We start from the raw sequence: 72,089 nt of genomic DNA on the forward strand, positions 1-72,089 counted from the left end.
TCCACGCTCCTCTAAAGCCTCTAGCAAGGCAATGGATGTTCGTGCCAGTCCACGGGCTGAGCAGCTCTCTTGAGCCAGAAAAAAAAACACAGCCGTGATAACGGGCGCAGAAACAGTAAATTCCTCTCATTTACTCCCAAAAAAATGATAACATGCCTTTTTTGGCACAGTGGAACTATAGAGGACTGCTGAGAAATTATTGGCATAACATATAATCTAGGGAAATTGTTTGTGGTAGCTGTATGGCTTCAGGAAACAGAAACTGGTGTAGAACATTTGAGGATATCCTAAGATATTGTCACATGCGTCCACAGAACATCGACAGAAGAAGCAGAAGATGAAGATGAAGGACTGACCGGGACAGAAAAAGGAAGAGAAAGAGCTGAAGGACGCCTGTAGGCTTTGTTGCCAACTTGCTTCTACCGATCCCCTCTGTAAATAAACCCGCGTGCGTGCTAAGCACGTAACAGTTTAGTGAGAGGTGCTGGGTATCAACCACGGAGCATTCCATCTATCGAAGGAGCCGTAAACTCGCAGGCTGCCCATCACTGCCATCGGACATGCCTGGAGACGACAATGCCGAGCAACCCGGGCCATACACAGCGAACAACTGGCCACATTATCGAGAGCCCCGCACATTATCTGGAAAACCTGAAGAGGACGTTGACGAGTGGCTGAAACACTACGAGCGGGTGAGCACATATAATCGCTGGAACACTGCTACTAAACTGGCTAACGTGGCGTTTTTCCTTGCCGCCAATGCCTTTGACTGGTTCGACAATCATGAAGATTCACTAAGTTCATGGGCTACCTTTACGACCGAGATGAAGAAAAATTTTGGGGATGAATCGGCAAAGAAGAATCGTGCGGAACAGACATAGCTTCACCGCGCGAGTACCCGGAGAAACTTGCACGGCATACATCGAAGCCATCTTAAAGTTATGCAAGCTAGTGAATACCAGTATGCTTGAAGAAGACAAAGTCGGCCACCTTCTAAAGGGAATTGCGGAAGACATTTACAATTTCCTGATTAGCAAAGAGAGTCTGAGCACCACCGCTGACGTTATAAAACATTGCAGAACATTTCAAGCTCTTAAGCTGCGTCGAATCACCCCTAAATTCGGCACATTGGCCAATGTCACCTTTATAGCCAGTGTTGAAGAATGTCCTCCAAATGGCATAGCTGATATAATTCGAGGGATTGTGCGCGAGGAATTGTCCAAATCCGGGGACACCTCCGGCCGCATAGAATATCTGCGGCACAGTTCTGCACCGCAGGAAGGTGCTGCCGCTGTGTCGACACCGTGGGCTCAACCTAGCGGCACTTTGCCCATGGACGATCGGAACATTGCCCAACGTTATGGTCACCAGCCGACGGAAAGGAGGCCCACCTACCCAGAAGACGTGGTTCGTCAGCAGCGAGATCCTGGCTGCAACCAATGTCGCGACGTTGTTCGCCAGGAATTTTATGGCGGTCGCTGGTGCTCTCAACCTTTGTGCTACCAGTGTGGCATTGCAGGGCATATCGCTAGATATTGTCGCCGCCGTTTCCCGACTTATCAAGACAACCAACCCCCTGCGCATACTTACGGACAACTGCACACCGCGCAGCCGCGACCCCCGACGTCCACTTGGGAGCCGTACCATCCGAGAAATTTGCTAAGTTCATCACTTGCATCTGACCGCAGTGTGACGCCGCCACCTCAGCACCAACGGCGGTCACTTCTCCTCGACGTCGTGCATCCCCGCCGACTCCGGGAAACTAGGAGGCGCGGCCGATAGAGGTGAGGCCGCCGGCGAGTCGATGACGTCCAATATACCTCTGTCCGTGTTTCTCTTGAAGAACAAACTGGAAGTGTTTATTGCCGGCGTGAAAACAATAGCTCTTGTGGACACTGGTGCTACCGTTTCCGTTATGAGTTTGAGGTTTAAGAACCGTTTAGGTAGGAAAGTGATGTTTAGTGGTGACCGTGCTGCGTTATTCCGTGGTGTCAATGGTGAACCTTTGGTTCCACTGGGTGTGTGTGCTTCGGATGCTGTTATTGGTGGTGTAACGTTTAGAACAGAATTCGCAGTGCTACCTCGGTGAACGCATGATGTGATTCTTGGGATTCATTTCCTGCAAGAGTGTGGTGCAGCTTTAGACGGCAGTACAGTTGAAATTTCTCTGAATTCATTACTACTTCGAGCTCTTCTGGATGATTCGACACCGGATTTTGGAGCATTTGCAGTGGAAGAAGGCACTATTGTACCAGGTTTCTCTGCAGCATTCGTGCGGGTTCTCCTATATTCACAATCAGTGCGAATCATTTGAAGTTGTGGTAGAGCCTACGACACTCGCCTGCTATAAGAAGAGTATTCTTGTGCCTCGGCGCGTCGTTCCCGTGGTGAGAAGCCGTACCGAGCAGTGGACAGTGAACCACTCTGAAGAGCCAGGTGTGTTGCCCCGGGGCATCAAACTCGCTCGTTTCGAGGAAGGCGTGTCAGGTTCCGTCGCGGCGTTAACCACCTCTGTCAGTGAGCAGCACGTGCAAAGAGATATGGGACCCAAGTAATCAGGCTCTTTCCACAGCCGAACGTCGCGCTGTAGTGGAACTCCTTCTGAAGCACGTGTTCGTGTTCGACTTTGCGAGGACGATTCAACATCACTTCCTACCAGTCGTATTCATCACATGATCAACACCGGCTCCGCACCTCCTATGCGCCAGAAGCCCTATCGAGTATCAGCCACTGAACGTAAGTTAATAGATGACCAAGTTCAAGAGATGCTAAAGCGAGGCATAATTCAAGACTCTTCCAGTCCTTGGGCAGCTCCAGTTATCCTTGTTAAGGAATAAGATGGCACATGGAGGTTCTGTGTTGACTACCGTCGCTTAAATACGGCCACGAAGAAGGACATCTACCCGCCTCCACGTATAGATGACGCAAATCATTGTCTGCACTCCGCTTCCTACTTTTCTTCCATTGATTTGAGATCCGGCTACTGGCAAATCCCCATGCACGCTGAAGATAAGGAAAAAAACGGCATTCATAACACTAATCGGAATTTACAAGTCTAACCTTATGCCTTTCGGACTATGTAATGCGCCTGCAACATTCGAGCGGTTCATGGATACAATCCTGCGTGGCCTCAAGTGGCAAATTTGTTTATGTTATTTGGACGACGTTGTAATTTTTGGCAAAACGTTTAGTGAGCTCAACAACCCAGGCAGCACAAACCGTTGGCCCAATATTGGGAGTCTGTTGGCTATGTGTGGCCCTATACAGGGCCAATGTTTTCTTTATTGTCCCCATATTGGCACTGCCACAATGTGCCATTTCCAACATTGGCCCTACTTGTCCGATGTTTTCCCCATATTGGCAATGCCGCTTAGTTAAACCTCCAACGATGGCCCTACTTGTCCGATGTTTTCCCCATATTGGCAATGCCACTTAGTTACACCTCCAACGATGGCCCTAAATGTCCGCTGTCGTCCCCATATTGGCAGTGCCACCTCATTACACCCGCAACGATGGCCCTACTTGTCCGCTGTTTTCCCTGTGTTGGCAGTGCCGCTCCACGACACACCAAAGGATGTCCCTGTGATTATCTGTGGTTATTTCTCTCAATCCGTTTTTTTTTCAATATTCGGACTTGTTTGTTTATTTATTTTTTATGACCAACAACAGCGCTAGCGTCGAACTCTGACGCGAAATTACAATAAAAAGCGCGATGTAATTGATCGCGCGAAAGTGAGCAGAGGTCAGATTCATTCACGAAGGTATACGAATTTTGAAAAGCGGCGTCTTTTGTAATTATGCTATGCAAAGAAAAAAAGAAAGAGAGAAAGAGGTGCCACAATCAAGAAAATGAAATTTCGATTCGAGGAATGGTATAATAACGCACTAATTAACGTACTGCCTCGCATATCTCTCGCATATCTCGCTTACCACAGCCCCCGATTATAGGTTGCCGGTTCAAATTCGTGTCTCAAGATATAGGCTCAACTTAACTAATAAGTTTATGCTGCACGAAACGCTGAATCGTATGACACAATCCGGAACACAATGCCTCACCCACAGGATGCTCACCCTAGAAAAAAACAAATAAATCGCTTTTTCCACTAGGTCACAAATTATTGCGTGGCGCATTTGGAGAGAAGAAACGATCTGAGTAAAACGGGATTTTGGTTTTATCGCAAATAAACAGTTGACGTAAACAACTTGCTGCGCATTTACTGCGTGAAGAAGCAGCAGACGGGAAAGAAAATGTAGATGTATGTTAAATTAAAAAAAATAAGCGAACAAACGGCTGTGCTTCCTGAAGCCGCGAATATATGGTGGCTAGGTTTCTTTAATGTCGCAAATTGTTTTGTTATTCTGCTGTGCTTTTTGGGTATCCTATAACGACGGCTCTAGCACACGTTTTTGCTTTAAACTATCACGTTTATCAAATTAAAGATCGGAACTTTTTCCCGGTCGCATTTCCACTAGTTTTTTTTTGCCTTTTCTTTGCGCGTATCCTTAATACCAATGAGCCATAACAGGTGCATTGCTGAGTAGCGCGCCGCGTCATTTCGAGCTAGCGCAGACACGCACGGGTGGGCCGCATGACTATGGCTTAGACCGACCTGCCTACACTGGTGTGTATAAAATGTAGGGTATTCGCCGCTCTAGAAGCGAATCATTGGATTATATCGATGAATGGTGTTGCTTGGACGTATGTCATCCTACTTTGTCCGCCACAAGTATCATATATGAAGCACTCAAAGAACACGCATTGTTCCCGCTAATTTTATTTATTGTTTTATATTTCCGGTATTTTCATAGTAACACATTTATCTCAGCTTCAACCAAAGAGGCACACGAGCGCAGAGATTACGCTAATGTTTGGAGCCGTTTTGACAAAATTCATGCCCAAGCTCCACGTTTCCACTTCCAACATCTCCGCATTCTCGTTTCCTTGCCGCTTTTCACGTGCGCATCCTCCGGACATTCCGGAATTCTTTCACTCATTTCACCCCCCCCCCCCCTCTCCAGCCCCTTTTTGAAGTCCCATACAGCCGCCTTTTGCCGGGCCGTGCCTCTTTGTTGGAAGAGCGCTGGCCCTCACCATGCTAGGAGTTATTTTTTTCTTTGTGATTTTAGGTACACTGACCTTCTCAAACCTGTTTTCCCCTCGCGCCCAACTAAGCGCAACGCCGCTCATCCAGCCTCCCTAGGTTTTCTTCTACCCCTTTTCCAGCTGCCGTTTCTCTTGCTGCAGCAAATTCTCCGAAAAATATAAGAAACCTGTCCCCGCTGCCTGTCCCATCGTCGTCTCCTCCTTTCCCGAACACTCGCCCAACGAGTATCGCCTGTAGCTAGCAAGGCAGCGAAAAGCCACACTACCAGCGTACGGTCGAAGCATGCGCGCTCAAGCTGACGCCGTTCGTTGTCAAGAATCCGCACCCGATACGATTTGACAATTATGACGGAATTCAGTAGCCTGGCCTGCAAGATTCTATTTGTGAGTACCACCATACTTTTATATTGAAATGTGATCGGAAATGAACACGGTTCTTGGCGTAATTGCCGCTTTGAATCAGCACCGACCTTTTTTTTCTCCGGCAGGAAAAGAGAAAGCGACAAAGCACTGGCGTCAACTTCTGAATGCCAACTTTCACAGCGAAATGTCTAGCGCAAAGGCATGCACAGAATGGTGAGAACTTTATTTTTCAGCTTTGATAAAATTGATTTACCGAACGTTGACTATCTCTTCAATCACCGTGGCGGAGTGTTGTGTGGCCCGACTCATGTTGCGTTCATTACGACATTGGTCGTCTATCGTTTGTGCAAGATGAGTACCAGAAGCGCTTATTCTTCCACTGCAGCAGTTTTCTGGCCGCGTGTAATATTTCCATGCCGGGTGCCTTTGTCTTGGCCAGTTGCAGGCGTACGAGAAAAAGCGGAATTCCTGGTCCCAGCGAACTTTAGCCATGTTGTCTCGGAATTAATCACCCATGGACTATCGGAAGAGTGATTTCGTGTGGTTTTCAAGTAAGATTTCCGTCTGCCCCGTTACATGCATGCCAAGCGGCATCGATAATCTGCTTACTTTAAAAAAGTGTATTCGGTCTCCTGCGTTCAGCGCATTTCGCAAAACTGTCCAAGCCGTCTTTGCATGGAATATTATATTTCATAGCGAAAAAAAACAATTGCTCACAGCTGTTCAATGGGGAGGAGCTGCTACCACCTGTGCCATACTTTGCTGGAACAAAAAGGCAAACAACCAGCTCGCAATAGACATATAATTTAGATAGGAAATATAAAAATGCATTGATTTGTATTAAACACTATATTTATCTCTTTTTGTGACCTTTAATATGTATTTGAGGGTGTGACACGGAAAATTGGGATTAGAAATTAGCAATACAGTGGGAAAAAATTGTTAAATTCAATTCAACATTTTGCTATTAGTGTGGGGATTTATATTAAGAGTCATTTAGAAATTATACTTTCAACATATGCTGCGAGTACCTTCTCGCACACTGCGCGCCACTAAGATCAATGTGTTATTTTATTTCTTGTCTTTTTTCTGTGATGGTTGTACTTACACTCATGATCACATCATGCAGCTCTTTGCAGCTGCAATGTACAGCCAGGTCATCGTGAAAGAGCTTGGCGAGGAATTTGTTTCAAGGCACTGCAAAAGTTCTCTTACAAGAGGTGTGCAACGATTAGTGCCGATATGACTCATCGATTCAGCGGCTCCGGCACAGTGCATTTCACGATGTACTGGCACCGTAGATGCAATAAATTTCGTTCTTTGAATCCGTTCTTTCTTTTTTGTTTGTCTGCTGACTGCTTATATGTAAAATGTTACACATACAAGCTCCGGCTGGTGGAAAACAAGCGGTATATGTCTGCATTGTTGCTGGCCAGCAAGAGGTGTGGTACAAAACTAGGTGGGACCCCCGATCGCATACAATTTCCCACTGGCCTTGCAATTGATATGCCACCTATAAAAGTTAGATCAAGGGTGGAAAAGTGGGCACAAGTCGGAGCGAACCTGGGGCTATTATTGATACTGGCGGAATGTGGGCATACTATTGGCGCGAATTTCGGGCCATTATTGACAGATCGACCGAATGTGGGCATACTATTGGCGTGAGATTCGCTGAATATGGGTATAGTATTGGCACGAATGTCGGGCCATAATTAATAGATTGGCTGAACATGGGCATAGTCTTGGCACGAACGTTGGCCATTTGTGGATAGACTGGCTGAATGTTGGGTCAATGCTGGTAGCTAGACTGGCTAAGTATTGGCACAATCTTGGCATGAATGAAGGGCCATTGTTGGAAAAAGTCTCGGATTGCTCAAATGCCAGTGTAGGACCAATATTCATGACAATTTCCGCCACTCTTTTGCCACTGTTGGACCAATCAATTTGTGCTGCTTGGGAACCGTCTGGGTATTGTGCTTGATTGCATGGAACGAGCTGGTCTTATCCTCAATTCTAAGAAATGTCATTTTTGGAACCGTGAAACAATTGTTCTTGGTCATTTAGTTGATAAAGAAGGTGCTCGACCAGATCCAAAGAAAATTGAAGCTGTCAAAGGTTTTACGGTGCCTTAATCGGTGAATGAGGTGCAGAGTTTTTAGGGCTCTGCTCGTACTTTCGACGCTTTATAGCTAGGTTTGCGGACATCGCTTACCCACTTACATGTTTGCTGCATAAAGATGCACCGTTCAATTGGACCAGCAAAAGTGACGCAGCTTTCCGGCATCTGAAATTTCTTTTGACCTCGGGCCCCATCCTACACCACTTGTACCCAACTGCACCAACTGAAGTGCACACTGATGCAAGTGGTATCCGTATCGGTGTTGTACTTATACAACGCCATGGTCACGATCAGCACGTGGTAGCATATGCCAGCCGTTCGTTGAGTAAGTGCGAAAGAAATTACACGGTTACTGAGCAAGAAAGTCTCGCCGTTGTTTTCGCTGTACAGCGCTTCCGTTCCTATCTGTACGGGACTACTTTCACCTTCGTGACCGACCACCACTCGCTTTGCTGGCTAGTGAGTCTTCGTGACCCTTGTGGCCGGCTTGCTCGATGGGCTTTGCGCCTACAAGAATTTAATTTCACTGTGGTGCATAAAAGCGGCCGTACACACTCAGATGCCGATTGTCTTTCCCGTTTGCCGCTTCAAACGACTGATGACGACGCAGACCACTTTGATGAATACTTGGCGTCACTTTCACAAGCGTTCCCCGATCTTCATGTTTTCCGAGCTGAGGAATGCAAAGGCCAAATATTAACTTCTTTGTTTGATGCCGCTCAAGATTCTGTGAAGAATACTTTTTACATTCGCGATGGATTGCTTTACAAGAAGAATTTCGCTTTTGGAGGAGCACGCATGCTTCTTGTCGTACCCGAAAGCCTACGCATCACAGTTCTTGAAATGATGCACAACGACGCCACGTCTGGACACTTGGGAGTGGCCAGAACACTCCACCGTACACAACAACGATTTTATTGGCGTAACATGCGTTCAACCATCGACCACCATGTAGCCAGCTGTGTGCAATGCCAGCGCTTTAATCACACCTCCAACAGCCCCGTTTGAGCAAGTTGGCATTGACTTTCTTGGACCTTTCCTACGGTCCTCTAAAGGAAATCGATGGATTCTTGTGTGCGTAGACCACTTAACCCGTTATTGTGAGACAGCCGCGATACCAGCGGCTACTGCGTCTGAAGTGTCTAATTTCCTACTTCGATTCGTCGTTCTTCGGCACGGCCCTCCTGCAGTTCTCATCAGCGACCGTGGACGCCAATTCACAGCGGACGTTGTTGGAGAACTCCGCCTGAGCAGCTGCAGTTTTCGCCACTCCACGCCATATCATCCCCAAACGAACGGTGTGGTAGAACGCACAAATCGGACGCTCACCACCATGCTTGCTATGTACGTCGCTGCAGATCATAAGGACTGGGATGGCGTCCTCCCGTTGATTACTCATGCATACAACACAGCCCAACATGAGACAACTGGCTACAGCCCCTTTTACCTGCTCTATGCTCGCTCGCCTCGCTGCGGCCTTGACACCATGCTACCATTTTTCCTCCACGATGAACCTTCTCTTGCAACCACACTCTGCAGAGCTGGAGAAGCTCGCCAGCTTGCCCGCGTTCGAATTTTATCTTCGCAAGAGCGTTCCAAGAACCGCTACGACGTCCGACGCCAAGAAGTGTCTTATGTTCCTGGCGACATTGTGTGGTTGTGGACCCCTCTACGCAAGCGTGGTCTGTGTCAGAAACTGCTATCCCACTATACTGGACCGTTTGTTGTGTTGGAGTGCATCAGTGAGGTTAATTACGTTATATCACGCCTAACTGCTAGTGGTCGACGGTCACGCCAGTCTCAGGTGGAGAATGTAGCCCGACTGAAGCGATTCCATCCCAGACGTTCTATTTAACTCGCCCGACGGGCTTCGTCTGCGAGGAGGGAAATGTCACATGCTTCGACAGAACATCGACAGAAGAAGCAGAAGATGAAGATGAAGGACCCAGGTAGCACACGGCAGCGGGCCAATATTGGAAATCCACTGGCAAAGCGTGGCCCTAACTAGGCCCAGAGTTGCCAGTGAACATCCGATATTGGTTGTGCCACTCCTTAGCACATCCAACAATGGCCCTGGTTGTCCGTCGCTTTACCAGTATTGGCTGAGCCGTAATTAGATCCTGGCTATCATGGGCCAGGTTAGCCAGGATTGCCCCACTGTTTGCCATTGCTGGCTGTGCCATCATCGAATCCTGGCTATCATGGGCCATGTTAGCCAGTGTTGTTCCACTCTTTGCCAGAATTGGCTATGCCAATTCCGGGAGCTGGCTATATTGGCCTAGGATTGCCACCGCTTATCCAGTGCTCAAAGTATACTGGCAAACGTTGGTAAACATTGTGTCATCCATTCAAATGGGTTTTCAAAATTATTTTTATTGTCGAGTACCAGATCGGCAGTTCATAATTTTCGAACGCGCTAAAACATGCGAGTTCAAAGATTTGGTTTTATTTATTATTATATTTTAACCGAACACTTGCAGTTTGTGAGCAAAGCTACCCATGATTCCGTTGGAAGAGCTGCACTCTGGTTGCGCAGTGAGCAGCAATAATACGTTTAGGAGAATTGCGATCGAAGTCCTGTTGATCAGAATTAACGTTCTGATTACACCCGAGACGCCTTCAACAAAAATTGCCAACAGGCGCCTTCAACAAAAATCAAATAAGTTTGATTTGATTAAATTTTTGGAATAAAAAAAACTTTTTTTTATTCGCTCTAGGAATTCACTGCCGCAGTGCGCAGCTGGTGTCTGCTTCTTGGAGATCGCGATACAAACGTAATAGATTAGCGCAAGTGCATTCGCTAAACCGAAATTGTGCTCAGTTTTGGCAACGTCCAGAAACGAAGCAGTCGCCTCGTAATTTCGAATTATGCGTTGCGCTCGTGAAATATTAGGCGGGTGCTTCATAAACGCACGCGGACACGTGCTAAGCGATTCCTACGCTTCCCTACCTAGTGCCCTGTGATCGCGCCTTTCCCGTGTTTTCTGATTTGCTATTTCCTTCCTTTTCTGCAAATCGTAGTGTTGGAAATTGTTGTTTTTGACCATTTTATTCTTCTGTTGCGTAATTTGCATTGGGGGCAATATAGCTCTTGCTCACGTCCTGGCATATTTACTCGCAAGTTTTTTTTTCTTTCGAACATGACCTTTATTGATGAAAACCATCGAAAGTAGTTGCGAACCACAATTCAACATGCCTTTGTTTATTTTTGCTTTTTTGCGCGAAACTTCCACACCAACAAACAATTTGAGGATTCCTCGACGACCACTGAATAAATGGACTGACAACTGGCGTTAGACGCATGTTAACCTAGCTTGTTTGGCGTATGTACGGTACATGAAACTATGAAAGAGCACGCATTCTGCTTGGATATTTTTTTTGCTTTATATTTTTGTTATTATGTGGTAACATTTTAAGCTATCTTGAACTAACAGAAGCCACATCATACGGCCCCACAAAATACGCGAGTGTCTGAACTCGTTTTGGCGAAATTCATCTTGAAGCTCCAAGTTTTTCACTTCAAAATTTTCGGGCTTTTGCTGCAGCTTTGTAGCAATACTTTGACGCTTCCGTGTTTCCCATCCACTTGTTCCTTGTAGGTATTGCTTTCCGTACTGCCTGTGGCCATATGACTCATTCTCCAAAAATTCCAAACCCTTTTCACGTGTTTTGGCCCCTTTCCCTCTCTCTTTCAAGTCTTCCCATATCTCCCTACCTGTTCTCCCGGCCGCGCCCTTTTTTTAGGTAGCGGGCTAACCCCCCCACCCCGCGAAGCGCTTTTTTTTCTTTTTGATTGTCACTTCCTCAAAGCTATTTTCCCTCGCGCGCAGCTACCCGCTTCGCTGTTTGTGCACCCTTCCACGATCTCCCTGTCTCCACCTTTCAGCTCGAGAACTTTTCTCGGAACCACAAAACCTGTGTAAAGGAAAACGACTCTCTCCCCTCCAGCCAACCCCCCCCCCCCCCCTTCCCCCCACCATCGTCTCCACTGCTCGTTTTGGAACCGCGCGACGCATCACAAAACATTCTTGACTCCACGGCGGAGCCCAACCACGTGCACAACCAACACGACGAAAATGCATGCACACTCGATCTAGCACCGTTCATAGTCTGTGCACGCGAAAAGCCACGCTCATATATTAGGAGAGCTCCGACGCTGTTCGTACCGCCTGCAAGATCTTATTTGTAAGTACTAAAACTCTTTTATCTTGATATACGTCTGGAAGTTAAAGTGGTTTTTGTAGTAAACGTTGCTTTGATTACATGTGCCTTTATTTTTTCGGCAGGAAAAGAGAGCGAGCCAATAAGCACGAGGACGACTTCTGTGTACCCACTCTCATTGCGAAATGGCTTGCTTGACGTTGTGCGCAGTGGAATTGTGGCCGAATGGTGAGAATTTAATTTTTCGTCTTTGGTGAGATGAACTCACTAAAGATTCACTACTTTGGCTAACAGCGGGTTTGAACTCATATGACCTGATATGGGATGCATTCGGGAATATGTCCTTTACCGCTTATGCACGACGGAAATCAGAACCGTTTAATTAATTTTTCACTGCAGACCAGTTGGTAAGAATATGTGTAATACTTCCGTACTGTTTCTTTTTGCCTTCTACACTTGCAGACAAAATAGAAAATCCGCAATTTCTGGTTAAAGCTTTTGCCCAAGTTCTCTCGCAATGAAAAAGGGCATTACTCTGGACTATCAGACTAGTATTTTTGTGTGGTTTGCAAGTCGCAGTTTCGAATCCAATTATAGCATGCATGCGAAGCGACTAAGGTAAAACAAAGGTGCCCTGAGTTCCTTGCGTTCAGCGTATTTCGCAAAAAATCGCAAGCCGTATTTTTAACCCTATTAAAAAAAACTAATCAAAAATGTTGTTTTCACGTCCATGTGGAAGAGACGCTACAACCTGTGCATATTTACTTGAATAAAAAATTAGCTCGCAATTTAGATACGAGTTATGATATTAAAACAAAATAATACATTAATCTGTTTTCAATATCACATTAATTTGCTTATCTCGCATTGAATATATTTACTGGGAGTGCGACACGACGCATTGGACTAAATTAAACCATTTGGTATAACGGAAGTTTAGTAAATTAAATTCCACTTTGTGCAACTAATGTGGTGCTGGTTCTTAAGAATAAATTTAAAATTATCCTGTAAAATATGTTGCTAGTGTCTTCACGATGACTGTGTTTCACAAAATTCGGTGTTATTTAATCATTTTTGTTTTTTTCTGTGATGGCCATAATTCAGCTTACCATGACATCATGCATCTCGATCGTTACAGGCTTGGCGCATCGTGAGGCCATCGTGCAAGAGCTGGACGAGGAATTTGTTTGAATGCAGTCCAGCAGCCCTCTTGCAAGCGGAGTGCAACGATTACTTCGGATATGACTGATCAGTTCACTGGAGGACAGCTCCATTGAGCATTTTATGGATGCCTTAGCCGTGCTGCAGCAGCTTGCCCAGATGCTTTGCCCAACCTGATCGGCACGCACCAAACTTGAAAATAAATTGTTTTCCCACAGCCTCTACCACCATGCTCTTGCACCCCCTTTCTTTGCTCCCCAGGGTGGCTGGTGGTAGCGCAAACCATCCTGTGCGGGCTAAAAGCGTGATTCTTGTAACTCAAAGCAATAAACGGGTCTTTTTTCTGGAATTCTTTCGCACCCTCTATTATGAATATTTGCTAGGTAGAATGGTATGTACATCCATCCACAGTGCCGGTCATTGGCTAGTGGGTTAATTGCATGTGCCAGCGTTCGAAAGCTGGATGCCATTATTCGAAAGCTGGAAACCATTATTCGAAAGCTGGATGCCATTATTCGAAAGCTGGAAACCATTATTCGAAAGCTGGCTACCAATGTTTAAAAGTTGGCTACCAATGTTTGAAAGCTGGCTACCAATGTTTGAAAGTTGGATACCAGTATGAGACCCTTGCTGGCCCATGCTGCAGAACGAACATTGGTACTGCGTTGGCCGCTTGATCGTCCGAACATTGGCCCAAAACTGGCATGAAAGTAGGTCCAATGTGTGATGTGGTAGCGCTCGGCCCAAATGCCAGTGTAGGACCGATGTTCGTGCCAATTTTTGCCAACAGTTGACCGACCTTCGGCCAATGTTGTTGTGCTGCCTGGGGACTGACCGGGAGAGAGAAAGGAAGAGAAAGAGCTGAAGGACGCCTGTAGGCTTTGTTGCCGTCCTGCTTCGAGCGATCCCCTCTGTAAATAAACCCCCTTGCGTGCTAAGCACGTAACAATATTATAAAACTTTCCGACGCGATCGCGAGCAGAGAAATAGACTCTCATGAAGCGTCGAAGTCGTCACTTAAAGCGGCGTCCCTGCTCAAGAAATCCATTTTAAAACAAAACTAGAAGCTGTTGCAGCCAGCTACAATACAATGACATGTTCTGTAGGCTTCCACATCTCGCATTAACAGATCAAGATGCAGAAGACATAATCGATGAGCTACCAGAGCCACATCTGCTGGTTGGTGGGGATTTTAATGCGCATTATCATATTATCCTTTATCCGGGAGCGAACGCTGTAACTCAAAGGGCCATATAATTGAAGAGTTTCTCCTCAAAAATAACGTGTGTCTTGTAATCGCGAAAAAGGCCACGAACATTCCCAATCTCGTAAAAAATGAGATTCCTCGATCTAGCCTTCGCTGCAATAGCTGTTTTTAATGATCTTAAATCACCAACATCATCAGCTTAGCTACGCCCAATGCAGGGAAGAGGCCTCCCCATGCCTCTGCAATTAACTATGCCTTTTTCTAGCTGCGGCCACCGTATCCGTGCAAACTTCTAAATCTCAACCCCCCCCCCCTACCCTTCCTTTCACAACCCAGGGTGGCTCAGTGGTTATGGCGCTCGGCTGCTGACCCGAAAGACGCGGGTTCGATCCAGGCCGCGGCGGTCGAATTTCGATGAAGCCGATATTCTAGAGGTCCGTCTACTGTGCGATGTCAGTTCAGGTTAAAGGACCCCTGGTGGACGAAATTTCCGGAGGCCTTCTCTATAGCGTCCCTCATAGCCTTATTCTCTTCGGGACGTTAAACCTGAATAAACCAAACCAAACCACCTAACCTTCTGGCGCCCCGTGCTACGTTTGCCTTCTCTTGGAACCCACTGTTTCCCTTAAGGACCGATGGTTGTCTTGCCTTCGGATTGCATGGCCTGCCCAAGCCCATTTTGTCCTCGTTATTTCGACTAGGATGTGAATAATTCGCGTTCGTTCCCTCACCCCCTTAAAGTGATCATATGTCTGCTATAAACGGACTCATCTTCTATCCCTGTCAGCCCCGCAAGAACACAGCGCTGGGCGATTGCTGAGGACGATTCAGGCACGCACACATCGGCACAACGCCCATCATACTTCTCGTCTTACAGCTGCACCTGTCTCTCTGGACCATTGTCCTGGCTTCCCGGTTCAGCAACACGTGCCAAAGATTGCCAAAGCAACCTGCTGGCTTCTTCTGACCTGATCCCATCGGGCCCAGCGGCCGCTGCGTCGGCGAATGTGCGCATGTTCCCGTCCTCGGGTTGTGGTGCACTGATGCGATGGGACGTATAAAAGCTGAGCCACCAGCCCTGGGTGAACCATTGCTGAGGACGATGTAGGCACGGACACGTTGGCACAACATTCGCCACGCTTCTCGTATTACAGGTATGTAAGACAGTTTGCTTCCATTTATCTAAACTCAGAGTTTGCGCCTGGGCCGTCAACAGAAATGGGTGATGATTATGAGTGTGGCACCACGTCTTATACGAAAAAAAAGGATGGGGGGAATCATTGCCAGGAATGGTGCAGGCACGGACACGTGGGCACAATGCTCGTCATGCTTCTCGTATTAGAGGTAATACAGTTTGCTTCCATTTCTTTACACACAGAGTTTGTGCCTGGTTCATCCTACAGCAATGGGTGATGATTATGAGTGTGGCACCACGTCTTATACGAAAGAAAAGGATGGAAGACTATTCAATAAGGCTCCAAATACTGCGAAAGAGGTTGCAATATTTTTTTGTAATGTTTAATACCAAGGTGGAAGCCTTAGAAAATAACTACAACCATGAACTTGGCACTCTGCTGGAATCGGTCAAATTTATGAATAAAGTTTTTCCATAATTTAAAAAAGAACTTGCGGAAAGCCGCGGGGAGGTACGCGAGCTTGAAGTAGAGCACAAGTGTCTAAAGAAGGAAAACAGTGGCCTTTCTATACGGCTACAGACTACTAGAATGGAACTAACCGATCTTCAGCAATACAGTCGCAGAAATAATCTCAAGTTGAAAGGCATCCTTTCTGCACCTAGCCAGTCGTAGACAGACACAGTCTCCACTCTCGCCACAAAGATTGGAGCGGCGATAGCGACGAACTATGTTATATCGTGCATCGAGTAACAAAAAAATTAGTCCGACTAATGAGCTTCGAAACTTTAGGCGGATCTGAATGATTAGCTGTATCAACACTGTCTTTGAAAAGTATTGCGTCAGAATTTCACAAATCGTGCCTAAAAAGTGGCTGTGGTTTAGCTCTGGTTAAACCTGGCAGCTAGCGAGAGCCGCCTTCCTCCGTCGCGGATTCACTGTCGGAGGCTAAGCGAGCTCGTCTAGCAGCGTCGTCATTACGGCGCTTATCAGCCAGTCGGACGAGTTTCCGCTGGGTCTCGGGGTCCGAGCTCTGCTGCAGGGCTTCCCAGGCTAATTCACTATCGATATTCAGCGGCCTTCCCGGTGTGGTCGAGGGACCCCCTCTTGCCGCACTGTTGAAACTGAGCCGATTTTAATTCGGGGAACATTGTGTTCACGAGAACTGGCTTCGGGTATGTATAGGCTTGGAGTCGCCTCGAGGCTAAAGCCTGTTTATTATCTGACCACGCGTCTACCATGGCGCCAGCCTGCGCTCTTGTCTGTAGTGTTGTGCAATCTCTCCAAATTTTACCATGCATTCTCGCTCCCTTGGTCGAGCGGTCCCGAACCAGTCCGGCGATAAATACCTCAGGCTAGCTCGTGTGCCGCCTCGTTGCCAGGGACGGAGGCATGTGCCGGCATCCAGATTAACCTGATTGCTCTCGCAGTATTCAGTTGTGATGAAATTCTCGCAGCAGAGGGCGAAATCATGCCCTTACCAAAATTTAGGATGGCGTTTTTGCTATCGCTGATTATGAATGTTGCTTCCGTGCTCACGCAAGCCAGCGCTATTGCAACTTCTTCCGCCGCCTCGGCCGCCATGGTTCTGATCGCTGCGACCGTAACGGGGTTCCCCTTGCCGGTCCAGTAAGACGGCGACCGCCTTATGGTCTCGCCCGCACGCGCTGTCGGTGTCATCATCATCATCATCATCAGCCTGACTACATCCACTGCAGGGCAAAGGCCTCTCCCATGTCTCTCCAATTAACCCTGTCCTTGGCTAGTTACCGCCACTGCATCCCCGCAAACTTCTTAATCTCATCCGCCCACCTAACTTTCGGCCGTCCCCTGCTACGTTTGCTTTCTCTTGGAATCCACTCCTTTACCCTTAAGGACCAGCGGTTATCTTGCCTTCGCATTACATGCCCTGCCCAAGCCCACTTCTTCCTCTTGATTTCAACTAGGATGTCATTAACCCGCGTTTGTTCCCTCACCCACTCCGCCCTCTTCCGATCTCTTAACGTTACACCTATCATTTTCCTTTCCATAGCTCGCTGCGTTGTTCTTAACTTAAGCTGAACCCCCTTTGTTAGCCTCCACGTTTCTGCCCCATAGGTGAGTACCGGTAGGATACAGCTGTTATATACTTCTGTCGGTGTACGCCACCAATATGTGCTGTATGTAGCTGTAGCGTCGGCCAATGGCCTCCGCAATTTTTCCCCTCCTAGCTGCATTGTGCTCAAGGTGCATGTTCCTCGGTAACGGAGGTATTACCAACTTCTCCATGACGTTTCTGTCCGACTATACCTTCGGGGTAGATCCCCCGCTGGAAGCGTCCGACCAGTTTTTGTGCTGCGGAGCCTTTCTATCTGAGCTACACGCACCGTTTCTGCCATTTCTGCCATTTCTGACCAAGTGTTCTGCACACCGAGCGACAAGAGTCTCTCGGTGGACATACACCCACGTAGACCTAGGGTTCCCTTTATGCACCTACGTATCAGCGCATCTACTTGGCTTGTTCAGCAATCTTTATGTCGAAATACGGTATCGCGTATACGATCCTACTGAATACAAATGCCTGCACTAGCCTCATCAGGTTCCTTTCTTTCAGCCCTCGCCCTTTGGTGGCTATTGTTTTGTTGACATTCAACGTCTGCACCGCATGGCGGTCTAGCTGTTTGATAGTTTCCCTATTGAAGCCGTGAGTCTGTAGCGCCAGGCCGAGGACCCTTACCTCGAATATCTGGTTGCGTCTTGCATCTGAGCCTTTTTGGATTGCATACGAAAATTTGACTTAATTGGGGGGCAGGCGAGTCCCCCTTTCGCCGAATATTTGACTATTACATCAGATGCGTTTCGTAGTTTGGCTTCGATTCGCGAGTCACTGCCGCGATTGATCCACAGCGTGATATCTTAAGTATATAGGCTGAAGTTAAAGGTGCACTGAACAGGAATCTGAACTCCTCTTCTTGCCGTGGGAACTCGCTGTACACGTTCCCAGCATTCTTAGAATTTCCGATTCATTGCCCTGAGTCGCAGAGTTCCCTAATGAAATCGAATTAATAACCGGTTCCTACCCTTTTTTTTTAATTCCCCGCATACGGTGGTACGAGTCGACCAGCGCAGGGAGTGCCTTTGAGGGAGTCGCATGGCGGCTTTGCTTTCACTTTTTTGTTTTTTTCTTTAGGTTTTCGGAAATAAATAGGTCTAGTCAGAGACTACATAGCTGCACATTAGGCCCACGGAAATAAAAACAACCATGGACTCTGCTTTCGCCGATCTCTACATATCACTCCGCGGATGGCAGAGCGGCAAGCCACCACGGGTCTCGGTGAAAAGTTGGTTCACTCCTCCCAACATTTCCGGGAATTCAAAAACAAAAAGGCGGGAGCCTGACGTTAATTCGATTTCAATTAGGGAAATCGGCCGTGCAGGGCAATAATTAGAAGTTTTCATGAACGCTCGGAACATGTAGACCGATTTCCAGCGGTAAAAAAATAGGCAGTGGATATACAAGCGAAATGCTGCAGTTTTGCATGGTTTGACGTCATGGCTGTCGGAGTTGGCGCACAATACACTGGGAGCACCATGATAACGGTGAGGCGTCCGGCCGTCCACACACTTCCTGTACGGAGGCGGAGGAGGAGACACGCGTGTACTGTATACAGTGCTGTCTTAGAAAATTACTTTAGAGACATGTCCTGTGGTGTCCATTCCTTTCGGGTGTACACCAAGATATGACGGACAGGCATTTCCTTTTCTTAAAACCAATTTTCATTTAATTTCGTTTTCCTTACGCACTTTACGGCGCGGTTCGTGTATCCACCGAGATATGAGAGAGACAGGCGTCGTTTCCTTTCCTTAAAACCAATTTTGTTTTCATCTATAATAATGAAAACATAATGGAAATAATAATGGTTTTATTTGCGCCTAATGAATACATGGCGCGGGAGACCCGCAGTAAAAGCTGTCACAAGCGACAGCTTGACAAAGCCGGAGGCCCCCCTATACACTTGACAGCATCATAGGCGCAATGAAACGGCATGTCTCATCCAAAAAAAAATAGAACAAAACATGAAAACATCTGCAATTACAATCACTCATAAGAACTACATAAAGTTATACAGAAAATGTGTTAGAATGAAGCTAGAAAGCACTTACAAAAGCAATGGAACATTCATGTGCGATGGCCATGAGTTTAGCGAAAGTAACAGATAAATTAGGCACATTTTTGCTTCAAATAAAATTCAAATCAAAGTGAATACAGACAAGCGGTGCAGTCAAGGTAAACAACAATGTGACAGAGTGAACAGGAATGGCAATGCGAAGTGTCCTAGTACATGTTGAAATGCCGGCGGAGTGTTTTGAACGTCACCTTTTCAAGTTGGATATGTTTATGATTTAAATCATTTAGTAACGGGGGTAGTTTATTCTGTAGTGTTTGTAGGCCGTATGTTGTGCGAAACGTCCTTACTTTCCAGAGCTCCGTGTAACGTGTCTGGCGTGCAGTAGTGTTTTGTTGTAACCTGGCTAGATGATGTAGAAATGAACTGTTGCTGGCGTTTTCAGTCTTAATTGCCTTGCAAAGGATATAATCAAACAGCTTGTTAATAGGAATTATGTTGTATTTGGGAAATAGATGATACGTATGTGAATAAAACGGCAGATTTTCTATTACACTTACAAACCTTTACTGCAACTTGTGAAGCTTCTGCAAATTTCCGTAAGTTGTAGTAGACCAAACTATGTGACAATAATTGAGTCGGGAGGAGAATAGGGTATTTTAAATTAACAGTAAGGTTTTTGATGGTAGTAAATTACGATTGCGGTATACTAGCCCAATTACGTGTGCCAGCTTAATTAGCATGCTGTCCACGTGGACATCCCATGACATATTCTGCTGAAAGATGACACCTAATGTCTTAATACTGGAAGTTATTTCGAGAGGAGTGGCATTTAAGTAGATAGACTTTTGTATTGTTATGTTTTTGTTTTTACTTCGAAAGAATACGGCTTTTGTTTTGTTTGCATTAATCGTCAGGCTGCTTTTACGTGTCCATTCGTCTAGTTTTATTAATGTTAAATTAGCAGCATCAACAAGGTCGTCACTAGTTTTACCGGTAATAATATGCTGGTGTCATCCGCGTACATGATAAATTTCACGGTTCTTCCTTCCCTTACAGCGCGGGTCGTGTGTCCCCGGAGAGAGGAGAGTTTCCTGGCGGACTGTTTTCCATTTATTTATTTCTTTTATTTGTGCCGCGTGTGACGTCTGTCTGCTTCGCGCATACGCAGCTGTGGAAAATCTTGGCTCCGACGGCTCACGCGAAGCGCGGCTGTGGTGCCGGTAGTGAAGCTTTTCGCTTCAAAATACGAGTTCAGATTGCTCTTCAGTGCACCTTTAAGCCCCTCGGCTTTTGAAAATTTCGCCGGGAGTGTCAGCAGGGCTGCGTTAAACAAGAATGGTCATAGCACCAACCCCTTGCGGGGCACCATTGCTCCCTGGTTCAATGGTTGAGGATTCCGCAGACTGAGACGAATCGCGGCTGCGGCGGCTTATCTGTTTTTTTTTTTTTCAGCTAGCGTCCGCTTCGGGTGACGCGGTTGTTGCTGCGCCACGCATCTTTTTTTTCTTTTTTCTTTTTCTCTTTCCTCTGATCTTTTAACTCTCATCTGCATGTGGCAGCGGTGGCGGCTCTGCTGGAGCCAGTTGGCAGGCCGGGGCAATTTCCTTTTCATTCTTCTCTCAGTCACAAGAACAACAACAACAAATTTTATTGGAGGTGTGCCGTTAGAGAGGAAGTCCCTGACGTACCCGAAAGTCTTGTTTCCGACGTTTAGGCTGATAGGGCCCTCAATGATAGCCTCATGCTTGACATTATGAAATGCGTTCGCAAGATCTAATCCTAGGATTACCTTCGCATCCTTCGACCACGAGTCTATTAAGGCGAAAGCCTTTAATGCCTCATCGTTGTCGACAGAAGGTTGTCAGCAGAGCTCTTTGTAGTCAGACCAGAATAAAAACCTATGTTCCCGATGGGATTCGAGCCACCATCCTTCCGTTTTGCAGCCGAGCGTGCTAATGGCTGCGCTATTTCCTGCTTTTCATGCGTAGCATATTGCAATCAGTCAGTTCAGCCCTTGGGCGCGGCAGGGCAGCCACCAAACCATGTGACGTGACGTCACCAAACCACGTAAAAAAAGAAGAAAGGGAAGAAAAAAAACGAAAAGGAAAAGAAAAGAAAAAAATTAAAAGAAGAAAAAAAGGACGGCTGAGCATGGTGGCGATTGCAACCGCCCCGTTTCAAAGGGGGCGCTCCTACCCTTCCATCCATCCATTCATACGTCACGGAGGAAAAACTGCTGCGAAAATCGAGTGCCGCCAAGCAATACCTCGCGCAAAAGGACCGCGCAATATGCAACGCATTTTGGGTTAACCAAGCTAAGCCTGGGTATTATTTTCTTTCTTTCATGGTATTTATTTACATGGTTGGTTGGTTGGTTTGCAGGGTTTAACGTCCCAAAGCGACTAAAACTATGAGAGACGCCGTAGTGGAGGGCTCCGGAAATTTCGACCACCAGGGGTTCTTTAACGTGCAATGACATCGCACAGTACACGGGCCTCTAGAATTTCTCCTCCAAAGAAATTCGACCTCCGCGGCCGGGATCGAACCCGCGTCTTTCGGGTCAGCAGCCGAGCACCATAACCACTGAGCCACCACGGCGGATGGTTTTGTACAGAAAGCATATATATACATATGTGTGTGTGTATACACACACACACACACACAAACACACAAAAACAACTATTTACAGAGCACCTAGGTAGGCGCTACTTGGCAGAAACATAATAGTGAACATATTAACTAAAAGGCCGGTAAGGATATACAGCGCAACAAGAGAGGAAACCAATCCGGGAAAAAGTCCAATTCTTTGTAAATGTTCGTTACCTGCAGAAACGTTCGGCTAAAATGATATCTGGGCGGGACAACAGGTTCAAAGCTGCGGTCTTGCATGCGCGTCATTCAAAGGCAATGAAGTACAATCAGTAGAATGATATCATAGGGGCTCGAGTCAGGTTGGGAAACAACAAAGTAGTGCACACTGTAAGAATTTTGGAGAAAATGTTTCTGTAGCGTAATCTGCAACACATCCCAAAACAAAATCGCGTCTTTGCAGTCTAGAAAACAATGTTCAATTGTTTCAGGCACATTGCACCAGCGACAGTTTACAGAAGACACAAAAATGTTTTTCCTATCGAGCCACGTGTTGGCAGGTAGAGTTTCGGTGTGTAATTTATAGAGAAATGTTTTGGTGCAAGGAGAAAGTGGCATTTTACGCACTCGCTTTAAAACATCATGACACATGAGGCCAAAGTAGACAGAACGATACACTGGGGGAGGGAAGAGCGTCGATATCAAATCCCTTTACAGATTTTAGAGCGAATCAGAATATAAGTACTCATTTGAAAACCGAACTCTCAAAAAAAACGGACGGAGGCATAAACTTCCTGCATAAAGCCTAGTAAACGGGGGGTTTAGTAGAATTCGAAGAAACTACTAAGTTCAGAAGTATTGACATGAAGTTATCCGGCAAGAATGCTCTAATAATCGCATGGGTACAGTCCCGAAAAAAGAAGAAACGGGCGACCGACTGTCTCACATACAGGTGCTCGAGGCACAAACAGGCCTGAAAAGGCTATCACGCCGCATGGGCTCAAATTTGGAGGAGCAAATAAACGTCGAAAATATACGCTGGAAAAGCTGTATATAATATCTGGCGCCGTGAAGGACCTGGAGTACGTAATAGATTCTTGTTGCCCGAAAGGTGTTGTAAGCCTGGGCTCGACCAAAAATTGAAAGGCGATGCGGTACAAACGTCAGAGCATGACGCTGAACGGTCGGAACTCGCTCTCTTCATTAATGCGTGCTTGATTTGTAGGCATGAAGTGGAACACCAAGGTATTTAGGAGGCACATAAGACCATTATATGCCAGCGTACAGGGGCGGAGTTGTACCCCATGAACCAAACCATAGGCCATAACTATTGGGGAGATTCATTTGAGCACAATAAACGATGCCAAACCGATCTATCGTGGACAACACATCATCAATGCTGGGCTTGTCAATGCAGAAAAATGCAAGATCGGGAGCATATGCTAGCAATTTCACTTCATTACCCAAAATAGGGAGCCCGTGGATGTTACTGTTACACAAAACACACAAACAATGCGGTTCCAGGTAAGGACCAAAAAGCAGAGGAGACATCGGACAGCCTTGCTTCAGATAAGAGCGGTTGGAACAGGTTTCGAGAGCTGACCATTAATGATTAATCGTGTTAAACAGTTGCTGTAGCAAAGTTGCACCCCCTTAAGTACAGTACAACGAACGTTTGCTCGCTATAGATGTGAAAACAGAAATGAATGGCGAACGCGGTTGAATGCTTTCGCAAGGTCAATCTGAAGCAGAGCAAGCTGCTCATGACAGCTGGAAGAATATTCGAAAATTGTCCACGCAGTGCGAACATTTCTTTCAATTGGGCGGCCTCTCAAACCACACGCCTTGTGAAGTCCAATCAGTACCGACAGTGCGAACTGCAGGCGATTTGACAAGACTTTAGCAAAAATTTTGTAATCCACATTTGCCAATGTATGCGCCTGTAACCTTCTACGAAGCGCAGTTTTCCTTCATCAGTAGTTTTCGGAATTACCAATGTGTGGCATTTTGTAAAAGACTGAGGAAGGGCTCCTATATCGAGCCCCATCGCGAAGGCCCGCAGCAGGACAGCAGTGAGAATAGATTTAAAAGCCTTGTAAAATTTGCTTGAAATGCCGTCAGGACCAGGCGTTTTTGAGACAGGTAACTGATTAATTGCATGTTCCACCTCTTCCAGCGTGAAACAGCCGCTAATAAAAGAACAGTCATCTTCTGATAAAGGGCTCAACCTCACGGAACCAATTTCTATAGCGGTAGCGCGCACGTCCTACTTAAGTAGTAGTAGTAGTAGTAAAAAGATTTATTGTAACAAAAGGAAGAGTTAGGGAGTAGGGGGTTGGGGATAGATAGATGTGGAACTTCAGTCGTCGGTCTTCCCTAGTCCAGGATCCCGTTGGCCTACGCCGCTGCCTTGGCCCTCGTCACCAGCATAAGCTGTGTGCTCGGGTCGGAGTCAGCCTGGAGGGCCTCCCACTGCTCTAGACTAGGGCTATTTACCTTTGGTAGTAAAGGGCTTTTTTCACAGCCCCAGGTGGCGTGGTACGTTGTGGCGTAGCCCCCACACCACACGCACTCTTTCGCGTATCTGTTCGGCCACATTTTATTATACATGGCTCTGCTTGGGTAGGTGTCTGTTTGTAGTCGTCTGAGCGTGGTGGCCTGCTCTCTGTTGAGGATATCCGCCGGAGCCGAGTACTTCTTGCGCGCTCCCAACAACGCCTTCATTGGCTCCCCGTAAGATTCTGGCGTGCTGAAGGGTTCGACCGGCAAACCCGCCCTCCGGTTCGTGAACCCTCGGACAACGGTGTCTGCCATGAGATTTCCCTCAACCCCAGTGTCAGGGACCCAAATGATGGTGTGTTGAATGTTTGTGTTGTTTGATCCATGTCTGTGTTGGTTTTGTTCGAAGAGAATCCTCGCGGCTTCTCGGCCGATCCTTCCATCTCTGTATGCCCTCGCTGCAGCCTGAGAATCCGTAGCTATCCAATAACTCAGTCCCTGCCGATGGGCTTCAGTCAGGGCTAGAGCTATGGCGATCTCTACCGCTGCTTGTGTTGTCCTTGTGCGCACTGATGCACCAGTAATTATCTTCCCATTGGCGTTCACTACTGCTACCGCCCTAGCGTTTTCCTTCGTTCTGTACTTGGACGCGTCAACATAGAGAACCATCTGTTTGTTCTTTAAGAACCTGTCCAACTCCAAGGATCTCGCGCCTGTCTTCCTTCGTGGTTCTTCGGGTCCATGTTTCTGGACACTGGTTTAACCAAGAAAGTGCTCCTAATTTGGCTGTCAATGTCTGTGTTGTCTTCGCCCTCGCCTTCTGTCGGGTATCCTAGCTTTAGCAGTAGTGCGCGGCCAGCGGCTGTTCTTTTAAGTCTTCCGAGTTGAAATCTGAGCATGGTTTCGCTGTGCTCCTCATAGGTGCCGTACGCACCCATGTTCATTAGCTTTTCTGTCGAGGCGCAGGACATGACGCCTAAGGCTTGCTTATGCGCCTTTCTGATGCATGCTTCTATTTTGTTCTTTTCACCTTTGTTAGGTTGTAGGTACGGAAGTGCGATTTCCCAAGCGGCGAACAACGGCTCTTGCTCGAGAAACAGGATTCCAGTTGCGACCGGATACGAATGGCAAACTCTTCATCATTAATTACTGATGAGTTCAACTTCCAAAGCACTCATTTCGGCCTAAATTTTGAACAAGCACTGCTTCCGAGGCGGGCAACCACCATACAGTGATCAGGGAATGAAACTGGTACCGTGTTGCAGACCATTCCTCGGGAGACAAGTGCGAAAGATGCATAAATTCGATCTAGGCGAGCGTGAGAATGACCCTGATTGCGTGTGAATAAGCGGGAACCAGGGCATGAAATTCCGGTATGGATGGATGGATGGAAACAACTTTATTAGAAAAAAAAATCTTCCAGGGTGGTCCCGTTCTGGTCCAGGAGTCGACGGGCTTGTGCTTCACGTAAAGCCCGATCCACCAGCCATTTCTGGCCGGGGCCCAGCATCTTCCGTAACAAGAGACAAAAATTCACCGCTCCTATTCCTGTTTGCATCAGTACCGGCACGATCAACTGGGTCGAACACACAATTAGTCACCCATTAGCACAACGTGCCGGTCACAGTCCAGTAAGCTGGCTATGCATTCAAAAAGACTAATGCGCTGTGGTACAGTATTAAACGCATAGACATTAATTAGTCGTCATGGCTTTCCATAGAGCACAAAATCGCACCATATCAACCAGCCCTCATTATCGACATTATAGGTCAAGCCCGACCAGGGGAGAGTGTTGCGCAGAAACAACCAGCAGCCTGCCGACAAGCCCACAGCATGCGTTATGAGGACATTATATTCTGATAAAAAGGTCTGCAGGGCCCCCTCGGTATCCTCCTCATTTTCAGTTTTCGCCTCCTGGACGCCGATAACATCAAGGTGTGCCTGCTAGAAAAAAGTCGGCGGAGTTGCGCCTGCCTCTGGAGAGACCTAACGCCACGTACATTCGGTATTGCGAATACCAACTCTGCCGAAACAGCCATGGAGACACTAGCAAATTATGCGTACAGTGCCCTGTGCCTCTCGGTAGACGGCGAAGCCGCCTGAGAACCACCGCCAGGCCTCCTTGACTGCGTACGTCGGCATTTCTTGTGCCTCGACGCCGACGGGGATGCCTGCTGCGCACCGGTGCTCATCGTCACTCGGTTCGGAAACGCAGGACGCACGGCGCTTCTGAAGCGGCTCGTCTGCGGAACCAGGTTCATCATCCGCTGGAAGAAGGCCTTAATCCGGAAGCTGCAGGCCAGCAATGACAGGAGGAGGCGAAGTGCCCGCTGTAGTACAAGTATGGGGGAAAACCTGACTGTGCGGCCTGCTCGTGGTCCCCCATGCCACCGGATACGGGCCGGTGTAGCTTCGGCTACTAGGCTTTGTTCCGGTGCAACGCCAGCAGTGCGCATGGGACGGCCGGGACCCATCCTCTGGGGATGCAAAACCCCATGGGAGTGGCAGCGACTCCCAGGCGACTGCGAGGGCCAGTCGCGCTCGTGAGGTCCAATGCCTGAGCGGAGGCAGGCCTGGGTTCATGCTCAGGTTGAACCCATGAAATCTGGCCCGGAAGGCATGCCCAAAGAGCGAAAAGTTTCCAATACATGCTACTTCCCTCCGCACGCGGGGGTGTGCAAGTCTGGCTACCGACGCGCCGGCTTCTGGTTACGGAGAAACCCAGTCCGCGCGGGGGTTTATAGCAGCCATGCTCTGAAATGACGCCTCGGGGAAGCGGCCTCAGGGCCGGCCGCAGGGCTGTTATGGCATTTGCGGGACACCGAGGATGGGGGCATAGTACGACCTCGAAGCGTCCATGCGGCTTCGGCGATGTTGTGGAGTAACGGCGGAGTAGGCCCGGTCATCTCACCTTAAGCCCCGTTCGTGGTTTGTGGCCCGGTCACCCGGCCTTGAACACTCGCTCCCGAGTAGGAGATGAGCAAACTAGGGGACGAAATAAATGCATGGTTAGTTGGAAGCACAGATGGGTCCCCCCGGGGATGTTAGGTCTGGAGCCGAGGGCCGGTTATGCCGTGTAGGACGAGGATCTAGGGCCTCTACTGGCTGGACCACATCAGACGTACTCCGGAGTCTGAAAAACCATGAAAAGCACTCGTTGGTTGGTAGGTGGCAGGTCGGAAACAAACCCTGTCGTGGAGGGGCCCCTAAGTAGCTCGTGACCCCGTGTTAGGTTTCCCTGTCTCAGGCGGTCGGAGCCCGTTGCGTTTGGTAGGAGGTCGGGCATCCCGTTAGTGGGGCCTCACCATTGGGCAATCTCGATGCTCTCCCTGCCCTGGCCAGACAGGCCAGAAATGGAGTCCAGATAATCGAAGCATCTCAACAAAAATATCGCTGTCCTCATTCCCAGGCTTTGTGCCAACCCATTCTCTGCAACCATTCATCCCATCTATTTGTCCATCTCTTCCGCTACTTCCTAGGGGAGAGCAGGGGAGTCTCCCCGGGCCCGTTCCCCTGGTTGTGGGTCGCTATAGTAGCATTCCCCTAATGATTTCTTTCCACCTTCCGGTGGTAAAATTACAATTGCCTACGGGTCATATTTGTTTATTTTGATTGGCTGAAACCCGCGATACACTAGTTCAATCAATCAATCACTTTTATTTCCTTTGAGAAGGAGGAGTGCGGGACTTAAAGCTCGGGGAGCTTGACGAGGTCCCGACCCCTTACTGGTTGGCAAACAGCAAGATGACGGCCAGTCATACATAAAAAAAACAGACAATATCAAAGACACACTAAAAAAGGCAAACGCAAAAGAAACTCAAACAAAAATGCCGGTACAAATCAACAGAAGCTGTCGCGAACAAAATGAAATTATTTTAGTCTTGCAAAAAAACAAGTTGGCAAAAGTGTTTGACGATGTCGTTTTGGTTACAGGTGGGATCAAACTCCACACGGTTTAGTAAATTTAGCAATGAGGGCAACGTGTAAGATAATGATTGTTCATCGTAGGATGTCCTAGGGGTGGGCACGGACCATATTTCTTTGTATCTGGTTTGACGATCACTTGTGTTCACCTGTAGTCTTGCAAGACGAATTGCATAATCCATATGAAATTTAACGAAAGCTTTATAGCGTACAATCAACCTATAATTGTATAAACAAAACACAGGAAGAATATCAAACTTTGAAAAAAGAGGCTTCGTGGAGAAAGTGTAATGTACATCAGCAATATAACGCACTGCTCTCTTCTGCAGTAAATGTAGTCTGCGCAAATTGGTCACACCAGTTGTGCCCCACACCATGTTACAGTACTGCATAAGAGATAGCACTAAAGCATTGTAAAGCATAAGTTTCACTTTAGCAGGGATAAAGCGCCGCACGCGCGCAATGGCACCAATGGCAGATGACAACTTAGATTGGAGGTAGTCGATATGCTCATTCCAGGTAAGATGCTTTGAAAAATGTACTCCAAGACTATTTACAGAGTCCACCATCTCTAGCTGTTGGGAGCCAAGAAATAATTCTATCTGTTCTGTCAACACTTTGCCTCTAGGCGTATACAAAATTACTTTTGTTTTAGTGGGATTTATTTTCAAACAATTCACCTCAGCCCAGACCTTTAAATCAGCCAGCGTCTTGTTGGCCTTGCTTTCAATATCTTTGCACAAACTGCCTGTAATAAACAGTGTTGTGTCATCAGCATAAGAAATAACCGAAGAATTTTCTGTGCAGTGTACATTGTCATTTACATAGATTAAAAATAACAGCGGTCCTAAAATGCTTCCTTGCGGCACACCAACATTAACCGGTTTCATTGCGGAAACGACATTGTTGGCATCTACAAATTGCTTTCTGAAAGAAAGGTAAGATTTAAAAAGCGGATTTGCTATTCACCGCACGCCGTAATTTTCGAATTTGTTGAGAAGGATAGAATGATTGATCAAATCAAATGCCTTAGAGAAATCAATGTATATACCTAATGCCATGTGCTTACGACTGAATGCATCTATAATAATTTCTTTTTGAGTGAGGAGGGCTGTTTCGGTAGAGCGGTGCTGTCGAAAACCATGCTGAAAGTCGTGAAGCAGGTTGTGGCGATTAAAAAATGATAGTAATCTTTCGTGCATTATTTTCTCAATTCCTTTTGAAAATACTGGAATGATTGAAATCGGCCGATAATTAGTTAGGTCAGTCTTATCACCGCGCTTAAAGACTGGAACAACGCGGGCAATTTGCATTTTCTTAGGGAATACACCCGTAGACAATATTATGTTATAGATATGGGTAAGGACCGGGCTGATAATATCGAGCACGTACTTTAAAGGGCGTATCTGGATACCATCGGCATCCAGTGACTTGCTATTTTTTGTGGCACAGATGCAGGAAAAAACTTCAAGTGATGTAGTTGGAGCAAGGAAAAGCGATGTTGCATTCCTTATAACTGGTAGAAACTGCAAACAGTTGTTCAGGCTGGGATCGTCGTACTGGGAAGGTTCTATGGTGAAAGCTTCATTAAACATTTGTGGAATTGCGTTTCCGGAAAGTTGCTGTCCATTATAATATAAAACATCTGGAATACCTGAACTCGAGGTGGGATGCAATAACGTATTCAATTTGCGCCAAATTACATCACTTCGTTGATTGTCAGGGTTACTAAATATACCTAAAAAAAGAATCTTTTGCTGCCCTAAGCTTTTTTGTCAGGCTGTTCCTAAATTTTTTAAACTCAGTAAACAGCGTTGCATCTCGACTTTTCACAAAACGTGCATACAAGGCATGTTTATGTTTAATCATGTCAAGAAGCTCGGTAGATAGCCAAGGTTTCCGCGCTTTAGATGTGCTTGCAAGTTTCTTCAGTGGGAAGTGTGTATTATATAAAGTTTTGAAAATATTTACAAAAGATGAATAGGCAGAGTCACTATCTTGTGCTCCGTAAACGGTTTCCCAAGTTTGCTGGGCGATTTCACAGCGAAAAGCCTCAACATGTGGTGAAGTAATAGACTGAACATAAACCGGTTTCTTCGTTTTCTGAGTTACACGAGGGGTTTTATTCACTAGCAAGATGATACCCAGATGGTCACTAATGTCAGTGTACACGGCATCAGCCTCCAAAGAATCGGTACTAATGTTTGAAATGAACACATCTAATAAAGAGGCGCTATCAACAGTCACACGGGTTGCAGTAGATATAGTGTTTAAGAAACCTGAACTTGTAATTAGAGACTGAAAATCTTTTTGTACCTGGGACGATGATAGCATGTTTATATTGACGTCGCCTCCTAAAACAAGGTTCATTTTTTCTTCCGTTACATAAATAAAGAGCCTTTCAAGGAAAGCAAGAAACCGGGTTGCATCACCTAACGGCGGTCTGTACACAACAGAGAACACATTTGTCCGGTTTTGCAATGTAAGCACCTCATAATCAGGAGTTGTATCAGTGAAATCGTGAACAAGTTCAGCAACTATACCTTCTTTGAGCATAAGCGCTACGCCTCCCCCTCGCTTATCTCGACGGCTACAGAAAAAGGATTGATAACCAGAAAGCTGGAACCTATGCGATGTGGGCGTTAGCCAAGTTTCGGTTAACATTATAGCAGTAATTGGTATTCCGAAGCTGTGGATTAACATTTCTAAATCGTCTGTCTTATTTGCTAGAGATCACACATTTTGATGGAAGAAGGTCATTGCTGGTTTTTTGTCTGATATAAGCTGTTTTAGTTCAGAAGGCAGATAACCCATATCTAAAACAACGAAGTCCAACAAAAGTTTTCACATTTGTTTTTCCTACGTCATCTTTTGAAGATCGTCATAGTGGGCAATGGGAACAATGGCGCTGCCTTCAGATTTTCGGGTGAAGATCTTGCCATTTCGGCACCATGCAAATTTCCAGCCGAGTTCTTTCTTTTTGCTGTTTGCAGCACCAAACAAACGTTTCATGGCTGGACATAAGTGCTCATTGATGTAAATGGGAGTGCTGGGCTGCACTTCTATGTCAATGTCCTCGGTTGTCAGTCGTTTTTTTCGAGCTTTTTCTAGAAAAAAGTCACGCTTAGCCCTGTGTGTGAACTGTACCACAATATTAGGGCTTTGGTCGTTGCCGGCAGTCCTAACCCGGTGGCAAGCTTCAACATCACCCTCCTCAAAGGGGGCATCAAGGGCCACTGCAAGTTTCCTTGTTATTTCGAGAGTGTTTTCCTTCGGCCCAAGAGGTACACCTTTGATTTCTGCGTTGAAACACCTCGTGTGCTGTTCATTTTGCAAGAGTCTTATTTCATGATCTTTGAGTTGTACAAGCAGGGCCTCTCTGTCCTTTTCCAGAGACGTTACTCTGTTCTTTAGCTCTGAGTGGGAGAGGCCTATTTTTTTATTCATTTACTATGCCTCGATCTACTATTTGTCGTACTCGTAATGGGCCTCAAGGACGGCGACTGCTTGTCGACCAGCAGAAAAACTCGACGCCTCACACCTAGGCGGCGCAGCATGGACATCCGCCGGACATTTACTCTCCGCGGCAGCACTTCGGGGAACAACCGGCGCACTGACATTTGAAGGCTGTGCTACAGCGGCGACTGCCAAGTCGCCAGTCCGTCAAGTACTTCTGAAGCGTCCATAATGCACTCCTGTAAAGCGTCGTCATGGGGCCCCATGCGCTGCCGCAGCTTGTCAGCATACGTCACGACGCACTCCTCCGTTGTGTGGCCGAAACGCCGGCAGTCGTCGCACCGAGGCGTACGACAGTACCGGCGAATGTGGCCAACGCGGTTGCAACGGCAAATAAAGAGGTGGTCAGCCCGGAATCAGAACAACGCTTTGAATGGCGCACACAGTCAGCTGATGTGGAACGTCACTAACCCCGACTCCTTCAGCAAGAGAAAGGACGACATCACAGCTTAGAGTTCTCATCTCCTCCATGTCTGAGACTTTCCAATTTTCCGCCTAGATAGATATCACCTTCTCGTGCGCCTGGAGTGCCTCACGGATGAAGTAATCTTCCAAGCGCTCGGGAAGCCACAAAAGATGCAGCTTAACCTCCTTCGGTTCCGGGTCAACAACATCGCAGCGGCGGCTCTTCACCAAGAGGTCGCCTCACGACACGAGCTATTCTTTTGATTGCGCAGATTTCCAAGTCACCATCCAGACGTGAGACATCTGGAATTGTCCGATAGAGCTATTTTCTTTGAGGTCGACGACGTTTCGCAGCGAGTCTCTGAAATCCTGTGCTCTGTACGGGCACCCGGCAAGGTCTGCATGCAGGAAAACGGAGTCGGTCACCAGCCTACCGGTTTGGAGTCGGGGCAGAATGATACGGTAGTCAATCCTGCCGGCAAAAGCCCGAGCAGTACCTTGTCCAGAGGCGGATGGAACCTTCTTTGTGAACATCGAGGAACGCGTCCGCTTCGAACAATGTCTTGTTTCTACGCTATGCTATTTGCTGCCAACGCATATGTAGTTCTCCCTTCTACGACACTGGACAGTGTGTGCAGAAAGGCATCGAATGAGACGGATGCCTCCCAAACACCCTCGAGTGTCTAAAACGCTTAAGATTCACACACAATTGTCTACTTAACATTTTAACCACACATCACTGACGCAAACAGCAACACCGGACTTAAGGCTTTCGCCTCACCGCACTTTAGGTCAATAAAGTGCCAGCCTGAATTTTTGCCTTTGCTTATTACTTGAAGAAATACATTTGCCTGATTGATATCACGGGGTTTTAAAGACGTTATAAGGTTCGCCTCTGTAACAGGAATTTTGTTGAAGTGGTGAAAAGTAAAAAAAAAAAGCGCTCATAATTTTCATGCCAAACTTCACTGAATACTAAACAATCAGCACACCCGCCGCGGTGGCACAGTGGTAAGGCGCTCGTCTACCGAGCCGGAGTGCCCGGGTTTCAACCCGACCGAGGCGGCCGCGTTTCGATGGAGGCGAAACACAAGAGGCACCCGTGTGCTGTGCGAAGTCAGTGCACGTCAAAGATCCCCAAATGGTAGAATTTATTCTGGAGACCTCCACTACGGCACCTCTTTCTCGTTTTCTTCTTTCACTCTTACCTTCCTCTCTTCACTTATGGAGCGGTTCAGGCGCGGCTCAGGGGTCCGCCGAGATATGTGAGACAGTACTGCGCCATTTCCTTACCTCAAACACCAATTTACAATTCCAGAAAGGGCGTCCAGAAAGGGCGTGCACATCAGCTATATAATATATCCACGTATCATTGTAGCGTCCGTTCGTTCGCGCAAGGCCGCAGAAAAGGGGCGTTATCATTTTTGTTCGTGACGCGAGAAGCGACCGGACTTATCTCGATTGTTCACAGCCACGAACAGCTGCATCTACGTTTTTCTAGATTACTTTAGATGATCTCGACCTATTATCTCGAAGTTTCCTTGCCGGCTTTAAATTGAACGATGCCGGGAGCAGCGGGCATTCGTAGATCGACGATTGACGAGCACGCTTGTTGCTTTCGCCGCCACCGAGTGATACAGTTCTTTTGCGGGCGCAAGTCAGCCCAAATAAAGAGCTTCGTTTGCAAGTCTTCCTGCTGTCTTCCTGACCGCTGGACTGCCGTCACTACAACGTGACAATATCCTTTATGAAAGATGAGAGGAAAGATTTAAAGAACAGCCGCGCGTCGCAGCAACCGTGTCCGCCGAGGTGGCGACGCCGGTTGTAACAGATTCCCCAAGCCCAAGGTACCTATTCTATGCCTGTTGTTGGTGTTGTTGTTGCGACTGAGAGTAGGATGAAAAGGAAAGTGCACGGGCTTGCCATCTGGCTTGAGTTGGGCCCCCACCGTTGCCATATGCAAATAGATGAGAGTTAAAGGATAAGAAGAAAGAGTGAAAGAAGAGACGCGCGTCTAAACAACCGCGTCCGCCGAAGTGAAGACGCTGGCTGAAACAGATACCCCAAGATCTTCCCTTTCTTTGCCTCCCGCTATGCCGAACCGTATATATATATATATATATACACACACTGCGACACCCACTCTCCCTCTGCTGCGCATGCGCACAGCTGGCGAGGCGAGCGGCGTCTGCTCCATCACAAGTGCGACGACGGAGTGACGTCATGCCAGATGGCGTGACGAACGGCGACACCCCCTTTCTGGAATGGTTGCTAGGCGACGGCTCAAGGTCGGTGCGACCACGGCCGAGGTGCAACCACGGCGAAAGTGCGACCATGCTCAAGAGGCGAAGCGGCTGGCGTAGTGTAGCTCTCGCTACAAAAATACCATGTTTTCAACGCCCAGCACGCTTTTCAAATATATAGGTTGACCACCACGGCTGTGCTTTCTGTGACCGAAATAAATAATGAAGCTCTCAACAAAAAATACAGCGGCCGCTTTGACTGTCTAAAGTGCGTAGAGGCCAAAGCGTGTGGCGCACCACTTTGACTGCCTCGGTGGCACTGGTGACGTCACCACTGAATGAGGGGATGACGTCAGACACAGTAAATGACTATTTACATGTGACGACGAATTACTAATAAAGGCTAATTACTGAATAATGAATAAATACTAATTCACTGCTAATTACTGACGCTTAAGATTCGCCTTAAGGAGTGAGACGCGACAGCGTGTTGTAGCACTGTTGTTGTTGTGACTGAGAGGAGGATGAAAAGGGAAGTGCACGGGCCAGCTGACTGGCTCGAGCCGAGCCGCCAGCCCTGCCACGTGCAGACAGAGGATAATTAAAAAACAAGAGTAAAGAGAGTAGCGCTGCCAGTGAGTCCGGAACACCACCACCTGTTCAGCGTGATGCCTCGCCCTTTCAACGCAACGCTTTTTCAGTAAAGGAAATGGCGCAGTAATTCTCTGTCATCTCGGTGGACACCTGAACTGCACCGTACAGGACGGGAGGAAGCGGGAGTGAAAGTACAAGAAAGAAGAAGAAAGTGAAAGAAGAAAGAGGGGCCGTAATGAAGAAAATGTAAACTGTATTTGAGGAAAGGAAATTACGCAATAACTGGCTTACATATCTCTGTGGACACCTCTCAAAAGCTCGACACCTCTGCTGACAAGCTTGTGCTGACAACCTTTTGTCGACAACAGTGAGGCATTAAAGGCTTTAGTTTTACATTTAGAGGACGTTAAGCTTCGCCTTTAAGAGTGGAACACGACAGCTGATGCAGTGCTACCAGGGCAGGAAGGAAAGGAAAACTTTATTTTCGCTAATGCTTTTTCCTGCGGTTTGGGGGCATCTTCAGAGACGTCTTGGTTCTACCCCAAGGAGCCTTCTCTGTCGAAGTCGTCCGCCTCTAATCAGTGGTCGGTTGCCCTCAGTCCAGGTCTCCGCTGGCCACTGCCGCCCGTTGAGCTCGCTGTACCAGACCTTGTTGGTCTTGACAGCGGTCGCTGGACAGCAGAGTCTCCCACTGCTCCGCACTCGGGTTTTGTATTTTGGGGACCACGTCAATGCTTTGGCAGGCCCATGTGATGTGATATAGAGTAGGTTTTTCGTCGCACCAGGGACATTTGTCCGTGTATATCGTGGGGTGCATTTTGTTTAGTATATGTAGGTTTGGGAAAGGGCCTGTTTTTAATTGTCTCCAAGTGCCAGCTTCCTCTCTGCTGAGAGATTTTACTGGAAGACCGCTCCTGCAGAAGCTCGGATACCGCGAGCAGATGCGAGAATGTCGAGGACGGCAACGATCCCCGACGAGCTTCGCAAGACCTTTAAGGTAGCGCCCATACCAAAAAACATGGATCCCAACCTCCATCGAGGCAGAAGAGAAGCGAGGGCCGAATTCGTCCAGAAAACATACGCTCCTCAAGCCACGACAGTGTATGCAGACGCGTCTTGGAGAGCAGGAGACACCAAAATCGCCGTGGCGGCGGTGGTCGATTCGTCTTTACGCGAAGTGGCCAGCGCGTCTCTCCGAGGCTGCACAGCTGCATAGTCCGAGGAAGTAGCCATTGCTCCAGCGGTGGCGGAGGGCTATGGAACCGGGCAGTCACTAACAATACTGTTACGTGGCGAGAAGGTGCGGGTCGAGGTAGAACTGTAGAAGGAGGGGCAGACGTTGCGGGCTGGTGAAGACCATGGACTGCGGCAATGTCGGGCGATGTGGCCAATGCGAGAACACCGGAAGCAGATGGGGCGGTCGTCTGCCGTACGCCACTCATTTGGATTGCGATAACGCTGCGGAGAATAATAGGTGCGACGATAAACAGAGAGGGGTGGCTGGGGGGTGTCCGGGCTTCTGATGGTGCACACAGCCGGAGGAAGGTTCAGGTTAGCGAGTTCCTGACGCACGACGGCCTGAATCAGCGACACGGTGGGTAGAGAGTTATCAGGTGCGGTCGGACGGGGCAGAACAGGCGCAAGGGCTTCCAGTTCGCGGCGAACGATGCGGGTCACAGTGCCGGCAACGGGGTCATCATCGGAAGAGGCGCGGGACGGTAATCGGTGTTCCTCACAGGAAGAAGTAGCGGCAGTATTAGGGAGCCGAGAGAACTGCTGTGGAATTCGGCGGCTTTTACCCTGTTCGAAATGACGGCATTATTTTATGATTGCGTCCACGGTGGTGCAGTCTTTGCAAACCAGTAAGTTAAAAGCATCATCCGCAATCCCTTTCAGAATATGGCTCACTTTGTCCGACTCGGTCATGGCGGCGTCGACCTTGTGGCAAAGCGCCAAGACATCTTGGATATATGCCACATAGCTTTCGGTTGACGACTGGGCGCGCGACGCGAGCTGCTCCTTCGCGGAGAGCTTCCGGTCATCGGGTCTGTCAAACAAACTACGGAGCTTTTCTTTAAAAGTGTCCCAGCTCGTCAGTTCTTCTTCGTGGGTTTCATACCAGACCCGGGCCGTGCCACTAAGATAGAAGATCGCATTCGCTAGCATCACGGTGGGATCCCACCGGTTATAGGTGCTCACTCGCTCATATAGGCTGAGCCAGTCGTCGACATCGGTGCCGTCGTTCCCAGAAAAGGTACCAGGGTCACGGGGAGGAGCCATGACCACGAAGGGAGCAGAAGGAGCAGAGGGAGTGGTTCGTGACTCGCCGGGTGGAGCCATGATGGTAGAAGCCCCGGCCTGACGACCGCTTCGGAGCTGCGTGGCGTGGAGATCGTTTACCCAGCACCTCCACCAAAGATGTTACGTGGCCCGAAGTCTATGTCGGCACAAGGACGACCGGAGCACAGGGTACAGATCACAGCTAGCCCCGAGCGGCAAGCGCGCACACACCGGGCACTTCCTCTGCGTCGTCTTCACGGAGATTATCCGTTGCAATACTAACGGACCCTCAAACAGCCTGCCAAAATTACATGAACGAGAGTATCGGTCGTCACGCGCTCAGTATACTCCTCGCAGCGAGCGACAGCATTAAAAACCAGGAAGAACGGAATGACAAGATCCCACACAAAATTGTGCGGGTACCGGGGCACACGGGGGTGGCAGGGAACCAAGAGGCCGACAGGATATCTCGAGGATACATTACTTTCCGAGCATCCGACGAGACCGCGGAACTCGCGCCAGCATCCAGGGAATACTCTGTCATACTACAAAACTATCGAGGCAGAAGAATGCGATATCCCCCACTGCTACCAGGGAGTCCACGTAACAGAACCCCATCGCCCGCTCTGCGCGACGCCTTGCCAGTTAGACAAATCAAAAAATTGGTTTTTTTGAAGAAAGGAGTGACGCATAACACTCTCACTTATCTGGTTGAACACCCGAACCGCATATGATGCGATTTTACTTTTACGGAGTCCCCACTATAGGTAGCCGGTTCTCCGGATTATAGATCGCCGGTTCGAATCTATGCAGCAAGCTAACTAGTAAGCTGGTGATGCACGATACGCTGAATCGCCTCACACTATCCGGATCATTCTGCGGCTGTTTTTACACAGGTACCGCTTTTTTCCGGCGCGCGGTGCCGACTACTGCTACGCCGAAGGCTTTCCGACTGAATCAGCTGTATACGGTTAAACGGCGCGTTGAGCGAGTTGGGAAAAGCACCAGGTAGCCAGCAGAGCGACCGGACGCACTACACCTCGCCTCCGTAGATTTTCACTCGGGACGGCAGATCTTCAAAGTGAAATCGACTGATAACACCCATAACTTGTCAATGTAGGTGTTCGGCACCCGTTCCTACCATTGTTTGTGGAATGCCGAGCATTTCTGCCCGAAAAGGACTCTACTGCTCTGAGCCAGGCATGGAACGCTAGGCCCCTCGTTGTACATAGAACAACAAGGGCCCCCCGCCGCTGCGGCCACTAGTGAGGCCTACGGCCACCGGCGCGTCTAGACTCACCTCGCCTCCGTATTGTTACGTTGCCCGAAGGCTAGACAAAAGGAAGGGCGACCGGAGCGCAGAGCGAACAACACAGGAGGCACCACAATCAGGCACTTCCTTCACATCGTCTTCTGTGAGTATCCGTTGCATGTCCCCCCGTCCGGAAAAACACCGGCATGGTGCACTGAATGACATTGAGGGGCTTGGCGAGAGGTAGGCAGTAAGCTTTCACGCGAGAGACGTGGACGATATCTCGTTGAAGGTGGCGGAAGGAAGCGTGCGCGAACGCCGGAGCGATCTCGTAAGTGACAGCAGTTACCTGGCGCAGGACACGGTACGGGCAAACATAACGGGGCACAAGTTTTTCGGAGGCCGACGCGGCTAGATGGGGACCAAAGCAAAACGAGGGAGCCAGGAGAGAACGAGGCTGTGCAGTGACAGCGGTTGTAGAACTCCTGCTGGGAGGCCTGCGAGGCAAGAAGTTCGGACCGTGCATGTTGGCAGGCATAGTCAGCACCGGCAATGGGGTCTTGGGCGTATTCAGAGGACTGAGCAGCAGGAGTAGGCAGCAGCGTGTCCAAAGGCAATTGGGGCTCGCGGCTGTATAAAAGGTAAAAAGGCGAGTAACCGGCAGTATCATGGCGGGAGGAGTTGTATTAGAAGGTGACATACGGGAGAGCGAGGTCCCAGTCCCAGTGATCGGGGAAACGTACAAAGCGAGCATATCGGTCTGAGTGCGGTTGAGACGTTCAGTAAGTCCGTTTGTCTGCGGGTGATAGGCGGTGGTAAGCTTGTGCTTTGTAGTTCAGGACCAAAGAATGTCGTAGACAACCTTGGAAAGAAAGCAGCGGCCGCGGTCGTTAAGAAGTTGGCGGGGAGCACCATTGTGCATTATGAGGTCGTATAGCAAAAAGTACGCAACGTCTGTACCAGTACTGGTTGGCAGTGCCTGCGTGATCGCGTAACGGGTGGCGTAGCCCGTGGCAACTGCAACCCATCTGTTGCCGGAGGTGGGCTCTGGAAACGGACCCAGAAGATCCAAGCCGACGCGATGGAAAGATTCTGGGGGCACGTCAATAGGTTGAAGTGTGCCAGCTGGGAGAGTAGCAGAGAGTATTCGGCACTGACACTCATCGCAGACTGCAACACTGCGCCGTACGGAGCGGAACAGGCCGGGCCAAAAGAAGCGGTCGTATGTACATGATACACCGAAGTGGCCAGCAGTGGGGAGATCATGGAGTTCATGAAGGATATCAGGACGAAGGTGCTTGGGGACAACGAGTAGAAGGTTGGGGCCATCCGGATTGAGGCTGCGGCGATACATGATTCGGTCAGAGAGCACAGAGCGCCGCATAGAGTGATCAGACGGAGTGGAATTGAGTTGGTCGATAATTGATCGCAAATCGTCATCGCGGCGCTGTTCTTCGTCCATGTTGGCAAAGACAGAGATAGAAGACAGGTCGGCTTCGGTGGCAGTGCCAATCAAGTCACACTGGTCAACTGGGTAGCGGGAGACGCAGTCGGCGTCTTGGTGTAACCTGCCAGACTTATAAGTCACGGTGTAATCATACTCTTGCAGATACGATCTCCCAATCCGCCCTGTAGGATCCTTCAAAGAGGAGAGCCAACATAGCACATGGTGGTCGGTTTTAACCGTAAAAGGGCGGCCGTATAAATAACGACGGACTTTGCCAACTGCCCAGACAAGGGCTAAGCACTCACGTTCTGTAAAAGGACTGATTGCGCTCGGGCGCAGAAAGAAGGCGACTAGCACAGTCGATAACACGGTCCTGACCGGATTGCCGCTGAGAGAGCACAGCGCCGATGCCGTAGCCACTGGCGTCAGTACAGACTTCGGTGGGGGCCGCAACACCAAAGTGCGCCAAAACTGGTGTGGTGGTCAGCTTGGCGATCGCAGTGGAGAAGGCTCGTTCTTGATCAGGTCCCCAGACGAAGGTGGCCTCTTTCTTTAAAAGGTCGGTGAGGGGACGGGCGAGGACGGTGAAGCCCTGAATGTATCGACGGAAGTACGAGCAGAGCCCCACGAAGCTTCGGATGTCGTGGCAAGATCGGGGAAATATGTCTTTCACGGCCCGGAACTTATCGGGATCAGGGTGAACACCCTGGAAATCGGCCTAACATAGCGATCTGATGTCGCGCGAAACGGCACTTCGAGGAGTTAAGCTGGAGGCCGGCGCGACGAAAGAGGGAAAGAATCTGTGAACGGTCTGCGAGGTGGAATGAAAATGCAGGCGAAAATACAACGACGTCGTCCAGATAACACAGAAACGTGGTCCACTTAAATCCTTCAAAAGGGCGTAAATCATGCGCTCAAGTGTGGCTGGCGCGTTGCATAGGCGAAAAGGCATTACTTTGAACTAGTATAGCCCATCAGGGGTCACAAAAGCGGTTTTCTCATAGTCCTTCTCATCGACGGCAATTTGCCAATAGCCGGAGCAAAGATCTATGGAGGAGAAGAATTTGGCACCGTGCAGGCAGTCAAGGGCGTTGTCAATACGCGGCATGGGGCAGACGTCATTTTTAGTCATCTTACTGAGGGGTCGATAATCAATGCAAAACAGCCATGAGCCATACTTTTTCTTCACTAGTACCACTAGTCGATTATGTTCTTGGCAAGAATTTTTGTGACCTTAAGCTCGGCGTGGGAGACACGGTAGTGCCTGCGGAGAATGGGAGGGGCATCACCGGTGTGAATGCGGTGCGTCACAGCGAGAGTTTGGTCCAGTGAGGTGTTTTATAGGTCAGAAATGTCGTAAAACGACTGGAGAAGGTCACGATGCTGGGAAGTTTAGGCGGGGCGGAGATCGGTGGTCATCATGGTCGTGAATGCGTCCGAGGACAGCGGAGTCGACCGCGGTGGGTCTGGTGGGTCGCGATTAGGAGAGGAATATAATGTAGCCACACGGCACTGGGCGAGTGGGGACAACGTAGCGACGCACAAGCCGGCTGGAAGCAGCTGGGAGGAGAAGCCGAAGTTCAAGAAAGTTAGAGACAGGTTGTTGGCTGTGACGGTGGCGATGGTAAGGGGGAGGACAACACTGCGGGTGAGTGCGAGGTCAAGGATTGGCGCATCGATGTAGTCACCATCGGGAACAGGGCGAGAATGTGAGGGAAACGAAATATAAGGTTTGAGAGGCCAGGTGGGCATAGTCGGGGCAGGTCAACCGGAGCGATGAGTCGATGGGGTCAGGATAGAGTTGGGGAAGCTCAAGGTGAAGGACAGCCTACGAACAGTCAATGAGGGCAGAATGATCCGACAAAAAGTCTAAACCGAGGATGAGGTCAAGGGCGCATGTGGTGATGGTGTACTGAACTGGCGTACTGTAGTCACCGATTGTAACGCGAGCGATGCACAGTCCCTCGACAGCAGGCATGGCACCATCCGCGACGCGCACAAGGGACGTTGCAGGCGTAAGGACTTTGCGTAAGCGACGGCGGAGGTCTGCACTCATCACGGAAATATGGGCACCAGTGTCAATAAGGGCGCGCACAGGAACACCGTCAACTGGAAAGTCTAGTTGATTGGGTCAAGTCGTCAGTAGAGCGTTCGAGGTCCGAGTCGTTGATGCAGCGTCACCTCCGGGAGCTGCATCACTTAGGTTTCCTGATGAGAGGGACGGCAGGACGCAGCTGTCGAAACACGAGGCGACTGCGGTGATCGTGAGCGGCGTTGGGCTAGCGGCGAAGGCGAATGGGAGGACTGTCGTGGAGGTTGATCGGCGGCCTCAGACGTCTCGGATGGACGGCGGGGTGAAAAGCGGCGAGTGTAGTTTGGACAGTAGTAGAAGGTGTCTCGCGGGCCTGACGTCCAGGGGCTGCGGCAGTGGCGGGCAATGTGGCCGATCCGAGAGCATTGAAAATAGATTGGGCGGTCGTCTAGAGTGCGCCACTGATTCGGATCGCGGTAACGCCGTGGTGAATAATAGGTGGGACGGAAAGGGACGGGAGATGGTTGCTGTGGGGACGAGTTTCCGATGGCGCACAAAGCCGGAAGGAGGTTGAGATGGGTGAGTTCTTCCCGCACGACAGCCTGAATAAGCGACACGGAAGGCAGTGTGTCATTAGGTGTGGTCGATGATGTTACCACAGGGGCTAGGGCTTCGTGTTCACGCCGAACAATTCTTGTCACTGTGTCGGTGACAGGAGGAGAGTCTGAGGAAACTTGAGTTTGAAGTCGTTGGTCCTGTCAAGAAGATGTAGCGGCTGTGTTTGGAAGTCGGGAAAACTGTTGACGGCTTTGCTTTTCACTTGATCAAATCGACGGCACTCCTCGATAAATCTGTCAACAGTTGTGCAGTCTTTGCAAACGAGCAGATGAAAGGCATCGTCAGCAATGCCTTTCAGCACGTGGCCCACCTTGTCGGACTCGCTCATGGTGGCATCGACTTTCTGCCAAAGTGCCAATACGTCCTGTATATAGGCCACGTAACTTTCCGCCGACGGCTGCGCACGAGAAGCAAGCTGTTTTTTCGCAGTGATCTGCCAATCGTCAGATCCTCCTAAAAGTGCTCGAAATTCCTGTTTGAATATACCCCAGATTGTAAGTTCTTCTTAGTTTGTTTCAAACCACACCCTCGCCGTTCCATTCAGATAGAAAATTACGCTAGCAAGCATTAATGTTTGATCGAGCCGGTTACATGCGCTTACTTTTTCGTAAAGGCCTAACCAGTCGTCGACATCGGTGCCGTCGCTACCGGAAAAAGTACCGGGGTCACGGGACAAAGCCATGACCGCGAAAGGAGCAGCAGAAATGGCCCACGACTCACCGGATTCGGCCATGATGGTAGTAGTACCGGTTTGACGACCGCTTCGGAGTTCCGTGGTACTGGGATCAATACCCGGCACGCTCCATCAAAGATGTTACGTTTGCCGAAGGCTAGTCACAAGCAAGGGCGACCGGAGCGCAGAGCGAACACAGGAGGCATCGAACAATAGCGCGAGCACACCAGTCAGGCAATTCCTTCACATCGTCTTTTGTGAATATCCGTTGCAATATCGACCTCAGCAATGATGGTTTACTGCGTAGAAGGCGAAGAAATCAGTCCCCAAGACTTCGCTAACGACCCGCGTTCGTCGAGAGCAATCTAAGCCAGCAATGTGGTCTTCCCCTAGCCACTTCGAAGCCGCCTGTGAAGAAGGCATCCCAAGCTCACCCACGCGCCGGCCCGTCCATGTCCGTGACACCCAATCAAGGCAAGACTATTTCTCCAAAGCTTAAACGTCATACTCCTCTACCAAAACTCCCGGCTACGGATCTGAAAGTAATTTTCCGACCTGATGGCGAATTGGATCTTAGACAATGTGACGGCGGCAGGCTACTGCCTATTTTGTGCGCGGCTGTGAAGCGCAACTACCATGACGCCCGGCAGAAGGACCGACTCAAGGTTAACGTGTACAGTAACTCATTCAAAATCAGCACTCCTGACTAGGTGCGTGCCCAAAGTTACGTGTAGCTGCAGACGCTCCAACTAAACGACAAGCAATTCCCGATAATGGCTTACATCGCCGCGTCCGGCGATACCGTACGCCGAATTGTCTACAACGGAATCTACAACCAAACCCAACAAGAGATCTTCAACGACCACGTCGCATTAAACCCTAGAAGATCGTTCACAACAGCAGACGCGCGCGCTTTGGGCCGCACTATCAGTCCTGGCCACCGTCAAAACCAAGGATGTTCCCAAGCTGCTCAGCTTCTACAGTGCCGTCTATAACTGCCACCCCTAGAAAGCCAAGGTAGAGGCCTGTTTTAATCGCTGGAGACCGGGCCACCGAGCGGACGTCTGCCCGCAAGCTGTCAGAATACTTTGTCGCAGATGCGGCGGCACCCATCCGACAACTTCAACTCCCACGCGCGACTCGAAATGCATCCTGTGCGGTGGCTCCCACTTCACGGAGTCGAAAAAATGCGCAGTCCGGTTCGACCGGGCTGGCCTCCCGAAATCTAACACCACTGCCACAACCACCACAGGCAAACCCGCCGGGTCTTCATCCACCGAGAAAACTGCTCGGCAGTCCCGTACCAACTTCAGAATCGGTTCCAGGTCCGTGTCACGGAAAAGCTAAAACAGGATTCGGTCCGCCTCCTCCCCGCCACTATCGGGACCAAATGCCCAGCCCATGGATAAACAGGTGAGCTGGAAACCGGGACCTCCTTCGCTTGCTAAATAGAATGAAGAGCTCTGGGCACAACTCTGAAAGCAGTTTATAAAGTGCAGAGCTCCCCCAACAATTACAGCTACTTCTCAGGAGAGAAAAGCCTGAAATAAATTCAGCCTTCCTTCCCCCAACCCAGCACAAGCTATCACATCCAAGCAACTCATTCCTTCCCCTGTCTCCACCTCCTCCTCGCGCGCTGCGTCACCTACTCGCAACCTCCAGATAAGCGAAAGGCGCGAGCTGAAAATAACCGCCACCACTCAGTACACACAGCTGCACTCACTCAGCTAACCTCGATAATTCAAAGACGAACGAATCATGAACGCCCTACTCACTGATACTGCAGAACAGATGGCGAACATGTATAGTGGGCCGGATGATTGCCCTCGACCAACGTCAAGGCGCACATGAAGTTTCTATGGTTGAAATCCAAGCCCACATACTAGGAACATTCATCACCCCGCCAAGCGGCCCAAATTTTATAGACCAGTCAGTCGCCCCCCTAAATGGCTGCCCAAAGTGGCCGCATTCGAGTGTGGCAGTGGAATTGCAGGAGCTTCCGAGCAAAGCGCAACAGCCGGCAACTTCACCTCGAAAACCTCTCATCAGATGAGACACCTATCGTTGCGGCATGGCGAGAAACTCTGTTTAATGTTAAGCTTCGAGACTGCACAGTTCATGAGTCAACCAGCGTGCTGCCACGAACGCGAGTAGCCACACTGGTTCGCGGTAAATTTACCGCAATTGAGCACGCTTTGCAGCTTGATGTTCACAGATGGCCTCCTAGTAGAACTCTTACCCCGCGCATGCAGGGGCAGCAGCCTCTTCATACTAAACATATATAGCTCGCAAAAGGCCCTCTAGCACCTCTCATGGCGATAATGCGCAAGGCACTCAGGATGAGTGTGGACTACCCCATTCTGATAATTGGCGAATTAACCGCAACCACCCCATTTGAGGCTACCCGAAAAACTGTCGTAAAGGCACCTCGGTTCGGACTTTCATCTAGAACGAAGGCTTATCCCTGCTCGGATCGGAGCAAGCATTCAACACAACACCAGCCCGGACCTAACCCTCTCACAACACCTCCCCAAAAGTCATTGCACAAACACGCAGCACTCGTTCGGTAGTGATCACTATATACTCAGAACTGTACGCAACATCACAACCTTAGCACAGATTAGAAACCGACACCTGGAGGTGGTGGACTGGGACAAGTCACGTCAAATCCGCCGCGACGTCCCAGACACCATCACAGATCTGGACACCTGCACACAAACCCTCACAAAGGATGTGGCTTGGGCCACATCCACAATCCCTGACACCCCGCAGAGACGGCAGATAGTCGCCTACTATACCTTTGAGAAGTGCATACCAGCCTACAAGAAAGGTGGCTTGCTCGAAAAGACAATCGGCCACTCAAGTGGCGCATAGCCGCGCTCGTAAAACAGATTGAAGCACTTGTAAGCCAACTGGCCCGCCAGCAATGGGGCAAACTGTGCGATCGTATGAGCGGCAACCTCGGCGTCAAAGACAAACTGCCATTTCCTTGTTGACTGCTCCAACCAGGATCCTAAAAAGCAATGCAAAGAAAAAATGTCAACCGCATACCCCCCAAGCTCTCTCTACAGGGTGACGTCTTGTTACACGGACTTAGAGCACAACACCTTACCGTAACTCCACCGGCCCCGCTCCCTACTTACACCTGCGGCTGCAGTCCTACACTAGATGAGGATATTCCCACAGGGGAAGTTAAAGCTGCCATGCAGATACCTCGGCCCCGGGGGCCGACAAAACCAACAACAAGATGCTCACGAATCTCCACGACCGCTCCATAGAGGCTATAACAGACCTCTTCAACAAGTGCTGGCAATATGGAGCGCTACCAGCCCAGCGGACACACACCCGCATAACCTTTATTCGCAAACCAGGAAAGCCTCTATATCTAAAAAACCTACGCCCAATGTCCCTCACATCCTGCCTAAGAAAACTCTTCGAACATGGGATCCTGGAACGCCTACAGAACTACATGGACGATCACGACCTATTCCCCCACACGATGATTGCCTTCCGCAGTCTTCTCTTCACACAGGACGTTATGCCTCAGATTTCAGGGGAGGTCCTCCACGCACGAGATACAAAACGCACGCGAGAAATACTAGCTTTGGACTTAACCAAAGACTTTGACACCGTCCACCACTCCGCCATCCTAGAAGCGCCCTTGGCATTAGAAACCGGCCTGCGCACCTTCCAATACATTTCAGCTTTTCTATGACACCGTACAGCAGGAAATCTGCTTCGGGTCTGTCTCCTCCCCAACCTTCACACTCTGCAGCAGAGGCACCGCGCAAGGGTCAGTCCTCTCGCCGCTGCTCTTCAACAAAACGCTCATTCTCATGGTCAAGGCGTTAAATGTAGTACCTAATCTCCCGCACTCCTTTTGTGCCGACCACATTACACTGTGGACAACCACAGGAAATGCCGGAGCCATAGAAGAAACATTGCTCACCGGTGCCGACCTGGTGGCAACGCATACTGCAACAGACGACCTGGCCTGCTCCCCTACCAAATCAGAGTTATTAACTATTTAACCACCTAGACGTAGGACGGAACTAGGCTCCCCGCCTCCAATAAATGTCACGTTGGACGACACCGCAATCCCAGAAGTAGAAGGTGTCCGAATCGTAGGCATCCTACTCCAGAGCAACGGCAAGAACAACGCCACGATAACCAAACTGACAAACACCGTCCATCAGACCATGCGGCTCATACGACAAATTGCCAACCGACACAGGGGCATGAGAGAACACGACCTCCGCCGCCTAGTTGAAGCATTCGTCGTCAGCACCATAGTATACTCTCTCCTATATCTCTTCCCCACGAGAGCAGAAGAGGACAAAATCAACGCCCTGATTCGCCAGTCGTACAATACTGCACTCCACCTCCCTCGACACACCTCCAACGAACGGCTCTGACTCATGGGCATACGTAACACAGTAGCCGAGCTTACAGAAGGTCACCGTACGGCACAACTTGAACGCCTCTCCTCCACCCCCACAGGCCGCAGCATCATTAAACATCTAGATCTTAACCCAACCAACACTTTCCGACCTGCACACCCACCCCCGGGGCCACACCAAAGCTTTTAACAGTGCATGCAGTCCCAAAAAACATGCACCCAGTACACAACCAAGCTCGACGCGCAGCAGGAGCCCAGGAACTACACAAGCGGTGTAACCAACACACGGAGGCGGTCTACTTAGATGCCGTGGCATATACCACTCAGCCGGCCTTTGCCATCAGCGCAATCGACCTTAATCTTTCACCTCTGGCAGCTATCGTACCGTACACCTCCCTAGAAGGTGAAGAAGCTGAAATTGCCTTTGCGATCTCCTTCACCAATGGCACACTCGTATTCAGTGACTCAAAAGCAGCGATCAGAAACTTCGCCAAAGGGCGGACGCATGCCGTCGCCCATAAAATTCTGTTTCTCTCAGCTTCTCACTAGGCCCCTACAACTCATATGGGTCCTCGCGCGCGTGGGCCATCCAGGCAACTGAGCCGCCCATGACACCGCTCGAGCATACGCCAACCGAGCAGGGCAAGCCGCCGAAACAGGGAGCGCCCCTGACCAAATGATCACATACCACGAGAAAACATTCCACGCGTCGCGTAAATTGACCGTACTATTATTTTATTGTGGGATGATGCTTTTTACAGTAAAGCGATGTGAAGAATAGGGCTTTTATTATAGCGCAGGTGACCTCCGAAGCGCCAGCCGCTGCGGCTTCGATGCGAAACAGGCTATAGGCCTAGCGACGACCAGGGCAGCAGGCAGCAGCAGAGCTCGTCGCCCGGAGCGCCCATGAGCGATGCCATTGCCGAAAGCTCACAACATAAGGAGACGTGCTTTGTCGCTGCTCTAGTATAGCTGGTAGTCTTTCTGATAACAAGGTGATCTCATTTCTTGTGAGGTTTGTACACTAAGCCAAGCAGCGGTCCGGAACCGCTGCACGGCAGCGAAGTGCGACACTGGTTGTGGGCGGAGCTTCGGTAGAGCGGTGCAGCGATGCTTGCCGCTCCGCGCCTTGTGTCCCTGCTTGCAGTGGGGCGGCAGCTCGCAAGCGACGATCGGTGCGGCGCGCCGGCCAAGTTTTCAAACATGTGTCCCCTACTTTAGCCTAGCTGCTTGAACGGCATGGAGAGAGCGAGAGAGAAAATCTTTATTTACACAGCAATTCGGGGCACGCCCCAGGGTCCCCGCACGACTGGAGCTCGAAGCGCGGCTGCGCGCAGCCAACGCTGAGACGGGCTTCGAGCCTTATCAGTACACGCCATACCGACACCCATAGGACGATGACAGTGACGACAGCAGAGACTCGTCGGCGCAGCTAGGAAACTTGTAAAGGCGAGCGCAAAGATTTGACGGGAGCACGAGCTTTTGTGAGCAGACGGATTTCCTTCTCCACCGGACGTACTACAGTACTTTCAATGAATGCGCCGAATTCTTACCTCAGTATGCGTATGTTGAAAAAATAATAAGCAATCAATAAAATAGCATTTCAAGAAACTTCAGTGCTAAGTTGTGGATTAATTATTGCAAAAATTGCGCGTGACGTTAGTGGGCAAAAGATAAGGGGCACCCAGTCCGTGTCCCAGGCTGCCCAGTTTACGCCACTTGGCAGTGGCGGCTAAGAAGCGGTGGTAATGTGTCGCCCTGCGAGCGGTAAGTTTTAAAAATTGTTTGCAAATTATTCCTTGCACGCGCAGCTTTTTGAATCGGACAAGTATACTCGCAGAGGTCACCTCTACAGAGCTTTTGCATTAGAATATGACTGTAGAAACTATTTCAGGGTCCATTTAAAGAACCCCAGGGTGTCGAAATTTGCGGAGCCCTTCACTACAACGTCTCTCATGGCCTGAGTCGCTTTGGGACGTTAAACACCATTAACCAAACCAAACTAAACCAAGCCAAAGCATGCAGCGCACATCGGTCACTACCGCCCCGCAGCTTAAAGCCCGATTGAGGTGTCCACTGTTCCAAGCGGGCAGTTATGCGCCTTCCCTCTGGCTCAGGTGTACAGCGAGATGTTTGAGACAGATACTGCGCATTTCCTTTCTTCACCCCAATTTACAAACTTTACCCCCTGCTTTCAAAGCCCCCGCTCTATTGGTTGCGCAGCTGTGGGAGCCAGGTACTGAGCATTTCTTTTCCGCCAAAATATACCGAATACACTAAAAAATCTAATGTATGCTTGGCGAAATCGTCGTGGTCAACACCCTGCAGCTTCCCCGAACAGCTTGCCGCGGAATCACTGGGCCACTTCGGAGCCATGCGCCTCACCACTATTGTGTGACGTAACGGTTGCTACGCACAGCTGCGCCCCCCACTGGCGCGCCGGTTACTAAAGAGGGGAGTAGGTTGCGCTTTTACTTTCTCTTTTCCAAGCTCCCGCTCCATTGATTTCGCAGCTTAAAGGGTGTCCACTGCTGGTTACAACGGACAACGGCGACGGCGACGCCGCGAAACGCAGAAACGGGCGCCAGAGAACTGCGGTCTAGAATGGAATTAAGTTTTCTCCTCAAAAAGTAGCAGCTGTTCTGTTCTCTTTCCGACAACGTCTACAGGCAGATCGTAATCTTTACTTCAGCCGCCGCGCTGGCTGAGTGGTTGTGGTACTCGGCTGCAGACGCGAAAGACGTGGGTTCGATCCAGGCCGCGGTGGTCGAGTTTCGATGGAGACAAAATTATAGAGGCCCGTGTACTGTGCGATGCCAGTGCACGTCAAAGAACCCCAGGCGGTAGAAATTTCCGGAGCCCTTTACTACAACCTTTCTAATAGCCTGACTCACTTTGGGACGTTAAACTCCACAAACCAGCCAGTCAACCGTAATCTTTACTTGAACCAAACCGCGCTCCCAATTACACCAGAAAAGAGATTTTAAGGTGTCACATTTGAAAAAAAAAGCCAATATTTCTCCCACACCCAAACAACCTTAAAGAGCAAGCTTCTAAAAGCCCTAAATAAAAGTGTGGAGGTCTGATCGAGCATGTCTTTTGCAAATTTCTCGCTCTCTGGTGCGCCCTTTGCTTGACGTCGGGTACAAAAAATGCGGATTAGCCAGAGCACCCTACCTGAAAACATTACACCTTTTTTATAATCTTGGTCTGCGCTTATCATCTGGAGCATACACTACATCACAGTAGCCGGCCTTTATGTCAAAAATAATGAGCCTACTCTCGGAGTTGTATACACGCATGTACTGACTATCAATCCGTTCTCTCCAGAAACATTTCAGTCAACCGATTTTCACCATCAGCCTATCCAAAGGATTATTAAACTTCAGAACACATTATATCATGCCGCCAGTACTGCACTTTGAAGACAAACGTGAAGAGCTAGCTGTACTAGATGCTCTGCCTAACATTACCGAGACAAGACCTTTTGACGCAATGGTACAGCCTCCGTGCAGTATGCAACTTCACACTGCCACATTTACACAAAAATGAACGTCAAAAGAACATGTACTACAAGAGTTCTACGGGCTGCAAGAAAAATGTAACACCTACACTGAATTTTTTACTGATGGCTCCAAAACATAAGTGCTTCTTGTAAGCGCTGTAGTTCAAATCGACAGCGAAAGGATGATTTGACTGCGACAGTGCGCATCGGCTTTTATTGCGGAGTGTTGTGCCATCGATGTGTCTGTAGAGCAAATAGTAAAAGAGAACATCAAAAACAGCATCGTCTACACTGATTCCCTGAGTATGATCATAGCACTGCTCTTTAGAAATACTGCTGAACCATAATAGGACGCAAACACGATCAACGTGAACAATGTCAGTCACTAGGGGGTCGGAAATTTCGTTTTGGCAGTTTTTCATCGCCCGCACTAGCTTAGCTCATAAATTTTGGAAACTAAAATAAGTAACAATAAGTTCTCGTGCTATTTACATTTCGTTCTAAAGAACTTTCTGCTTCTTTTATTTTGGAAGGAGAAGGGCAATTCAGTTTTTAATTAACAACGTATTGCCACACTGCTCACAGAGTTCCGGCGCCACCATGCGGCCTCGTGGCATGACTTGCATCGAGTCGGACAAGAAAGACATACGCCATGCCGACTGGCTGATTATAGAGGACACTCTGGGTAGTGATCCTGTACAATCAACACAACCATTTACATGCGTCCCTTAAACGACCATTAACACAAGCTCGTGTACCGGACTGCAAGACTTTCCGCACCTCTCTACCTATCGTGAAATAAAAACTGGTATGGCGCAAGAAACGGAGACACAGAAGGCACACAAAACACAGGACTGACGCCAACTTGCAGCTGGGGTTTATTGCACCAAGCCTGCCTTTTATACCACAACCAAGCCATATCAACGAAAGCGTAAACGTTGTACATATAAAACGGCAATTCATGCGACCACTGGCAATAAAGTAACGCTGATCATTACAGAATCTAATCTAAACAGAGCTTGGGAGGCCAACTTATTTTCTGGCCAGCAGAAACACATCAACCAAGGCAAAAAAGAAAGAAAGAAAAGAAAAAAGAAACAAGGCACTGGGGCATGACAAGTCTACACTAAAGAATTATGAAACGCGTGATGAAGGCGAAAAAGAGCAAAAAATCGAACGACTATGAGATAAAACCACGTGAAAAAAGATGACCAACAATAACGCGGAAAAAAAACATGACCAACAATAACCCGGAAAAGCATGACCAACAATAACAATAAGGAGGGATGAAGTCTGAAGATACAGCACCTAGCGTCAAGTGATAAAAACAGAAGATCATTCCTGAAGAACAGTCATCTTAGCGTCTAAGAATCTAAAAATTATAAAACACCGAAAGAAAGGACGAAATAAAAGCACAAAACAAAGGGAAATCTGCGAACTACAAAAAACACTCTATAAAACACGTCTCGGCGCTGCTAAGCATAATGGAAGGCCTGCTAACGCATTTGTTGCCAGCTTTTTTGATGAAATATGCCTCAACAATTTCTCTCTCAGTTTTATCTTTCCCACTCTTTAAAAATCTAGCTTTCTCGAATTCGGGACGGCAATTAGAACAGCTCTTGCAGTGGTCAACTAGGAAGCTTCTTTCGTTGTTGCGCAAGTTTCGGGAATGCTCACTTGCACGCTCATTAAAACAACGACCTGTTTGCCCGATGTAAACGAGGCCACAGCTAAGCGGTATCTCATAAACCACTTGTGTCCTGCATTGCGTGAACTTTTTTTGGTGTTTTATGGTGCAAGCCGGCCGCTTTTCTCTGTTGGTCATGGCACAAAGTCTTGAAAGCTTACAAGGCGCGGAGAATACAACTTGAACATTATGTCTGCTCGCTATTTTCTTAATGTTATGCGACACCTTGTGAATATACGGTATTACTGTTACTGATGAATGCGATACCGGCTCCCTGATGCAAGTGAGTTGCTTGAGTTTCTGCAAAGCAGTTTCTGCTTGAGTTGCTTGAGTTTGTAAGCTTTCAAGACTTTGTACCATGACCAACAGAGAAAAGCGGCCGGCTTGCACCATAAAACACCAAAAAAAGTTCACGCAATGCAGGACACAAGTGGTTTATGAGATACCGCTTAGCTGTGGCCTCGTTTACATCGGGCAAACAGGTCGTTGTTTTTTGATGAGCGTGCAAGTGAGCATTCACGAAACTTGCGCAACAACGAAAGAAGCTTCCTAGTTGACCACTGCAAGAGCTGTTCTTATTACCGTCCCAAATTCGACACAGCTAGATTTTTAAAGAGTGGGAAAGATAAAACTGAGAGAGAAATTGTTGAGGCATATTTCATCAAAAAAGCTGGCAACAAATGCGTTAGCAGGCCTTCCATTATGCTTAGCAGCGCCGAGACGTGTTTTATAGAGTGTTTTTTGTAGTTCGCAGATTTCCCTTTGTTTTGTGCTTTTATTTCGTCCTTTCTTCTGGTGTTTTACAATTTTTAGATTCTTAGGCGCTTAGACGACTGTTCTTCAGGAATGATCTTCAGTTTTTATCACTTGACGCTAGGTGCTGTATCTTCAGACTTCATCCCTCCTTATTGTTTTGTTGCTCATGTTTTTCCGGGTTATTGCTGGTCATGTTTTTTTTTTCCGCGTTATTGTTGGTCATCTTTTTTCACGTGGTTGTATCTCATAGTCGTTCGATTTTTTGCTCTGTTTCGCCTTCATCACGCGTTTCTTAATTCGTTAGTTTGGACTTGTCATGCCCCAGTGCCTTGTTTCTTTTTTCTTTTCTTTCTTTCTTTTTTGCCTTGGTTGATGTGTTTCTGCTGGCCAGAAAATAAGTTGGCCTCCCAAGCTCTGTTTAGATTAGATTCTGTAATGATCAGCGTTACTTTATTGCCAGTGGTCGCATGAATTGCCGTTTTATATGTACAAAGTTTACGCTTTCGTTGACATGGCTTGGTTGTGGTATAAAAGGCAGGCTTGGTGCAATAAACCGCAGTTGCAAGTTGGCGTCAGTCCTGTGTTTTGTGTGCCTTCTGTGTCCCCGTTTCTTGCGCCATACCAGTTTTTATTTCATCATGAACCAACTCGCCCAAACTAGAGTTTTACTACCTATCGTAGAACCCCTCCAGTCGGGATACGACGCCTGGTCCAAATCACTCACATCTGCACTCACACAACACGGTCCCTCGAGAAGAGGTGAGACCGGTAGCTGTGCCGTATGTGCACAAGTTGGCCCACAACCTGAAGAAGGTTGCGACTAGGCATGGGGTGTCACTTGTTTTTACCGCCCCCCAAAAGCTCGGAAGCCTTTGCTCTAGAATAGCCAAAATAAAATAAAAAAGTAAACGAAAGTGGCTGCGGTACCAGGCATGGGCGACCGTTCACGAAATGTGCGGTAGGGGTTGTGTACGAAGTTCCCCTCTCCTGCGGCAGTTCCTACATCGGACAAACCGGGCGATGTGTCAATGAGCGGATCAGAGAACACCAAAGAAATGTAGAACAAAATAAAGATGGCCCCCATTTACCCATGCACATCAGAACCTGCCCGTCGCGCACTTGTGAACCATGCTTTTCTGATGTGCGGATTTTGGCAAAGAGTAGTGTGACAAAAGCCAGAGAACTGATAGAAGCATTCCGTATCGAGAACAGGGGCAACTTGTGCGTCAGCGAAACGTCGATAAACCTGTATAAAGCTGAAAAAGCGTTTTTTGATCGCTGCTTATCCTCACGAAGCTGAATGTCTTTTTTGCGCATGCGCCGACAGTGGCATATATGTACGGGTCTTTCTGCACAAGTTGTGAGTGGCGCTCTGTCTCGTCTTTCTTTCTTCTTCTGTGTGTGTGTGTGCGTATGGTTTGCACCTTTGAATTTAATTATGAATAACTTCCAACTAGCCCAACAACAAGTTCTTCGAGTACAAAGTCAGCCACAAATCAGGTAAATATTAACAAACGAAATTGGTGACATGCCAGTGCACAGACAAGCGCGGAGCTTGGAAATGACTTCTAAAGGGTAAACTGCTCAGTTACGTCTTTAAGTAGATCGAGCTTTATGACTGCTGCGAGAGTTGGGCGTTCTGTGGTGTAGAACTGCAGGACGGTGTGTGTACACCGTGGCGCTGAGGGAGGTTTTCCCTGCGGAGGGGATTTCTTTCTCCTCGCGTAGAGTGAAATCCGTTGCGCTAGGGCGTGCGTGCGCCCAGTGCCAGCGTAAGGGCTCTGCTTGCGTTCGAACCGCGTTGGCCGAGGGGTACCTACCACGTTTAGCAGGCTGCGAGGTTGTTCGAAACTGGGCTTGGCCCGCAAGGGGCACAGCGGGGTTTACGGAGCTTCTCCCAAACGTACACCCCTGTAGGAAGCCGAGCGCCAGCCCGGCTTTACCGGTGGGTGTCCCATTTTTACCGGTGGGTGTCCGGCGGTTGGTTTCGAACCAACCACCTCCCAACAGTACATGGCACGCCAACCAGGAAGAAACACGCAACCCAAAATGACCGATGGTCGCGGGAACGACCCTGCTTCTTGCTCGGCCGCTGCTTTTGGCTGCTGCTGAGAGCGAGAGTAATAGCTATCCGCGACAGCCTCTAGTGTTAACCGATTCACACCAACATTAACTTTTTTTTTTAACAGAACTAAATAAATGCAGTTTCTAAGTTTCGTACTGTCCACAATATATTTTTGCGTCGCTTGTTTCTGCTGCGTATCTGGTGTCCAGAGTACGTATTTTGTTCGAGATCAAATGCGAGTGAGTTCCCCTAACTCACGAATGTCATTCAAATGTAATGACATTATCTGTTCCCGTGTGGCAGCCGATTATTGACATTAGCGGCTAGTGTCATTCGCTTTGAATGGCATTAGATTTGCTAGTGTGACAGGGGTCTTACATGGTGTCTTAGATGTAGGGGTCTTACATGGTTAGTCACGTGACCACAGCTGCAAGACGACGCTCGGCGCAGCGGCGGAGGCAGGCGCTCGGCTGCAGCCGCGGCTACCCACGTCGTTGGTCACGTGACAGACACACCCCCATCGCTCCTCCCCTTGAAGAACAAATGTGGCCTCCCGGTTACCTTGGCTCCTGCTAGGCCAGTGGAGCGTCCGCTATGAAATCTGAACTTTTTGTGATGAGACATAAACAAGGAGGTAGGAGCACAACAATCCCTGCCTCCCATCACACACATCACTAAAGGTCAATGCCGATGGACGATCCGTCAAGCAGGTCTAAACCACGAAAATACTGAGGTTTTATTTTCGAACTAATGCAACGAATAATGAAACACTCACAAAGCTAAAATGCACGGCAGAGCCGACGGCGGGATTAATACGCCGCATAGCTCATCACAGAGAAGGAGTCAGGGAACGAGATCTATGCCGACTAGTGCATAAACACGATATTCTGTGCCACCCCTCGCATCAAATTTGTGAAAGCAGAAAAGAACAAATTAGGCAGCAAGATACGGCAGGCCTACAAAGCCGCCTTAGGACTTCCACTTCAAGCCTCAACCGTAAGGGTTAAGACGCTAGGAACACACACCACCTAAAATGAAGGGAAACAAGCCCATTTAGTGGCTGAAAGGTCGAGATTTTGCACGTACTAACTTGTTCAAATTCAGTTTTTTTCCCCGTTCAATAGAAGCCTGGAATTCTCTACCTGGATCCATTCGTTCATCTCCAGTTCAAAGTTTTATAACTGCCATGGAAGACACATAATACCTGAATATTCCTACCTTGCCATTAACAGTTCCTTTTTTGTTTGTTACTTTTTGTGTGTTTTGAACTTCATTGTGCTTACTTTGTACATTTTGTTGTATTTTGTTACCTTTAGTATTTTGCTTTTTGTTTTTTCCCACTCCTGCCATAGCGCATATAATTGCGCTGCAGTATGTATAAATAAATAAATAAATAAATTGGACGAATTCAGTACTGCCTGGAATATTTTTATACTTAGAAATAACAATCAACCTACGAATAAAACGCTAAAGTAGCCTTACTTCCCTTGCGACTAAATGGCATCCCTACTACCAAAACACTTCCCGAAACATGCACCCCATACCCGACGACGGTAGGAGACAAGCATGAGACAAAGCCTTGAACAATAAATATGGATAGTGCAGCGGAAGAATTTATGCAAATAGGGCAGGATACATACATACAAGTGCCTTTGCAGTTATGCCTGTGAACGAAGATGGTGACCATATCGTATCGGCAACCGCGAAAACCGAATTCCCTGAAACGACAGAAGAGGCTGCTATAGCCCTCGCACTAGCGCATACTCGAACGAGCTCCATGCTTAGGGACTCTAGAATCGCTACCAATAATTTCACATATGGCGATTTAAAAACATCCCCCTTAAAATCTATACTGCCACCAAACTGTCGGCAAATTATGTCAAATTGATAGAGATCCGAGCCCATTCGGGGAATCCAGGGAACAAGGCAGCCCACACAAAGTCAGAGGATTCGTTGACCGGTCGGTGGCTGATTCTGGTTCCCTGAATTTCATGCTGGACTCATTCATCACATATCATAATCTAACCCATCATTCTAAACTAGAGAGAAGAACGAACTTCTTCCGCACAAAACCCTTACTAATGAACATAGGTTACGTGGCGTCGTCTACAAACGCGATGGATACGCACCCCATCACTCCTCGTGCACATTTATCCTGATAAATACAAGTGCTATAAGAAACACTGCGGCCAACGAGCCAAGTACAACCACATCCAATGTGACTGAAAAATACAGCCGTCCCCGGGTGACCTAGTCAACGGTCCTTCTCTGAAGCAGCGGGAAACCGTGCTGTCTGGCCCTGACCGCAGTACAAAACTTCTAGCTGCGGAGTGGGCTGACAATGTCGTCGAGGGCTATGTAATCTCGACCTATTATCGCGATCTCTTAGCACTAAGCTCTCTCCGACGAATAAAATGTTTTACAATAAGTTGCCTTTTTGCTTCGGTACATCAGCTCACAATGCCTTACGGGCCAAGTCGCTTCACGTTACACTTGATCCGTCGCAGGCGAAGGCGTCTTGGCGAGCCAGTTATCGCTGCTAGGGTGACAAAGCTTCAGCCGAGCTATATAAGTAAGTTCGGTGCGGGCGGAATGCCGGCCACTTATTGTGATGCCCGCAACCCATTACATGAGGTCATTCACTGATTCTGTCCAAGAAAACATAGGTAGTTGTTGTTGTTCACCTCATAGAATGGCGCATACCCACAGAGGGGGATCAGCCAAAAAGAGGGGTGCATAGAGAGTTTTTGAGATTTTTTGTTTGTTTGGTTATGTTTTCTGGGGAAAAATAAATAGATAAATTAAGTAATAAATAGAAATAGCAGAATGCTGGGGAAGAGAATCTTTAAGAGAAAGCAGAAAGACCAAAAAGAAACAGGACATGAATAACGCACGCAGGAACTGGACTCAGCAAGATCTCTAGCAGAGGGAGTTGATTTATTTATTTATTTATTTCACATACTTTCAGGGCCCGAAGGCATTACAGAAAGTAGTGGTACAACAAAAAAAATACAGTGCATAGTTATACAAAACAAGTTATATGATGGCAGAAAACACAGTTTTCTTGACGTCCTCAACATCGGTATAGGCAGCGATGGAGGGCGGAAGGTCGTTCCAGTCAACGCTGGTTTCAGGAATAAATAAATGAATGAAAATAATAATAATAGTAACGGTGGATAGAAAAAAAATGTAATGATGTGTTTTTTCTTCCCCTTCGTCTTCGTTTCCTAGCACTGTTACTTTCTAACATGCGTCACCAACTGGCCCGCCTAGCTAGTGTGTTTCAATTTGCGGCTTAAGCCACACTTCCTGAAAGGACGCCGAAGCCAGACGAACTCGTCAAGGAGGTAGGTAACTGGGCTGTAATGATCGTTGTAGCGGGATTTAGAATGCTCCTGTGAGGCGACACTCCTCAGGTGGGTGATCCCGCGGGCTTCTTCAACATGGCATAAAATTTCAGATCTCCCGGGGTAATTGTCTGGGACAAACAGTAGAATTACAGCGATTCGTGCAGTGTAAAGCGGGCATAGAGGAGGAAGAACGGTCTGTAACCTGCAGCGGAAGAATTAATGCAAATAGGGCAGGATACATACATACAAGTGCCTTTGCAGTTATGTCTGTGTATGTAGCGGTGTAGCATGCGTACGTGGTAAAAGGCAAAACACAGTCACGGCCGGTTTGATCGGAGCCATAGGGTGTAGGATAGAAGATTTCAGCAGGGGCATGGAGACCTGATATGCAGCATTGGAGACGAGAGCATCTGCATCACAGTAACAAGAGAGGTAATCTGTACTGGCGACGATCGTGCTGTTGGCAATATGAGACTCGGGAAAAAGACCCCAGGTGTTTACCCCTGTCTACTCAAAAGGTGATCGGGGAGACATCACAGTATGGAGCGCGCCAGAAGCAGTACCTGTGGAGCGTTTGTGACTGGTACAGCGGGCACAGCTTCAGCATACTTCTCTCATTCCGCGCATCCACGGTTAGTGCAAACATTCCTGGGTGCGGTAGAGTGTCCGCTCAGATTCCAGGTCTCCTATAGTGGAGTCTTCATTCATGACACCAGAACTGAAGGGTGTTAACTCTCCGGCACCATCAGAAGGAACTAAACACCCCTGGCAGAATATACCCTCTTGTACCAAGTACCATCTGCTACACAGAATGTTCTGGACGCTGCAGTGGCCTCCACAGTTTGAGAGGCTGGTAGTTCCGTTGCTCATCCCTGAACGTTAGAGCATCAGGGAATTTAGGAAACAGAGAATTTAGCGGTCAAAGTTGTTGACGGCGCATTCAATCGTAGTAATCAGCTACCGATACCGAGAGAGAGAGTCTGCGTCAGCACCTCGAGCCCGGAAGGAGCTGTTGAGTCGGCTCATTCGAAAACAGTAAAGCGCGCCATTAGTAGCCTTTGCCTCCAGTCTACTCTCGTGAAATCGTGTCACCATGTTATGCAGGCGTGTTTTCAAAAGCAAGTAGAACGGCTGGCGTCGGCTCCAATGCTCGGTCATCACAGCTGGGCTCTACCCTCCACCTCATCCCTCCCTCGACAATTACCATCAGACACTTTGGAGGCGGCTCCAAACACGCACTTTGCTCCTCTCTTATATACGCTCGCGCTATCACCAAGTACACACAAACCCTTCCTGTACCCTCTGCCACCACCCCAAAGCCACTATCGACCATATTCTTTTCCTCTGCTTGGCGGATCCTCCCCCCTCCCCCGGGCCCTGGAGCACCTTACCACTTGGGAGGCTTGGGAGACCCTACTGCGCTCCGAGGACCCGGCCAAGCAAGCCATCGAAACATGCCGGGCTGCCAGCGCCATGAGCCTCCGGGACATCAACGTTTGACTGCAGTGGGGCCGTGCGGTGGCCAAGGACCGACGTGTCCAAAACCCCGTTGTTGCAAATAAAGTTTTCCATCGTCATCATCATTGCCGAGGCGTTCCGAAAAAGAAGAGGAAAGGTGCCATGTTAGAAAAGCCGTGTGAGCAAGGAGAGGAAGCTGTGAAACCAGAAGTGGTTTCTTATGCCCTCAAGATCGCCCACGATGTGAAAAGGGTGGTGAATAAAAGTGGCGAGCCAAGTCCCGTTCTCACCTCCTCTAAAGCTTGCAGAGCTCTGTATGCGCGGTGCGAGCCATGGCACGAAGAATGGTGGATATAAAAAAAAAACATGGCAAACGTTTTTTGTGGAGTGCTGCACCGGTGTGTTGTACGATTGCTTTAGTTTCGTTTATGAGAGGTTAACGTCCCAAAGTGACTCATGTAGTGAGGGACGCGTCTTTCGTGTCAGCAGCCGAGCGCCATAACCACTGAGCCACCAGGGCGGTCGATGTGGTGTACGAGATAACTCAGACCTGCGTTAAAGCCTATGCGGGCCAAACAGGGTGATGCATGAATGATCGCGGAGCTGAACACGTGCGGTCGCTAAAAGAACTAGGAGGCGCGCATCATTGGTAACACTGTGCAGAATCCAATGTGTGCCACCGAGCGACAAAACATTCGTCAGGGGAAAAATGCTCGCACCGCAGGAAGTCGGAACCAGGGCTTCATGAGATAAGGATTCTGGCCAGGAGCTAAGATAGTAAGCACTGGAAGTTTTCGAAGCTTTCTATTTAAGACAGGAAGATATTCCGTTAGCGATACCTCTGTAACCCTTATTTAGGAGATATATTTCGTATATTGTACGGTTACTTTGTGCGTGGCCTTCCATCTGGTGATACGTTGGTTCTTGTTATATTCGCTGGTTTCTCAGCGAATAAAGTTAGATAAAATTAGCGCTTATCCTGTGCCCTTGTTCCGCAGTGTTTGTCTTTGTAAGTGCTGCAGTTTGCTTTCTGAATTACCATGTACGATCTAGCACAAATTGAAGTTATTCTGAATCAAGTTAATCAACACGATCTAATTCATGACGCGAAAAAATCAACTTCCTATCGCGTTTAAAACAAGTTCTTGTTTATAAAAATGAGATAAAGAACTCATGTTTTAAACTGAGGGATGTGTAGATCGATATGCTCAAAGATGAATTAACCCACGCGGGACCTGAACAACCTCATCGCGTCGTACGGCTGGTAGAACACCATACCAGCTCCACTCCTATTACTTCGACCTATTCTCAGTTAGAGATTTTGCAACAAACAGTCTTAGTATGCGATCTAAGAAACCACCAGGCAGTCGGGTTTATGGGTGTTTTACATATGTGGCAACACCGTCCACAACCAAATAAACCATATGCTGAAATCAATAATCGAGGCAGTAATTTGCGAAATCCACCGGACAATCTCTAGCGGCGACGTCGAGGGTTTTCGAGTGAACGCGATAGGGAACGACTCTGCCTTTGTGGAAGACCGGCGCGCACGGAAGGAAGGCTCGCAAGGAAGAAACTGCTTGGAAACCGGGCAGCGACGTTGTCCTCCACTGTTCCGGGCATAGGTCGAGGGCCACTGAGAAGGAGATTCGTAAAAAGAATACCTGGAGGTGCAGCTTTGAAGGGGCGACTGTAGCGTGTGATGCGCCTCCCGCTCCCGCAACGGTGACACACAGGAGCGGTGCTACGAATAAAATGTTACCTAGAAGACTCCGAATAGGCAGGACGCACTGCGCAGCCAAACGCGCCTGTAGGCTTCTGTATCGGAGCCGAGAAGAATGGGGAGGTTCTCACGAGCGGTACTTATAGTCTTCATTAGAGTGGGTTTGAAAGTCACCCGTGATTTAGTGGTAGTGGAAGGATGACTACGGCATTAGTGCGTTGACGTTACATCAGGGAAGGCGCTAATGAGAGAAATATTCATTCAACTAAGCCTAGGCATCGAGAATAGTATGGAGGGAGCCCCTCGAAATAAAAATTGGCAGTCGCTTAGCTTGGCTATGTCAGGATATAGTAGCGAGAACTTTATAGTTCCCCCTAGTTACATTCAGTCAGTCTGATCACGTGGTCGGTCATGCGGTGAGACTTCACGTCCTCGGAAGAAGGCTCACCCAGCTGGAGAGCAGAAAGTTGAGCTAGTTGGTTGATATGCATACTGAAAAAATTGCGCAGAATCACCAAGCTGGGCCAAAGCGCGACGCTGCAACCGCTCCGCGTCCTGTCGTCGCCCCTTGGCTAGGCCCTCCTCTCGCTCCTCGGGCGTTTCCTCTGCTCTCTTCGCCTTGCACCGATTGCTCTTCCTTTTCGCGACAGCCAGCTCCCAGGCTACAACCTCAGGCTCGGAGGAGTTGAGCTTATCATGTTTGCGAAGCCGCTCAAGGCCTGCCTTCTCCATGACAACAGCTCTCCGCTGTTGTTGTTGCTGCAACTTAGAGATGGATGAAAAGAAATTGCACGAACCAGCGTACTGGCTGGAGCTGAGTCACCACCGCTGCCGCGTGCTGATAGAGGACTCAATAGATATGAGAGGAAAGAGAGAAAAACACATGCGCGTTGCGACAACCGCGTACGCCGGAGCGAATACCCGTGTTGTTGTTGCGACTGAAGGAAGAATGAAAAGCAAAGTGCATGGGCCTGCCTACTGGCTCAGCTGAACAGTACTGGCTGCCACCTACAGACAGAGGAGGGTTGAAAGATGTGAGTGGAAAGCTTTAAAGAACAGATGCTCGTCGCAGCAACCCCGCCCGCCGAAGGGACGACGCCGGTTGTAACCGGAGCGAAGACCCTGCATTTCATTCGTCTTATGCTCACACCGCAGCGCGTCCCCTGCCCTTGCGCATGCGCAATAAGGCACACCAGCTCTGATGTCACTCGGCTTCTCGCGCGTGCCCACAACTGGTAAGGCGTGTGGCGTCTGCTCCGCGATCACAAGCTGCGAGGCGCGCGGAGCGACACCCCCAGCTCTGTGCTATTACGTAGCTCGGCTCCTCGCGCATGCGCACAACTCTCCTTCCAGACACACGGTGAAATTCGAAAATGTAGGTAGTGTAGCTCTCGCTAAAAAGGGCAACGCCAAAGGGTAGGAATAGTGGACACCTTGCATCGGGCTCGAACCGCTGGAAGTCAGAGGGCGGTATCTGTTACAGCCGGCGTGGCGGCTTCGGCGGTTGTTACGACGCGCGTCTGTTCTTTCAGTCTTTTCTCTAGCATCTCTGTCTCCTCGTGACAGCGATTGTGACACAGCTCGAGCCAGTGGGCAGGCCCGTGCACTTTCCATTTTATTCTTCCTTCAGTCGCAACCACAAAAATAACAATCGCTGGAGGTCCTTAAGTATGATCTGTCCGATTATCGATGACAGGTCCATAAAGATCTCTGCAACGGTGGCTACAGTTGGGAACTTGGCCAGCCACCAAAATTTGGGCGTAATGCAACTAGTCATTAATATCGAATGTTCGGTCGTACAGGATGACATCTGAGATGGGTCCCAGGTCATCTTTCGCAATCAGAAAATTTTAATAATTGACTGTAATGCCCTTCAGAGGATGGTATACTTTTTTCTTTCTTGGACATATGTTTTATATCAAGTTGATGGTTTGGTTTATTGGGCTTTCACGTTCCTAAGCGACTTTAATTTCTCTGGAGGAGAAATTCTGGAGGCCCGTGTACTGTGCGATGTCAGGGCACGTTAATGAACCCCTGGTGGTCGAAATTTCAGGAGCCCTCCATTACGGCGTCTCTCATAGCCTTAGTCGCATTGGGACGTTAAACCGATTAAACCAATAAGCCAACCATCATCCTATGAGGAACGCCGTAGTGAAGGGCTCCGGAATAATTTCAACCACCTGGGGTTCTTTAATGTGCACTGACATCGCACAGTACACGGCCTTCTAGAATTTAGCCTCGATCCAAATTCAGCCGTCGCCGCCGGGATCGTAGATTACTGTTCTACACTACTATTTAACATAACTCAAGTTATGTTTTACATATCTTGATGACTCACTTTGCGTAGGTTGTTGATCTACTGCGTTCAAGCTTCACACAATGTCGGAATTGGGTAAAGAAGCGTTCCCAGGTTGCGAGGGAGTCCTCGTGGTTCCCAAACCATACTAGCGTATTGTGTCGGAAAGAAGAAAGGCAGTTAGTTGCTCAGCTCTGCTGTGTCTTAGAGTTTCTTACTATTACCTAGAGGGAAAGCTGGCTGTGCTTCACTTCAGCCACCGTGGACGCTGAAAGCATCATGGGGCGGTGAGCTACTTGTCGCGAGACAGTCGTAGTTTTTCAGGAACACGGAGTGTCATTAATAAGATGTTTCATTCCAAACACGCTGTCTGTATGTGCGCAGACGACTTTCTGCGCGAACGCACTGTGCAAAAGCCATAGTAGTGAAAACGCGACGACACACAACGCCCATAAAAGGTTTTACTCTTCGGCAATGCCATTAAAAATCCTCTTAAAGTATCTAAGCAACAACATTTTTTTTTAAAACATATTTACTTTTAATTACGAAATATTAGTTTTTTAGTGTTCATCACTTGGCCAATAGGAAAGCTAGTCATCTCTTATTTTGGGAAACTTTGCACTTAAATGCTTTTCTGTTCGTTTGTTGCAATCATTAGACAAGATATTGAATGTTAGGACATTCGTAGTTATCGAAAAGCTTCATTGTTCTATTATTTTTCGGCCAAAAGTTGTAGTTCTGCAGTCGGTAGCTCACCGCCCCATGATGCTTTGAGCGCCCATGGTGGCTGAAGTGGTCTCGAGGGGTCTCCATGCAAACTCCCATAGAGGGGTCGCCAGCTATCCCTCTAGGTAATAGTAAGAAACTCTATGGGTCTATAGGTAGCGTGAGGTGAGGGCGAGGTGTCCACATCTCGGTGGACACCTGCCTTCTTGGAACAGTGGACACCTCAACCGTGATGTAAGCTAAGTGGCGGTAGCGACAGGTGTGGGCTGCATGCGTCGGCATTGACAACGTTGTGCCAGAAACGCGGCGCTGAAGTTACATTTACATGGGCCGTCCGTGTTTGTTGTGTTCATTGGCGTTGGCATTGACAACGTATTGCACAGCGACCATTTTAAGGAAAGCAAGCGCGCAGTGGACGCCTGAGTGGACGCCTCCCTGGGTCAGTGGACGCCTGAATCGTGCTTATAGGTACGTGGGGTTATGGGAGAGAGATGTGGGCAGCAGGAATTGACAAGGTTGTGCCAGAAACGCGGCACTGAAGCAATACTCCGTCGACGTTCATTGTGTTCACTGGCTTTGGCGTTGTTGACGTTTTACGCTCTCATTTTAAGGAAAAGAAGTCGAGTGCGCGTGGCGAGGCACGCCAGAGGGCGCCGTGTGACGTCACTGCTCCTCGCGCACGCGCAGCATGGCTCTCCAGGAGCTATGCGAAACTGCTCAACCTTGGCCTGTGTAGCTCAGGCTACAGAAATTAGCAACAGATTTCCTCAGCTATGCGATGGTATATGTAGCGAAAGCAGTTCAATCCATTGACATTTCTATAGGGACAAGCCGTAGTCGTTCAGCAGCTTGGTGACGTCTCTTCGCGAGACGTTCCTCTCGCTCTTCGGGTGTCTCCGCTACCCACATAGCCGTTCTGAAATTGGTTTATTGAGGAAAGCAAATGGCGCAGTATCAGTCCCCCAGATCCTGGTGGACACCTGAACTGCGCCGTAAGGGAAGGGAAGAGTGGAAGGTGGGAGTAAAAGAAAGAAAGAGGTTGCGTACTGGAGGGCTCCGTAATAATTACGGCGATCTTTAACGTGCACTGACCTCGCACAGCATACGGGCGCCTTTTGTGTTCCGCCTCCATCGAAACGCGGCCGCTGCGTTCGGGTTCAAACCAGGGCACTCCGTTTCGGTAGATCAGCGCTTTAACGACTGAGCCACCGCGGCTGGTCCGCTTAGCCGTCGTCGCTTCGTTTTCACGCGGCGCGGAAGCTTTGCGTGGTCCGCCATCAGCTGGGCCAGCGCCGTACATTGCGAGAGGGGTTTTCAGTTTGCGCGGCATTATGGCGCCTCTACTACTCGCCAAGCACGGAGGAAATTTATCGGAAACGGAGGAAATTTGGTACTCGCTTGATTGCGATATTTGTAATTAACATGCTCATAATTACTCATTTAGGCCTTAATCAGAGCGGCCTAGAATAAGGCACTCCATAGTCTAGGGGCTCTGCTTTAATGCAGATCTCTAAGCTGCTTTTTTAAGAACTGTGCATTCAATATACGCGCCTTTATTCAGCTTCAAAATGTCAGTGGCTTGGCAAATACTACTGTTCCATGTGCCTGTCGGTCGACGGCGAATCCGCCTACCTGAATGTACGTTGCCGTAGGTCTCGAGAGGCAGATGCAACTCCGCCGCCTCTTCTGCAGCAGGCACCTTGATGTTATCGCCGTCCAGCAGACGAAAATTGAAAGTGAGGAATATACCGAGGTGAGGAAGATACATGCTTTGGGCTTGTCGGCGGGTTGCTGTTTGTTTCTGCGCTAGACACTTCATTCTTCGGGCTTTACGTATAATGTCGATAATGAGGGCCGGTTGATATGCGGCGATTTTCTGCTCTATGGAAAGCCATGGAGACTAATTAATGTGTGTGCATTTATTACTCTACCACAGCGCGTTAGTCTTTTTGAATTCATAGCCAGCTTACTGGACTGTGACCAGCACGGTGTGCTAATGGGTGACTAATCGTGCGTGCGACCCAGTTGATCGTGCCCGTCCTGATACACCCAGGGATAGGAGCGGTGAATTTTTTTCTCTTGTTACGAAAGATGCTGGGCCCATTGATACCGCAGCTTCATCACCTGGTTCCCGCTTATTCACACGCATTCAGGGCCATTCGCACGCTCACCTAAATCGACTTTATGCATCTCTCGCACCTGCGTCCCGAGGATTCGTCTGTGACACTGTACCAGTTTCATTCTCTTATCACTATTGTGGTACCTCGCCTCGAAGGCAGTGAGTATTCAAAATGTAGGCCAAATTGGGCGCTTTGGAAGCTGAACTCATCAGCAATTAATGATGAAGAATTTGTCATTTGTGTCTGCTCTCAACTGGAATCCTGTTTCTCGAGCAAGATGCCGTTCGCCGCTTGAGAAATGTTTGAGCAAGACGTGCGTGCTGCTTAAACATTTCCCAGGCGGCAAACGGCATCTTTCTCGAGAGAATCCTGTTTCTCGAGCAAGATGCCGTTCGCCGCTTGAGAAATGCTTAAGCAGGACATGCGTGCTGCAGCTATAGAAAGTACCTTGAGGTCGTTTTGCAGGAAATATCACGAGTAGACACTGAGGAAAAATTTGTACAATCAGCATGAATTGGCATGCGAAGCATCTGGCTTATATACAGATGAATTCGGTAGTCCCAAAAGTGAATTATAAAGATTTGATGTAGAACGCTAGCCCTCGCTGCCGCCGATCCAAAATCGAGAACAGTTATCACAGACTCTCGCCGGGCCTGTGAATATTATCTTGCAGGCGAAATATCCCCTCTTGCCTCCCAAATTCTAAGACGCGCCCCCTCCGATCCAACTCGCACAAAAGTGATCTGGGCTCCTGGCCACCAGGGTCTACGAGGCAATGAGGCCGCTGATGCGGCCGCCCGAGCGCTCACACACCGGGCTCCTCATCCTAGCTCTCCTGGCTCAGAAGCTCATAAACCGCTTCTGCGGTTCCGCGAAATCCTAATTCATTATTGCGACAGCCACCGTCTCTACCCGGCACCTGCCAAGGGGCTGAGTAAGGCGGAGGAGCGAACTCTGCGGCGCCTGCAGACAGGAACCCTTCTCTGTCCTGCCATACCAAAACACTTCGATCCGAACACATATGGGCGCTGCCCGCACTGTGGAGAGATCTGCGATATCTTTCACATGGTGTGGGCATGTACTCAGAATTCTCACCTTCCCCCTTCCCCCACCCCCACCCGAGAGGCATGAGAGACTGCCCTCCTCAACTGCTCCACACTGGAGTCCCAAAGGGCTCTAGTAAAGCGGGCGCGAGACGGGGCCTCGTCGTGCGGTGTCCCGGACGAAGGATACCGACCATGTAGCGGGCTCTTCTGATCCCCAAACTCTCTCTGAGTTTTAAAGATGTTTTTCACCGCCACCACCACCTCATCCTAGCTCTCCTGGCACAGAAGCTCATAAACCGCTTCTGCTATTCCACGAAATCCTATTTCATTATTGCGACAGCCACCGTCTCTACCCAGTACCTGCCAAGGGGCTGAGTAAGGCGGAGGAGCGAACTCTGCGGCGCCTGCAGACAGGAACTCTTCTCTGTCCTGCCATAGCAAAACACTTCGATCCGAACACAGATGGGCGCTGCCCACACTATGGAGAGATCTGCGATATCTTTCGCATGGTGTGGGCATGTACTCAGAATCCTCACCTTCCCCCTTCCCCCACCCGAGAGGCATGGGAGACAGCCCTCCTCAAATGCTCCACACTGGAGTCTCAAAGGGCTCTAGTAAATCGGCCGCGAGACGGGGCCTCGTCGTGCGGTGTCCCGGACTAAGGATACCGACCATGTAGCAGGGTTTTTTGACCCTCAAACTCTCTTTGCAAATTAAAGTTTCTTACCACCACCACCGTGTTCGATCTTATTCTTTTCGTATGATTGGCAGTCACAGTGGCGCCGCCATACTGTCTATGGCACCGATTGCCTTGGTAACGGCGCATGCGCAGTAGTGGCCTTCTGCAGGCACCGCGATTTGCTCTTCTGCTAGGCTAGTGCAGCTGGCGATACAAAAAATCGCCGACAATTACTTTACGTCCTAATGCGAAATTTCAGCGCAGCTGCTGAGGTGTCTCAGTTTTTCAATAGATTGAGGCGAATAATTCGAGAAAGGCAAGCATGTACAATTACAGATAACTTATTCTTCACACATTTCCCTCGTTCAAGAAGCACTCCAGTAAACTTCCTTGATTGTCATGAATGACGCGTTGTGTTCGTGCAAATAGATGGATATATGCACGAATTGCTGCAACAATGCCTGGTTCTCAAAGATGAGGTCTGTGCAAGTATTTCACGAGGTTGGCACAGCCGTGGAATGCGTCACTAGCGAGAGGAACGGGATGATCTCCCGAATAAGTGGTAAGAAATTCCTGTTTCTCTATATCGACATTAAAGTGCCCCTTAACGCTGCCACCCTGGTAGGGGGCAGTTAATGATTGATCGCGAGAATCGCTCACCGTTATCAGCTCTAACGCATGGCGCCCACGTCTCTCTCTCATCACTCACGTACCTACAAGCGCGAATCAGACGTCCACAGACCCATGGAGCTAACTATGTGCACTTCATTTTCTTAAAATTGTCGGAGCGTAAAACGTTGTCAACGCCAATGTCAATGAACACAATGAACGCCGACGGCGTATGGCTCCACAGAGGAGAGAGAGAACTTTATTTTCCACTTGAGGGTTGGGAGTTAGGGCAGGTAGACTGAGTGTTGCCCCCCCGGGGGGGGGGGGGACGTCTTGAGCACGCGAGACGAGTCCGAGTTGTGTCTTCTTGTTTGTCTTGCGAGAAGTTGTATCCAATCCTCCGAGGAAGGAGCTGGCAATAGCGTTTGAGGGGCGGGTTACCCTCGCATCTCCAGAGTATGTGTGCCTGAGTGGCAAATGCTCCATGGTCGGAATTAGGACAAACGGGGTCGGATTCCCCGTCAGTGATGAGGTGTAGTCTACAAGGACTGAGAATAGAATTGGTCTGCAGACTTCGAAGCTTGGTGGTTTGCGCTCGGTCGTGGTCGGTGTGGGGAGGTGGGTACACGATTCTTGTGTCCTTGTAAAGGTTGGTGACGTCCGCATAGGATAGGGGGTCTCGGCGAGATACATACGGGTTCGAGGGACCGGCTGCCCGGTTGGTTAAACCTCGGGCAAAACGGTCGACCCCTTCGTTCCCGGAGTTCCCGATTGCGCAGGTGCCCCCACTAAGCTTACACCGTGGTGGAAAATGCAGCCACGGAGAATGTGCGCGACAGGGAGACAAATTGAGTTCGTCGAGAAGTTTTGAATGGCCCATTTAGAGTCATTGAGAATCGTGCGCGCGCGGGGATCAGCGATGGACAGCGCGATCGCGAACTCTTCGGCAGCGGTGTGAGAGTGTTTGCGCACTGTGGCGGCGTTTATGGGGGTGGTGGCTGGCGTGGCTACGCAGGCGACGCATGTGTTCGCACTTCGCCGCGTCCACGTGCATGGCGTGCTCGTCGGTGGAGTACGTGTTGTCCAGAGCCTGCGCCTTGAGTTGGCGGCGCGTATCGTGGCGGCCTAGCAACATGTTCTTGGCCATGAGTATGACGGTCAGCCGATTATAGGCTCCAGTTAGATGGGGAGGAGTGCAGTGGATGTCACCTATAGGGTTTATGTTAAGATTGTCGAGAATGTAAGGACCATATTTGTTGCGAGAAAGGCGGTGTATCTGGGCAGTCTTATGGGCTTCGATAAACTCTGTGAGGGTGTTGCATACCTCAGAGCTGGAGCAGACGCTGCGTGCTGGCAAATTGGGGAGTCCCATTGCCGTCATATACGCCGAGTAGATGACGCTATTTACCGCCTCTTCATATTTGCAGGGCAGGTGGTAATAGAGGTAAGAACAGGTAATCCTACTAAGAAGGAAGGCTTGTGTGAGGCGCAGAGGTCGGTCTCCCGCATGCCTCTGCGGCGAGTGGCGATGTGGCCGATGAGGCCGTTGATCTGGTAGGCGGTGGTTCAGAGGCGTTCGATGGCTTCCGAGTTCTGCGTGCTGTTCTGCACCAGCATGCCTAACACGTGGATGGTCTGCACGGGAGGTATGAGGTGGGTGTCGATGTGGAGCGTGAACGACTCATGGGGTCGGGGACTGGTCGGCGAACCCGCTTATCCCGGATGACCAACAGTTCGGATTTGGTGGGCGAGGAAAGAAGACCATTTGCCTGCGCATAATTGTGGACGGTGTCGATGGCCTGCTGGAGGGAATCGTGTATCTCCCCGTCCGAGCCAGAGTTGGTCTAAAGGGTGATATCGTCGTCGTATAGTGAGCGTTTGATATGGGCTATGGTGCCCAGAATCGAGGGGAGGCCTCGAATAGTGATGTTAAGGAGAGACGGGGCCAAGACTGCTCCCTGTGGTGTCGACCGGATGCCCTTGGTGATTTTGTTGCCGCCGAGGTGTTCAATGTGGAGTTCTGCCGTGTGACTGTGGAGAAAGTTTGCAGTATAGTTGTAGGTGCGGGTGCCTACATTTATCTGGGAGATGTCGGTCAGTAAATATTCGTGCGACACGTTGCCGAACGTTTTACTGACATCGAGGCCGACGATGGTGCATTTGGCCCGGATGGGACCCCGGTCAAGTAGGTCGTGGTGTGTCTGCTACTTGATGTTCTTGGGGGACAGCCCGGCCCGGAAA

General features: G+C 49.0%; 1 long non-coding RNA gene and 1 pseudogene across 1 annotated transcript; one reads left to right on the forward strand and one right to left on the reverse strand.

Moving 5' to 3' along the window:
• The first annotated feature begins 11,631 nt into the window (after positions 1–11,631).
• Positions 11,632–13,132, forward strand: LOC149361351 (uncharacterized). The gene is made up of 3 exons (XR_016288392.1): positions 11,632–11,771; positions 11,873–11,975; positions 12,886–13,132. It is a non-coding gene; the product is annotated as an uncharacterized LOC149361351 (long non-coding RNA).
• A 23,249-nt stretch (positions 13,133–36,381) lies between these two features.
• On the reverse strand, positions 36,382–37,467 carry LOC149361352 (uncharacterized; annotated as a pseudogene).
• Positions 37,468–72,089: the final 34,622 nt, after the last annotated feature.

The sequence above is a fragment of the Amblyomma mixtum genome, chromosome 2 (assembly GCF_055824585.1).
Source record: "Amblyomma mixtum isolate Tamu chromosome 2, ASM5582458v1, whole genome shotgun sequence".
NCBI classification, from domain to species: Eukaryota; Metazoa; Arthropoda; class Arachnida; order Ixodida; family Ixodidae; genus Amblyomma; species Amblyomma mixtum.